Raw genomic sequence first — 70,954 nt, forward strand, 5'->3', positions numbered from 1 at the left:
CAGGTGGATGGTGTATCCCTGTCGTCTCACCCTCACATCCGACGGTTCCTTAGAGGGGCTTCCTTAAGCTTCCCACCGCAGACCCATCGGTTCCCGACCTGGAGGCCGAACCCAGTGCTGACCGCCCTAACAGGTCCACCCTTCGAACCGCTCATGCAAGTGCCCTTAAAGATGCTTCGCATGAAGACGATTTTCCTGGTGGCAATAACATCGGCCAGAAGGGTCCCCGAGTTAGGAGCTCTATCTGCTAGGAAGGAGCTATGCGTGTTCCACAAGGACAAAGTCGTACTCTACCCGGATCCTACCTTCCAACCAAAGGTGTCATCCAGATTCCACCAAAATCAAGAGATCAACCTACCATCCTTTTGTCCGGATCCCAGACACCCCAAGGAACGAACCTGGCACACCCTGGACGTGCGCAGGGCGATCAAAGTCTACCTGATTAGAACAGAGTCACTACGTAAGTCAGACTCTATGTTCATCAATATCTCTGCACCCAGAATGGGGCAAAAGATGTCCAGGTCGGCCATTAGTTATGCCATTAAGCAGTGCATAGCGGAGGCCTACAAGGCCTTGCACCTCGAGGTTCCGCCTGGGATCACAGCACACTCGACCAGAAGCGCAGCCGCTAACGCAGCCTTCAGCAGGTACGCCTCAGTCGAGGAAGTGTGTAAGGCAGCTACGTGGTCGTCAATCTCCACCTTCGTTCGACACTACAAGCTGAACTCTTACGCGTCGGCGGATGCGGCCTTCGGTAGACGAATCTTACAGCATGTACTGCCTGAGTAGGGCGATCCCTCCCTAAGTAACCTACTGCTCTAGGAGCACCCAAGATGTCCTCCGCCTCCTAGGGAGAACGACCCTTGGCACTTACCGTGAGGGGTCCTTCTCCTAGGAGGAAAGGAGGACATCTTGCCCTCCCATCTATCGCCCTACCTTGGGCAGCTGAATTCTCCACTGTATCTAACTACATCTCTACCAACATTTGATGGCCTTCGGGCCTGTTCCCTACTTTTCCTATCTATAAAGTTTATACTTTCGTCGATCGCCCATCTCATTTATCGGCACCGACAGACTAATAGTTGTTGTTGTTTCACTTGTTAGAAGTTTTTTATTTTTATAGATACAGTTAACGTTATACTGCTGCTCGGAGTCACCCGAACTGAAGATGGGTGGTTCCCCACAGCCACAGGAAGAGGAAGTTTTGATTCCTGCCTCCCTGATTGGACGGTGGGAAAGCACCCAAGATGTCCTCCTTTCCTCCTAGGAGAAGGACCCCTCACGGTAAGTGCCAAGGGTCGTTCATAATTTGGAGGATAGATCTGGCCGAATAAAAGCTCAGGTATAATGCTCGGCACAAAGTACCTTCTACTAGCACAGCTGTACCCCCTGTGATCCCTCCTCATCAGACATGGCAAACCTGCAAAGCTATCTTGTATGTACCACAACCTATTCAAAATTCAGCAACAAATTTGTGACCTAGAATATGCAGGCTTATACTTTTAAACATTGCAGCCCTAAACAGCCTGAGAAAACAGCACCTGAAGCATCATGTCACATATTGAGGTCTATAAAGAAGAGCCATCTCCAGGAGACTCTACCTTCAGGGACTATACAGGCAAGCAATAAGAGGCACCAAGTGACAGGTGCATGCTTTACAATGGAAGATTAGGAACAAAGGTGAAGTGGAGTATGAAAATGCACCCATGTGGACACACTTTGCACTGCTGAGGGAATTTGCAGCTTAACCCTGACAGCCAACCACAGAAAGATTATGTTCTTTGTGGAAACTCAACTTTAATCATTTTCTACATTAATTGAAGAGATTTTATGCCACAAAGTTTAACTTTTTGTACAAAAGAGAACCTTTTTTCTGCAGACTGGACTCCCAGTAACTGTCACACAGTGGCCAGGACAGCTCATTTCTCAGAAGAGTTCTTAAGACAAAAGACAGGCTAGCCTTTCCCAGCTGCAATCAAGATATTCATAGGTCTCTTCTTGGGTGTGGATTCCTAACGCAGGTTCTGTGGAGAGAATTCCCTTCCCCCAGTTTTCTTTGAGACACGGGTTTTCAGATAAATCTTGACTGGATATCTTCCCTTATACTCATGGAAGGGACTACATCCAGTTCTATGTCCCCCATCATGCTCCACAAGCTGGAGCCAATAAAATGTACTTATTAGATTTTTTTTACACTTCTTTTCTCCAGGATGCTAAGGAAACTCACATGATTCTCCCCTCTCCTGTTCTATGATCACAACAACCCAGTGAAGGTTAGGCTGAAGAGTTTGTGGCTAGCCAATGAACTTCATGGCAGAGGGGGAACTTGAACCCAGGTCTCCTAACTGCTTCAAGCACACTTGTTTTCACACGAGTGATATTTGTTACTTTTGTAATTGCCAAGCTGAAGGGCTTTGTATCCGATAGCTGACATGCAGTAATATTTAGTATTTGACTGTTTGCGTTAGCCAACATGCAACACTATTCAGAATTGACAGATGGCATGCGAGAATATTTAGGCCTGTTTGAAAGCTGGCATGCAAAGATATTCGTAGTTAATCACTGACATGCAATAATGCTACTATTTGACGCAGTGGGTAGCTGAAACAGAATGGTTTACAGTATTTGATAACCATCATACACTTCTATTTTGTATCTACAGTAGCTGACACGCAATGATATGCAGTATTTCATTATTTTTTTAAGTCAACATCGAGTGGAAATTTTGAAGCCCACAGCTGACCAGTCCGAAAGTGCTCAAAATGTCTTCTGTTTTGCGGTGAGGTTTTCTATTAAGAATCCCTATGCTGGGGACCCCAACCAGTTTTTAAATCTGCTGAAAGTTCCTTTTGGCCTCAGCGCCGCTTATTCCAATGGCCTGCAATCCAGTCCGCTGCAACAATGCCACCCCTTGGAACATTAATGCAAGTCAAGGCTTTTGATGAAAGGCCACTTGGAAGTGATCAAGACATCGTTAAGGTTTTCCCTTCCTTGTGGATACCTTCATTGCAAACAAGGCTTCCTTGGAGGTTGAGCCATTTCCCTGACTCAAGCCAGTCATATAACTTCTTTGCCTGCCCAGCCTCTCCAGCTTCACGCAGGGCCTGGTTTCTAAGTAACATGTTCTGCATACACTGGGCTAGAGGATAGGCTGGGTAGAGAGCAGGAGAGAGAGAGACAATTATTTACTCAGTTCCTTGTAAACGGGAAGCCAGAAACAAAACTACAGCTTAATTCTACCCACCTAGCTATCTATCACGTTTTTATTCCACCTGGCCTCTAGCATATATGGTTTTTCCATCCTCCCTTCTTACCTTCACAACAACCGTCGCACATGATGTTAGCCTGTCTGTCGCAGGAGGAAATAGCAAGAGTCCAGTAGCATCTGAAAGTAACAAAATCCATGGCAGGGTATGAGCTTTTGCAAGTCACTGCTCACTGCTTCAGAGACAGCTAGAATGAGAGTCCTTCTGTCCTATACATTGGACAATGGACTCGCATTCTAGCTTTACCCTAAAAAGCGAGCAGCGACTACGAAAACTCATATCCTGCCACAAATTTTGTTTTTCTTTAAGGTGCTACTGGACTCTGCTCTTTTCAGCAACCATATGAATTGGGCAAGTTAGAGAGTACAGCTAGCCTAGGATCAGCCAATCAGCTTCAAGGCTGAAAGGGGATATGAATCCGGGCTTCCCTGGTCCTGTTCATAACGTGCTCCCCGTTCTACACTTCCCCACTAGGATTGGAAGACAAGGAAAAAAGACAACCAGAACTGCTCCTATCCACGTACCAGCAGTCTGATCGGCATCAATCAGCAAGTGAAGCTCTTTCATGGAGATAAACATCACCAGGGCTTTCTTTGAAGCAGGAACTCCTTTGGATATTAGGCCACACACCCCTGATGTAGCCAATCCTCCTGGAGCTTACAGTAGGCCCTGTACTAAGAGCCCTGTAAACTCTTGGAGGATTGGCTGAATCAGCGGTATGTGACCTAATAGGCAAAAAAGTCCCTGCTTTTTAAAAAATCCATTAGCATCTGCTTCTGCCTTTACTGGAAAATCCAAGGACAAAAGATATAAGATTCTACATTTCTACTGTAAGCCACCTAGAGTTCCACAAGGCAGAAAAGGAGCTAATGCATGTTTTAAACAAATAATTTCCTTAAGATGCAAAAGCAAAGGATGGTAGAAAAGCTAGCAATCCTAGATAGACCTAACAGCGTTTTCTATGTCTACCTGTCTCCAGGAGCTGGCAGTGAGACAATGGACCACCAGGGAGAAAACAGAGACTCAATCCCCACTTCCTTTGAGCAGGTACACGATGCAAGGGAGAGTCATAAACCAGAGCAAGGTAAATGACAGCTCCTCACCAGGCGCCTCCGTTTGGTGCTAAAGAGAGGGCATAAATCATCATTGGGCTAACTACTTATGTATGTCAGGCAGGCACCAAATGCGTTATGGAGACCACAGGGGCTCAACATACCCTTTTCAGGGCCAGCAGTCAAGACTGCGCCCACTTTCAAGACAGGCAGAAGGCTGGTTATCATCAGGTCAGCAGGCACTGAGCAGGAAACCCAAGAGAGCACGTGGGTCTCCACTCGAGAGACAAGTCATTCAGCCCATAGAAGCTTTATAGGGCCAAATGAAACCTCACTTGACCCTGACCACTGCTGAATTAGTAAACTTGTTCTGGCCAGCTGCAGTGGCAGTGCTCGGGAGCAATTACTTCATCAGGTTAAGCAGAGTGGCAACCAAAGTGAAGCACCTTACAGAGCCCCTGGAATGAGTCCCCTGGTGTCTGTTTTCATCTTTCTCTGCACTCCAGTTCCTCCTGCTGCCCCAAATCACACCAACTGTGGCCCTGCTGTACATTCCTCCTGAAGTTCTGAAGTATTTTACTTATCACAAAACACCCAAAGCTTGCTCAGTTTGTACAATCAAGATCCAAGCAACAGAATGTTCAGCCATACGTATGGAGTATCCTACCCAGAACAAAAACAGATAATTCATCCTGCCCTTATAATACTTAAAGGTAAAGGTAGTCCCCTGTGCAAGCACCAGTCATTTCTGACTCTGGGGTGATGTCACATCATGATGTTTTCACGGTGGACTTTTCATGGCCTTCCCCAGTCATCCACACTTCACCCCCAGCAAGCTGGGTACTCATTTTACCAACCTGGGAAGGATGGAAGGCTGAGTCAACCTGAACCCAGCTTCTCCTGGGATCGAACTCAAGTTGTGAGCAGAGCTTGAACGGCAATACTGCAGCTTACCACTCTGAGCCACAGGGCACCTTTTATAATACCTACATTATTATTCGACTTATAGCCTGCCCTCCCTTATGCAATAAGGCTCAGGGTGGGTCACAACATTTAAATTAATTATACCCCATCCTTTGGTTTTTGCAGAACCCCCATTTTATCTTTCCCTAGAGCATCATACTACAGCAGGTATCCATTGATGCTGCTCCTGTTTTTACCCCTGGGAATACGGTACTATCTATGAAATAAAAAGAAGGCATCTCACTTATATGTTGTCTTTGATGCTGAATTAAGCTTCTATTTGCACTGAACTTTTTCCCACACTCCAAGCAGGCATAAGGTTTCTCTCCTGTGTGGACTCGCTGGTGGGTTACCAAGTGTGTTCGGTTAGCAAAGCATCTCCCACACTCTGTGCATTTATAGGGCTTCTCTCCTGTGTGAACTCTTTGGTGCTTCACAAAGGCTGAGCGATCAGCAAACCCTTTCCCACAATCTGGGCAACGGTGAGGTTTCTCTCCTGTGTGTCGTCTGTGGTGCCTTGCAAGGTGTGAAGGAGAAGCAAAACATTTCTCACAATCCAAACACCGATATGGTTTCTCGCCTGTGTGGATCCTTTGGTGCCTCACAAAGGTTGACCGCTCAGAAAAACATTTCCCACACTCTAAGCACTTGCAAGGTTTCTCTCCTGTGTGGACCCTCTGGTGGCTTACGACATGCGACTGGCGGGCAAAACATTTCCCACACACTGAGCATTTATATGGTTTCTCTCCTGTGTGAACTCTCCGGTGGCTTCCAAGGTGCTCTTGACGGGCAAAAGATTTCCCACACTCCAGGCATTTGTAAGGCCTCTCGCCGGTGTGGACTCTCTGGTGTTTCGCAAAGACTGAACGGTCTGCAAAACATTTCCCACAGTCAGTGCATTTATATGGTTTCTCTCCTGTATGGACTCGCTGGTGTTTCACGAGATGAGACTGCTGAACAAAGCTCTTCCCACATTCACTGCATTTATGGGATCTGTCTGCTGCATGGATTCTCTTATGGCTCACAAGTGCTGAAGGGTCAGCAAAACATTTCCCACAGTCCACACATTTATAAGGCTTCTCTCCTGTGTGGTATCTCTGGTGAATCACCAGCTGAGACTGGCATGCAAAACATTTCCCACATACCGAGCATTTATACGGAGTCTCTCCCGCATAGATTCCCTGGTGTCTGGCAAGATGTGCTTTGCGAGCAAAGTGTTTATCACACACCAGGCATTTATAGGGCTTTTCACCGGTATGGACAATCTGGTGGCTCACAAGGTGAGACTGACAACCAAAACATTTGCCACATTCTGAGCATTTATAAGGCTTTTCTCCTGTGTGGATTCTCAGATGTCTATTAAGGTTCGGTTTCTGAGTAAAGCGTTTCCCACACACGGTGCACAAGTGCTTTTTCCTAAGGTTATCTGTAAGGATAAAGACAAAGCAGAGAAAGAATTTCAGCAAGTACATTGATGAGCAGCTGTAGAAAATGAAACTATAGCAATCCAAAGAAATGAGAAGAATTCTTTCTAGCATGTTCATTTGCCACATATCAGAAGCTTTTTACCTGAAGGAGCAATCTCCATCTCACCACACCCCTGGGTTCTGAAGTGGTACAATCCAGAGTGGTTTGTACCACAAGATTTTTCTATGTAGGCAACTTTAAAGTACCTGAAAGAAGGGCTGCTGCATGTCTACTCTGTGCAACAGTGCAAAAGCAGGACTGCAGATGCAGTTACTCTATATTGTAAGAGAACTAGCTGAATCCACGCATTGATGGACACTTCACAGTGTAGTTAGATTACACTTTTGAATGTTTCCTGTAGGAAGCAACCACACAAGACACATGTCCAGGAACAATTGCTTAGCTTGCAAGCCAGCTCTCTTTATTTTATAGTGTTTAGTTCTTATGTTTCATCACAGAAGTCACAAGACCTTCCCACAAGACATGTAAAGCATTTACCGGAATTCACCCTAGTATATTTCTCCAGAAATAACTTGTCTCTACGTGACGGACGTAAGAACATCTCTGTTTCCCCACATTTCGAAAGTCCCAGCTGGGCTTTGTCTGGGTAGCTAAACTCGTGATCTTCCCACTCGTCTAGTAGTTACTGGGTCAAAAAGTCATGTAACTGTTCTATGTAACTGGGGCAAGATATCAAGTCCCTGCTGCATGGTGGGTAACTGCTATGTGTCACTGGGTCAAGGGACCATGTTCCTGTTGTATGATACTACAGTTTCCCATGAGGGAAAAGAATGAAGTTCTTGACTATAAACTAAAAATTGCACAGGCAATGGGGAGGAAAAGAAGAGGAGGATAATGGGAAAGACCTAAAACAGGGAAGTGCTAAGAAATTGACTTTTTGGATTATGGGAACACTGTACAATTCCAAAGAATAGAAGAGACCATGCTAACCCCCTTTTAGTGCCAGACCAGAAAGTCTGATAATTTTGGACACAAGAAGTCCTTGCCCAGGTTCTCTAGGCCAGAAGGCATAAAGCTTATTTTAAGAAATATGGGTAGCTGATTTCTTCACATCAGATTATTTACTCATCCAAAAGTTATAAGAATACCATTCTCATATTTATTTATCTAACTGAAACCAGAAACATCAGAATAATCAGAGTTTCAATGTGCATCTTGGACGTAATGATTGAAAAATTTATGGAAATAATTTTACTGTATATCTTGTTTTAAAATTTTATGTTTGTTTTTAACTGTTGTGAGCCGCCCTGAGCCCATTAGGGGAGGGCGGGATATAAATTTGATAAAATTAAAAATAAAATAAAATATTTATAACCAGCTTTTCTTCAAATTGCAGACCCAGCCCTGACCTGGATAGCCCAGGCAAGCCCAATCTCATCAGATCTTGGAAGCAAAGCAGGCAAAAAAGAGCAAGCCACCAGGTCTCTGAACATCCAGGCCCCACTAGGGATTGCCAGACATCAACCGTGACTTCCAGGAGAAATGCACCTGCACACATACACAAATGCAGATCCAAAACTGCTTACAGAATTATTCTTCCCTCCTCCATTTCAATTACCATAAGGTGGCTTAGGACTTCTGATGTACTTCACTCTGAGCCCCCAATGGGGGAATCAGCAGAATATAAAACTTTAAAAAAAAAGAAAAAGCAAAAAGTCCAAGGTGGGCTTCTACGGTGGAGTGGGTATTCGATCCTGTGTCTCCAAGATCTTCATCAGACACTCTTAACTATTTCACCATGCTGGCTCTTACACCAGTTGCCCTTACCCCGCTTTGAGTGTATATAAGTGCTCTTAAGTCACTTCTGACTTACGAAGATCCTATGAATCGATGTCCTCCAAAACATCCTATTGTTAACAGCCTTGCTCAGGTCTTGCAAACTGAGGGCCATGCTTCCTTTAGAGAGCCAATCCATCTCATGTTGAGTTTTCCTTTTTTCCCTGCTGCCTTCAACTTTTCTTAGCACTATTGTCTTTTCCAGTGACTCTGGATTCTGGAGTAAGAAATCTGCCTGCTCTGTTCCATTTTCATTCTGCACTTCCTCCCCCAGCCTGATCTACCAGAGATGTGGCTAATCTCTTAACTGCCCATTTTATTCCAAGATGAGCCTTGGAAATAACAAATAATTTGGTAACGCTGCCAGATGTTAGGATGCCAAGTCACAGCAACAGACAGAAATTATCTGTTATTAGAAGTCCATCTCACTGTTCCTGTTCTTCTGATAAAAGTGCAAAAAAAATATTTCTGAGTGTTAAATTCCAGACAGACATTGCTAGGATTCCCCCTCCTCACGGCTTTTTTGTAGCAGGAACTCCTTTACATATTAGGCCAAACACCCCTGATGTAGCCAATCCTCCAAGACCTTACAATAGGCCCTGTAAGAAGAGCCCTGTAAGCTCATGGAGGATTGGCTACATCAGGGAGGTGTAGCCTAATAGGCAAAGGAGTTCTTGCTACAGAAAAAGCCCTGTCCCTCTTCATTTGCTTGAAGCCTCACCCGAGGTGGTATCAGAGATCTTTCGTCCATTCAAGGCCTGGGAATCTGGCACCCACAGCTCCTGTCCTTGTTCCAGACGGGAGATGAGATCAGGTTTGACAACATGAACTCCTGCTCAGAAAAAGGAAGACGGGATTCATTAGGACAAGTTTGGTTTCTGTGCTTTTGTTTAAAGAGTTCCTTATTTAAATGTCTACTACTCAGCATTCCAAAGGTTTGCCAAGTAATGAAAAGCTGAAACAAATAAGTGTCCAATAAATACAAGCTTAAAACAAATCATATATAACAAAAATTAAAACCCTGACACAATACCTTAACAAAAGCCAGGCAAAAATCAATTTGTACATTTTGCAGTTTAGATTCTCCCATACTCCATTTTACCCTCACAACTACAACCCTGTGAAATAGGTTAGGACAGTGTTTCCCCATTTGCAGGGATGTGACCCAATACCGGGCCACGGAAGCCTCACTACCGGGTCACAAGAAAAGCCAAAGCTAGCCCCCCCCCCAGCAAAGCTAGCCCCGCCCCCAGCAAAGCTAGCCCCACACCATCTCTGTGTTGTGCAGAGAGGAGCTGGACTGCCTCTCCTTCCTTCTCCCCTGCTCCCAGTGTTTGAGATAAAAGCTAGCATCCACTGGCACTTTAGACCCATGAAGTGTTCTTCAAGTTATGAGCTTTCATGTGCCTTGCAGTTTGTTCTTTTGGGGAGATATCCCCGGGAGGCCTGGGCGGCAAAGAAGGGTGTGTGTGTTTTTTTCAGCCGGGGGGGCCGGGAGCGGGCATTCCAATGGCTATTTTTTTTTACCAAACCCCTGGGCAGAATTTTTGCTGGCTGGGGTCATCTGATGGTGAGAAATGCTTTTTTTCCCCTTTGCCCTCCCCCCCCCCGCCTCTTTCTTTCCCTGCAAGTGATGCTATGTCTGTATTCTTGGTGCTGGGAGGGGGGGAAGCAACAGTGGGAGGGCTTCTAGTGCCCTGGCCCCACTGGCGGACATTCTGGTGCTTTTTGGGCATTGTATGAGAGAATTTTGGACTGGATAGTCCACTGGCCTGATCCAACATGGCTCCTCTTATGTTTATGTTTTTTCTTTCCATGTCTTTCTTTTCCTTTCCTTTCCTTCCATTTCATTCTTTCCTTCCATTTTTACTGGATGAAACTTTTCTGTTCATCATACTGTTGTTGCAGACATAGGAGCTCTGCCAATGAAAAGTTGGCACCCTCAGTTGTAGCCAGGTGGCTTCTATGAGATTTCTGTGTGAGTGAATGAGAGTAAGAGGTGTGGGGCAGAAAGAGATTATTGGAGATTACTGTGGTATATCTCAACAGCACTGGAAGAGATGGTACTATGAACTTGGCACCATTTTACTGGTCCTGCTTTTAACAGCTGTCTGACACCAAAATTAAACTCCTGTAGATATTAAAAAGGATGAAAGTAGTTCACTGGCTAAGTATTTGCACAACAGGTTGCTTTTAAAGGCATAGGAAACACAGCCAGTAAAAAGATGCAAGCCCCTCATAAATATCCTTTTTGGGATAACTGCAGAAAAGCTTGTATGAATTTCATATAACTTGAAATCAATTCATTAATTGCAGTACACTTCTCTGCTACCTTTCACAGCAATTTCCCCATGTTTCAACCAAAGAAAAGTATGAAAAATAGCTGTCGATAGACTTTCTTGAAACCAAGCAAGCTTGGCTGTAGCTTGAGGCAGGGTTCCAGTAGTAGCAGCTGAAGGAAGGGCCTACTAAATGTTTCAGCATATTTTGAGGTAGAGTAGCTGCCAGGGCCCAGTGTGGGTGGTACACAGTACTGGCATTCCTGATGGCAATGGCAACAGCACTCCCAATTGAATACACTGGCCAGTGCTGTTGAGGAAGGGATGTGTAGGTGGGGCAGGCAATTGAACATGGGCATTAGGAGTGCTTGCAAGCTGGAGAAGAATACCCAGAATAATAGGTGCATGCAGGTGTGAGGGTGAAAAGAGGACCAACCACTTTCCACCCCCATTTTGGCTCAGCATGAGTTTCAGAAAGATTTTTCTGAAAATGAATTTACTTTCCAAGAAGCAGGTTTGGGGGAATGCCCTAGAAGTGACATCACAGGAAAAGGTGGAGTTTTGGTTTAGTGGGCCCTGGAAGTGACATCATGTGGTCCTTGACACCACAGGAAATGACATAATTCCTGTCTCCTGGCTCCACCCCCAAAGTCTCCTGGCTCCACCCCCAAATTTTAGTAGGCCACAAAGGAGAAGTGTAAAAAGTAACCGGGCCATGGGAAAGAAAAGTTTGGGAAACCGTGGGTTAGGATGACAGGAGTTTCCACGGCAGAGGGAGAATGTAAACCCGAGTCTCCCAGATCCTGATCTGATACCATAAGTGCTACTTCATGCTGTCTCACTTCCCCGAATGTGACTCATATTCAAACAACAATTCATAGCACTGGGCACAAAAGAGTTGGTTTGGAGTGGGGATTAAAATAAAAAAGAAGAGGTGGCTCCCATACAGGTGTTCTGGGAGACTTCTATTTTACTGCATTTATACCCTGTATTTATTCCATCATGGAATCTGAGATGTACATATGTGGCACGACAGGAGATCTTCCATTTAGGCAGTGATAGATACACTCCATTGCAGTAAGATCTCCACATTTTTCAAATATTTGGGGATGCCAGCCATTTAGGACAGGAACGGAAAATATAAGCGGTCTTTAAGAGAAAAGGATTCTGGGCAGCCAAGGTGGCAGGGTTACAGGAACAAGCTGGTAGATGGTCTTAGAATGCCTTGGAAAGATTTTCAGCCTCAACCTGCGATCACTTCTATTGACACCAAAAATGGAAAGACTGCCCTGTGGCACCTTAAAAGTTAAGCAGGTTCCTCAGAGCACACATTTTTGCAAGTTTCCTATACAGACAGAAAAGGTACAAAAAAGCACCTCAGAGCCACCTGAGTGTTTCCACTGATGAAAGGCTCCACAATGAACAACTTTCTCTTTCCTGCTCTTTTTGCTGCAGCCCAGAAAAACAGAAGGTCTTTATGGCCAATGGATCAGCCTCAGTCGGAAAGCATCCAATATAGCAAACTAAGCAGGTCTGCAATTGGTCAATGTTCATATGGGAGTCCACATGTGGACTCTAGGGCCCTGAGCTCCCCAGACAAAAGGAGTGATATGAAGATCATGAATAAAATCCTGACAAACTCACTTGAAGTCCCATACAAAAAGATTTTTGCAGTTAGTTTTACCACCACACTGCCCAACCAAGTCCAGATTTCTAAAGATAATCAGGTTTTATCACCACTAATTCATTTCCACCTGCCCTCCCCCACAGATTGTGAAAAGACATGGGATGGGAGTGCAGAGACCCTAGTGCTGGTAGTGTAGCCAGCGATTTCTCCTGAGCCCATGGTTCCATTAAAAGGAAAAGCTAAAAGCTCTCATTCGCTTTCAGTATAAACCCCTGCAAATCCTGCTTCCTCAAATAACAAATCCACCCAGTCCACAAACCCATTTCTAGAAGGCTTCAAATGGCTTTTGAAAAGCCCAAAGGCAAGGCACGAAAGAAATAGCTCTCCCTTGTTTTTGCTGCTCACCTTTCCCACCCTCTGGCAACTGGCATTCAGAGTTTTTTCTGAACTATTTAACTGCCATGGCTGTTGACAGACCTACCCATCATCATCAATTTGTCTAATTCCCCTCTAAACTTATCTAAGTTAGTGGCTATCGCTGGGTTCTGTGACAGCAAATTCTGTAAGTTATTTTCTGTGGAGAAAATAATGTCTTCTGTGTATAAGAACAGTTGAGATCAGGACCTCAAACTTCTCCAAAAGAACCCTGAGGTTTCAACTCCACAACTGAATGTGAAGGGATGGTTTTTGGACATATCTGAAGTGGAAGTATCCATATTACCAGACCTGGCTCAGTTTGGCTGTGGAGGTGTCTCAAAGTGAGGAATCTAAACCAACCCACTAACCCTTCAGGCTGTTCATTCCTACTTGAAGGCACTGAAAGAACTACTCAAGGCCGTTCAATAGTACTGGGGAAAAGGGGCAGTGAGCTGCTGGATCATTAAATTTCTTGCAACTGCATAAAAAGCGTAGGGCTCTCACAATCACCAGCCCTTGTTTGGGCTCAAAAGTGTTCACTCAGGGTTTGGACATTGTTGGGAGTGATTCCTGTTGTCCAAGAATCAATGACTGTAGAAATAAATTATGTAATCTCTCACAAATGCTAGTCATGCTGAACAGATCAGCAGGGCTGTAAATACCAAAGTCCCACTCTACTCCCAAAATTCACAGGGTTCAAATCCCTGCTTAGCTATGAAGCCCACTAGACAAACATGGATGTCACATTCTGTCAGCTCAGCCTACCTTGCTGGGTTGTTGGAATATGGAAGAGGACCACACAAGACATCCTGAGCTTTTCAAGAGGAAGGGAGAGGGGATAAATTGAAGACAGACTGGACTGCTTTGTGACAAGTCCAAATGCTCAGCCCAACTCAATGAAGATATTTTTGTGAGGATCAAACCAGAAAAGGATCTCTTGTAACTCATGTTAGAAATGTTAGAAAAAGAAGATGCAACGGTCTCCACTGAACCTAGAAAGGGCCAGAGAGAGGAAGATGGATGTTTTCAAGCCTTCCAGCTTTTATAAAAATGAATTCCTTACCCAGTGTAGCCAGATTCGCATAATTTTCCAGCATAACTTCCCTATACAAAGTTCTCTGGTCAGGGTCCAACAGCGCCCACTGCTCCTTGGTAAAATACACAGCCACATCTTCAAAGGTCACCAACCCCTGCAAGAACAAAGAGCCTCACTCAATTTCCAGTGACCGAAATCTCTGAATGACTTTCACACATTCAGGATCATCCACACGTGGGGCTACCAACTCCAGCTAGGGAAGTTCTTGGAGGTCTGGGGGTGGTGCCTGGAGAAGGATATGATTTCATTCTGACCTGCACTCTATGGTATACCATAAAGTCCATGATCCTGGGAAGGGCAGAATTCCAGGAGGAGAGGGAGCTCAGTAAGGGATCCATAGACATAGAGTCTGCCCTTGGAAGCTGCCATTTCTTCCAGACAAACCAACCTCTTTACAGACTAGAGATCAGTTCTAATTCCAAGCACTCACTAGGCCAGTGCTGAGGCTGGTAACCATAACTATACTTCCTCACAGAGGTTTCTCGGATTCCCCCAGAAAGATTTTACTGCAGTGGTCCAGGCAGAAATTTCAGCAAAGTGGATCAGATGCAGCACCAGAAATATAAAAGGGGTACAATGCTGTGAGAAGATTTCTTGCCCAAGCCTCATTAAAATCAATGGTTAAGTTCTGCAAGACAGCTTCTTGCTGGGCTGCAACTGAGGCAATCTAATGGTTTGACGCTCCCTGGGACTTTCACTCGTTTGTGGAGTGAGATATTCTGCAAGAACTCTTCAGTTTACATTTTATTTTCAAAAACTGGCTCTTTGGGGGGAAAGGAGGCTGGCAGTTACAATGGAATGAAAGACAAAATATTTTGCAGCTGTAACGAAAAATCATTTCAGTGTACTAAATAAGAAAGTTAAAGATAATCCAGAATTTAATTCAAAAACACTTTTTTTTTGTAAGTAGGGGGAGAAACACAATTAAAATTAAATATGGTAACAGAACTAAATTGTATTTCAAAACTTTCCAATTACCATTCTAAATAAGATGCTAAGAAACTGGGAAAATGTATTGTTAAAATTTATCACAAATAATAAAGTCATCTGTCAAGCAGAAAGTAATACACTACATGTAGGAAGAGAGAAACAAGAGTCAAATTTGCATTACATTATTGTGCTCCTAAACTTAATTAATAGGCTGGTTTGGACTGCCTGAACAACCATACAGTAGAATTCCTCATTTACACAAAGACACAAAAAGACAGAAATATCATTTTTTTTTTCACACTTAAATTTTTATTATTTTTTCTAAACAAAATATTCATAGACATTAAACATAATAAACAATAACACAGATAAATACTAAAACAACATAAAGAGTACTCTTACAGTCTTCTGTTAATACATATCTAAGCATTTACCATCCATGTTTCAAGTATATTATTTCACAATGTATCCTATCTTTTTTTCCAAATTAAGAAGAAATTTAGTAGTATGAGAAGGCTATGTATTTTTTTGGAATGCATTTTTCAAATTCATCATCCAAGCTAATATAATTTAAAAACGGGAACCATTTTTCAATAAAATTGTTGTCTTTCTGTGGTAAATCATTCACCCTTATCTGTATAGCTAGTTTATCTAATGCTGCTATTTCCCATACTTTGGACATCCATTGTTGTTTATTAGGAGACACATCACTCTTCCAATGTTGCGCTATCAAAAGCTTGGCCGCCATGAGTAATAAAGCTGCCAACTCCTTCTTTACTGAAGAAAGTTTTAAATTTGGCCAGTAGTTCAGAAGGATTGACTCTGGGGTAAAAGGAATATTACCCTCAACAATATTGTCTACTGTTTTTTTAATCTCCTTCCAAAAATTATTAATTTCCGGGCACAGCCACCAGCAATGTAAAAAGGACCCTTCCTGCCTACAGTGTTTCCAGCATTCAGGGTTGGGTTTTATATGTGACAGAAATAGCTTCTTAGGCGTCAGATACCACCTTGAGAAGAGTTTATAATTCTGAAGTTTTAATTTTAAAGAGTAAGTATTATAGAGAGGGGATTCCCATATAGTCTGCCATTGTTCTAAAGTAAATGGTATACCACAATCCTTTTCCCAAGCCTTTTGTTGACTAGTAATTTCGGACCAACTTTTAAAATTAAGAAGATTATAAATAGTTGAAGTTAAAGTTCTAGCCTGTTTGGGACTTCTTTTTAACAGGTTTTCATATGGTGTTAACGGTCTATCTATTATATCTATGATCCTAGGATTGTGTAGGACATAATGAAGTTGCTGGTATTGAAACCATGGTATATTTATGTTATATTGGGTTTCTAGTTGCGTTTTAGTCAACATTCGTTTGTTTTTAATAATGTCTTGAAACCGATGTATACCAGCCTCCCTCCAGATTTTAAAATCATATGTACCCCGACCTGGTTTAAACCAGGATTGTCCTAGGAAGCTTGCCATCGGTGAAATAGATGGTATTAGAGTTTTTTTGTATTTGTCCCATATCTTTAATGTTAGGGTTAAGTAAGGATTGTCCTTGGAAATGAAGTGCCTATCATTTGGAGTATTCCAGATGGCTTCCCACAGTTGGTCCCCTAATAAATAGGATGCTTCAATATTCACCCAAGCTTTATCACAGTCCTTCATTGCATACCATAATATATTTTTTAAGTTAGCGGCCAAATAGTAAGCCTCTAAATTAGGCAAGCCTAACCCACCCTGTTTTGTTGGTCTAGTCATTAACTTAAATTGAAATCTAGGTTTTTTATGTGACCATAAAAATTTAGAAATAAGGTTTTGTTTATCCTTGAATTCTTTAGAAGGGATATAACATGGTAAGTTATAGAATAGGAATAAATATCTAGGAAGTACAAAGGTTTTAATCATATCTATTTTTTCCAGCAAGGTTAGATTAATTTTACCCCATTGTTCCATGTTTGATTTTATAGAGCTATCAAGAGGCTTATAATTAACAGAATAAAGGTCTTGTAAATTCAATGGTATCTGAATTCCCAAGTGTCTAAAAGACTTTTGTACCCATTTAAAAGGAAAAGCGTTTGTTAATTTCCGTCTGGAGGTTGGCAACAGAACTATAGGGTACAATTCAGATTTTGTATAATTTATAGTAAATCCGGATACCACACTGAACTTTTTGATTTGATGGAGTAATGAGCTAATTGACTGAAAGGGTTTAGTTAAATAGAAAATTGCATCGTCCGCAAAAAGACTTAATTTATGTTCCTCTTCTCCTACTTGAATACCACTGATTAATTTATCGTTTCTTATAGCAAACGCTAATGGTTCTATTGAGAGGGCAAATAAGATGGGGGATAAGGGGCAACCCTGTCTTGTGCCTCTATGTAGATTAAAATCCTCCGATCTATAGTTATTAATATAGATTTGTGCTTTTGGTTTAGCATACAGGGATTCAATAGAGGTCATGAATTTTGGTCCAAAGCCCATATGTTGTAATAGAGTAAGTAGATATGGGACCTCCACTTTGTCAAAGGCCTTTTCCGCATCGATGGCCAACAGAACTGATTCCACTTTTTTTTGCTTTCCTACAACGATTAAATCTAAAGTTTTACGGAAATTGTCTGTAAGAGTTCTAGTGGGAATAAAACCTGATTGGTCACTATGGATGTAGTATGCAATTATTTTATTTAATCTGTTAGCCATTACAGCTGAGAATATTTTAAAGTCATTATTTAAGACAGAAATGGGTCTATAGGAAGCAGGGTATTGTTTATCCTTCCCTGGTTTGGGTATCACTGTGATTCTAGCTTCTGTCCATGTAGTAGGTATAGTTCCATTAACCATTACTGAATTACAAGTTTGTACTAAGGGAGCTAATAACACAGATTTGAATTTCTTATAGAATTCAATGGGTATACCATCTCTACCTGGTGCCTTATTGTTTTTGATGTGCTTTAAAGTTTCATCCAGCTCAAATTGTGTTATTTCTTGCTCTAGAAATGAAAGATGTTCAGGTGTTATTTTGACATTGTAGTTTATAGCATTAAGGTATTCTTTAATGTTGGCTCGATCCGGTTCCTCTGATTTATACAGCTGTTGGTAATAATTATAAAAAATCTGAATTATCTCTTTAGATTTATTAACAAGTTGTCCTTGAGGATTACGCATATTATAAATAAGATGAGATACCTTTTTTTGGATGGTCCTCTGCCTAAGTAACCTAATGAACCTTGGTGTTTTAGTAAAATATTTCTGATTGAGTATCATTAAATTTTTTTGTATTTGAGAAGTCTCTAATAGTTCTAGTTTTCTACGCTCCTGCTCTAGCTTTCTTAACAATTTTTTACCTCCTTTTTTAGCATATTGTAGTTCCAACTGCCTGATATTACTGGTTATTTCAGATAGTAGTGCTTGTCTCTCTTTTTTATAGGTGGATGCGATTGCTATTAACTGCCCTCTTATAACAGCTTTGAATGCGTCCCATAATGTCTCCTGCGATACATCGTTGGTTGAATTAAATTTAAAGTATTCCTGTATTGAAGCTGTTATTTTTTCACATATCCCTTCATCTTGCAATAACAATTTATTCAATTTCCAATGATATCCTTGCGTGTCATCATTTTGAGTGGAAAGTGTACATGTTACCCACGAATGGTCTGAGATTATGCGGGGGCCAATGTCTGCCTCTTGTATCTGATTGGCTAGCCTTTTAGTTATAAGAAGATAGTCAATTCTGGTATGAATTTTATGTAAACTAGAATAGTAAGTGTATTGTTTAACTTCCGGGTTCAATAAACGCCATATGTCTACCAAATTAAATGACTCAATCATATTTGATAATTCAGTGCTTTTTGTTGCTTTTTTTCCTGTTTTGTGTGTTTTGTCCATTGTAGGGTCCATTATATAATTTAGATCTGCCCCAATAATGGTTTCACCAATTTGAAATTCTGCTAGGAGATTAAGAGTGGCCTTTATGAATTTTTTCTGGTTTACGTTTGGGGCATATAGGGATGCTACTGTAAGTGGCTGACCCTCTATTTCCCCTCTGACAAAAATATAATGACCCTTAGGATCCGACTTTATTTTTTGGCAATGAAAAGGTACTGATTTTGAGAACAGAATTGCTACACCTCTGGATTTTGAAGTCCCTGCAGCCAAATAACTTTGAGTAAACCAATTGGAGGATAACAGTTTTTCATTAGCATTTTTTAGATGTGTCTCCTGAAGACATACAATGTTTGCCTTTTCCTTTTGCATAGAGTTAAGAAGCCTTTTGCGTTTTACAATGTTATTAAGACCTCTACAGTTCCAACCAAGAAGTTTGTACATATGTGCCATCTTTAATGTGGCTTAAGAGTACTCAACTGTATTATAACCTAACACAACTTAACACGAAAACTTCAAACGTGGTTCCCCTAAATAGGGATACTTCTCAGAATTCCTTCCCTATATAAAGGGGAGAGAAAGGAAGCTAGTAAAAAACTTCCTTGTCTGAAAAGAATATCTCACCTAACCTAACCTACCCTACCCGACAGGGGGGCTTATTTCAAGCAATTTAATTTTGTTATGTATATAAAAAACAAATAAACCAGTTGCTTTGTTAAGTCCTCTACCTTCCCTTGCTCTTACAGAAGTATTATTACTGCCTATGTCAACCTTCTAAGAATTTTAAGAATTTTGTAAAACTTTCATAAATTTTCCAATAACCTCTTAAATATACCAATACTATATAAGACCCTATAAAACATTAATAAAACCTACACATTTACATTACATTTAATGTCCTTTAAACCTTATATGCATATTTAAACTTTCGTTCCCACCTACATCTATAATTATATTTAGCAACTGTAATACTTGAATAACAATAATCTATCATACCTGTATTTTCCTTTCTATACATTCTGCCTTTACTTATATTTCCATGTATGTTTTTATTCTTAATGATATAAACACCAACCTTCCCATTGAAATTAAATTAACTAATCAATTACGTATCTTTCCATAGAAAGGGACTGATGGAAAGCAATAAGAGATAAAATAAATAAATAAATAGGTATCAAAAATATCAACGATCAAGTCCATAGGCCAAATAAAGTAAAAATGAAAATATGAAACAGAAAGAGTTAGGGGAGAGAATAAACATAATTCATCATTAATTTGTGATAATTCATTCCAATTTAGCACAAAGTATTTAATTACCTACTTAATTCATTTCTCATTTGAATATATCTAAAACACTTTAGTCAGATAATTATAATGTCCAATAACTCCATATAATATCTGTACCAGTTATCCTTATGAGTTTTATGCGTCTTTATATGGATCTATTTCTATAAATATTCACACCACCCAGCCCTCTCATTGCACTAGGCAGCTTCATATGTTCATATGTTCACTCTTATTTATTATTATCCATTCACATATGCCTTTAGAGAGGGTTGGCTGAGAGAGAAGGAAGAAAAAAGAAAGGGGAGGGGGAAGGGGTTAAAAAAGGAGGGAGGGAAAGGGAGAAACCTATGTAAAAGAAATGAGGCGTGAAAAGGAAATAAAAAAGGGGGGGGAGAAATGGGGAGGGGGATAAAACCTTTTATCATTAATTTATATCAATTCATTTATTTTTTAGTTTAATTTTGTAGTTATCCAATTAATTCATTACTGGTTTATACACCCACACACCATATATGTATATACACCCACACACGATATATGTATATACACACACACACCCATATATATATATATACACACACACACATTCATACTCCTACACATACATATATACATCCACACACATCAGGCACTTAAACTAGTCAGATATTTATACTATAAGATATCTTCATTTTTAACATCATCATATCTTTAACAGTTGCTTCTATGAGTTGTAGTATGTCACCCTATAAGTAAAATAATAACAATAATAAAATAAAAACAAAAACATGAGAAGGAAAGCTTCTTCTTATGTATCTTCCCATCCTATACACTCTGTTCATTTCATTAGTGTTCCAGCTGCAGAAGTATCATCATCAGTAGAAGTTTTTTTTTTTTCCAAAGTCTAATATTATTGAAAGTCATATCTAAAGTCTGTAGGTGGTAACATAAAATACTTTAAACAAAATATATAGCCATGTTGCAGACATCACATTAAGTACAGTCTCATTGTTATTAAAAGAAAGTTGTCAGTGTTTCACTTCTCACTTATCTTCTGGGACGTTTTTGGATATCTTCCCTTCTTCTTCTGGCGTGAGTACAATCCCCAGGTCTTTCAATAGCTTTCTTCCTGAAGCGACATCCGAAGCCTCCATGAGAGAGTCATTGCGAAAGACGTATATATCTGAAGACGCACTCCATCTGAATCTCACATTGGATGTAAAAAGCTTATTAGCAAAGAAGTTAAGAGTTTTACGTTTCTGAATTGCTTCTGGGGGGAGATCCAGTAAGACCTGTATCTTCCTTCCCTCATGTAAAAGACCTCCGGTTCTCCTGGCCTCTTTTAAGATCTTATCTCTTGCTCTTGGGTATAAGAATTGCACCAAAATATCCCGAGGCCTATTCCTTTTCGCTCTAGCTAAGGCCCCCAGTCTATAGGCTCTGACAATGGCTGGAGCTACCCTGTCTTCCGCACCAATCGCCTTTCCAAGCCACACAGACACATAGCTTGCTAAATCTCCTTTATGATCCACGTCCTCCTCCACCCCTCTTAGTTTAAGGTTACACGATCTCCATCTGTTCTCCACAATTAAAAGTCTGTCTGCAAGATTTTTTTCTGACCTTTGAAGTGCTTGTACTTGGGATGCTGCTGCTTGGCTGATTTCCGTTGCATGCTCTGCCATTTGCTTTGTTTCATGCATTTCAGATTTCAACTGATCTATATCCAGTTTAACTGGTTGCAGGACGTCATCGACTGCTTCTTTTATGTACAAACGCAGGTCCTCCTTAAGCTCCTTAAGATCTTGTTTTGTAAGGGTATTGGAGGCTTGCATTGTTTGCTCTTTATCTCCGTCGTTTCCTTCGTTAATGGTTGGAGCCATTTTTAACTGCTCTTGTGTAGAGGGGGGTTGAGATTTTCCCTGCTCCTCAGGCCAAAAGAATTCTTCAACTGTTGTTGGTCGTAAGTTTCTGGCATTCTTTTTAACTGCTGATTTCCTGTGTTTGTTTTTATTCATCTCTCTCGGTCCGATCTATGGCAGTTTGATTTAATGCTGGGAAAGTGGGAGCCTGCTCAAAAGTATGCGTCCGCCATTGTCAAGCGACGCCCCGCCCCCCCCCCCAGAAATATCATTTTTGAACAACAACTTTATTGTGGAAACCCTGCAACAAGCCCAGAATAACTACTGCATTAAAAGTATCTCAATTAGACACAGCAACACAGAATGGAATGTTTAATCTTAACTGGCTACTTAAAATATCAGTGAGGGAGGGGAAGCATTAAAATGGAAGATCTGGTCAAGCCTCCAAGATCACCAAGCCAGCACAGCAAAAGAGAATCTCTTTTCCAGTACTTTCAGATCAGAAATGCCCCAAATATAAGGAAAAGGATGGACCCTTTTTTGAAAACTTGCAGAACATAAGACATTAGTAAGATCACAGAGGGGAAAAAATGGTCCAAACTTTATTATCTGCTGTGTGTAATGAACAGGAACAAGTGAGAAGCCATGTTGGATCAGGCCAATGGTCCCTCCAGTCCAACACTGTCACACAGTGGCCAAAACCCAGGTGCCATCAGGAGGTCCACCAGTAGGGTACAACACCTCCACACAGAGCTGCTGTATGTTCACCATGTCAGTCAACAGGACACAATGTGTTGAGATGAGGCAACAGTTGCACATGTTCAAAGTGACTTCCAATATGGACCACTGCTGCTCACACCAGTGCTCCAGCATGTGGAACATCTCAACCCAGAATACGCCCATGTCCTTTACTGGGCATTCTAAGGAGAAGTTATGATGACACAGACTATTTTTCAGTTCCTCTGTGGCTCTGGACTTGACAAGGGTCATCACAAACAGCCCATGCAGCACTCAAGAGTCCTTCCACCTCACTGCTGTCAACAAGACCTCAATGAGCCCACTGGCTGAGGACAGGACAATGTTGTCCACTGCTGTGAAGGCCTTTCACGATGCTCCAAGTGCTTTCCATGTTATCATAGCCTGGCCTTAGATTCAGAATTGATACTAATCCCAAATCGCCTTTGTTAAGTTTGCTGGCAACCTTCTCAGCCGTCTGAGCCTTTCCAAAGCTATACCTGTCCAGCACAGGCTTATGTCTTGACCAGGGCTTTTTTTGTAGCAGGAACTCCTTTGCATATTAGGCCACACACCCCTGATGTAGCCAATCCTCCTGGAGTTTACAGAGCTCTTAGCACAGGGTCTAATTTAAGCTCCAGGAGGACAGGCTACATCAGGGGTGCGTGGCCTAATATGCAAAGGAGTTCTTCTACAAAAAAAAGGCCCTGGTCTTGACAGAGTCCTCTTTGAGCTGCCATGTGTTGCCCAAAGGATAATCAGACATGTAACCACAGAGTTGGAAGGGACCATACAGGCCATTTAGTACAACCCCTCTTCAGCCTGCGTAGATCAAATTTCTGTGGTCAGATGCACTGCTCCCCTGAAACATGGTTTCAAGCGTGTTCCCTCTAAGCTGAGTTAGCGTGAGCTAGCTCACAGACGTTTAGCCTCCAGCTCATGCAATTTTGTCTTAGCTCAGGAAAAATGGTCCCAGAGCACAACAATTTATGCAGTAACTCACAACTTTAATGCCAGTAGCTCACAAAGTAGAATTTTTGCTCACAAGACTCTGCAGCTTAAAGAGAACATTGGTTTAAAACATTCTTTGACAGCTGTCATAATATCCATGAGAACTTGGGCGGCAAAAGCAAAGCAGGTCCTGTCCAACACCTTCGAGTTAAGAACAAGAGGCTTTGCTAGCCACAGGAATCCAGGATCCTCCACTACGGAGACAGGCACGTCGTTACGGCCAAGATATCTCGCAAGGAAGGAGATGTGACGCATCGCCACTTCACTGGTGGGTCCCCAGGCCTTGGAAATCTACCGCAGTCATCACTGATTCCTAGTGTTTGGACTCTGGAGGCTGAAGCCCTTCAGAGCCAGATTTCCAGTGCTCTGACTCTGGACAATGCTATAACCCTTTAGCATCAGAAGACTTGGACAGCTCCTGTTCCTGTCCGCTCTCCTGCTGAAGTGCTACAGCAGCCAGTGTAACACTTGTTGCTGTCATGCAGCTCAAGTTTTTGGACAAGGTGCAATGCCTGGATGGTGCAGCAAAGAAGGAATCTGCAAATTTGTGGGGCCGTAGCTGGTGTCTCCCACTCACCATGCTGCTGCTGCAAGAAACAGAGAAACATTTAGTCCTGACTATCACTTAAGCACTTCAAAAATACTCTTTGATGTTTAACATTTCCCCCCTTCCTCTCTGATACCTCACTATGATTACCTGAATGACATCATATTCCACCTTTAAGGCACTCGAGAATTTTTGCATAGCTTAGTTGAAAGAGAGTGCTGCATATTCAGTTCCTTGCAGCAAATGCAGAAAACTTGGATTTGAGAAAGAAAAGCATACACTCTTTTCACTGGTGGAATAGCCCAGGAGAAAAGGTCAGGAACAGCTCTGCTATTCCAAAAGTTCATTGTCCAGCATCCTGTTTCCTCACTAGGACTAAGCTGAACCTCATAATCAGACATCAGGCCTCTCCACCAACTGGAGTTCAGAGGCCAACTCTTCCAGCACATGGAAGCACTCTGTCCAAGGAAGAGCAATTAATAACACCACTAGAACTTCCTTCAAAGATGCCTCCTACTTCTGGGAATCAGTATCTACCTAAATCTGACAGGAGGCACACCTTCTCAAGAGGCTCACTGTGCCTCACAGGTTTGCCCCACCATCAAATTGTTACAGAACAGCACCTAAGTATCTGAACAAGTGAGCAGTGACTCCCAAAAGATCATCCCCTGCCACAAATTTTGTTAGTCTTGAAGGTGCCACGGGACTCTGGCTCTTTTCTACTGCTACAGGCAGACTAACACAGCTACCCATCTTGATCTCCTAAGAAAGGGCAAGGGACAGGAAGAGGTGGGCAAGTATGAAGGTTATTCTCATCAAGACAGCTTTGCTGTAGTCTAAGGCGAACAATAAATTGTATCCCTACCCTGTATAGTGGCAAGTCTCTAATCCTCTTCCAGATGGGGGCTTAGAGAGACTGGCTTCCTTAAGGAAAACAAGGGAATTTGTGGCAGTGACAAAGATCAGAACCAGGGACTGCCAGCATGGCTGATCAGCTGCTTAACTGCTAGGCCCCAGAATCTCCAAAGCTTTGTGCGACCAGGTGAGTCACACCTTGAAAAATGTCTTAAATTATCAATTTGGCTTTAATTTAATGACTTTAGTGCCCTTGCAACAAAAGTGGCTGAAGACTGGTACATGTACGTTCCCTGCCCCCAATCATGTATACCTACACATGAATCAAAACTTTAATCCTGCAGAAGTAAAATGTGCATTTCACATTCTGATACCCCAGATATGATCTTAGAAAAGCAAGTAAAATTTGAGATTTGAAACACATACATGGAATGTATTTTTGGTAGAGCTGTTCTAACACACGCACACTTTCACACCCCCTTCCCTGCCCTTCTTGGTAGTACAGTCTGGCTGCTCCTTCACCCAGTTTACCACCTGGAAAAACAATATGTCTTCCCAGCACTGATCATTAATTGAAGGCAGACCTCCAATTAAAAAGGTTATTGACCTGTATCCTACCATTCTGATTGACACAGTCTGAAACCTTCCTCCCAGGCACAATCGCAATAAACAGTTGCCTAAGGACCATAAGGCAGGGGTGTCGAACTCATTTGTTATAAGGGCCGGATTTGACATAAATGAGACCTTGTCAGGCCGAGCCATGTGTATCATAAAATGTAATGCCAGGTAGCGGACATATAAACTTTATAAAGGGCACAGACACACAATTGCAGATTTTTTTCTGCTTAAAATATTAGCCAACTTACAATATTTTGTTTTACAGTCTCTGATAAATGTTACCTCTTGCTATGAATTACTGCATCAGAAACCGCAGACAATGTCTGTGCTGTACCAGTCTTGAATATGTGCTGTTCACGTGTGCACATCTGTAAGTTGAAATCTACTTTTGATTTATTGACATTCATTACAGACATCTCATGGTCAAAGCAGCTGGGCATTGTGAACTTTTATACAGAAGTTGCTTCAAGTACTAGTCAAGAACATGTGAAGGCACCATGGCATAGACTGAGGGCTACGTACTTGTCTACAAAACTATAATTTTCCCCTATAATTACTATAATTACTACAACTCAACCCCCCCCACCAAAAAGCAACTACAAGGACAGAGAGACAGCCATGTACCGTGGTCAGTGTCAGCCTACTATCTGGGAAGTCTAAATTCAAGACCGCCAATCAAAGGAAAATGTGAAAGAAAAAATAAGGAAAATTGGCTGGGTAAGCCTGGGGTGCAACACACTCTCAGCCTAATGCTGATATTTCTCTTCTAAACAGTTCACATGCTTTCCTATTGAGAAAGACTGGAGGGCATGAGTACAGCGAAAAAGAGGAGGGGAACCCAGTTACAAGCCCAACAAAACTCTCTCTCTCTGTAGCAAGGCGAAAAGCTCATACCTTCACTAAAACGTTGCTAGTCTTAAAAGCATTCATTGCAGCTCCCCTGATGGTGGGGACTGGGCAAAGGAAGCTCTGGCTTTTTCCTTCCCCAGGGAAGGAGGAGGGGAAGGAGCCTTAGCCATTTATTAGAAGGAAGAGAGGCTTGTCTCAATAGCTCTGCAGAGTGATTAACTGAACCTGGCAAACTTAATCACCCAGCAGAGCTATAGAGCCAAGTTCCCTCATTGGCTGAGGCTGCTCCTCCCTGCCTCCTCCCTTTGGGAAAAGGGAGGGGGGAGAGGGAAAGGCTGCTTTGCTGCTCTGGCCTGTTGGGGGAGAAACACAAAATGGCGACCGAAAAAAGCAGGCAAGGGAAAATGAAGCTGATGACAGCCAGTTGCTAGAGGGCCTGATTGGAGCCCTCTGTGGGCCTCATCCAGCCCGCGGGCTGCATGTTTGACACCTCTGATTAAGATAGGTACTTGGTAAGTCTTAAGGGGAAGGGCATTCCAAAAGTTGCGAGGCCACCACTGAGAAAGGCCTGTCTCTGGTTGCCGCCCACTTCACTTCCACAGGCTAGGGCACAGAAAACAGGATTTGAAAAGGAGATGGACAGTAGCATGGGCAGTGGTCGGCTGGACAGCATTTCATGGCAATGCTATTTCTGATTGCAGGGAAGGAATTCCTCCTCCCCCAAATATGCAACTACTGTAAGAGGAATAAGTACACAAAGCACAGAACCTTGCTATATACTTACAGGAGGAAAGGGGTTAGTTACAGACAGCAGTAATAACTATGAGTGATCACTGTCTGTTCAAAAGAGTAATTTAAACAATCTAAAAAGTCATAACCAAATCTCTTACCAGCAATGCTGCAGCAGCCAAGATTTCAAGATAGGCTTTACTGCAAGTGACACTATTGCACATGGGCTTAGCATCTGGGGAGAAATAAAACACTTTTCCAAACTCACAGAAAGCAACATGCACAGAGCAGAAACTCACCAGAAATGGCTGCTTGGTCAGGTGGCTGATCAACAGCAAATGGGGTACTTTACAAAGGTCCAGCGAGGTCTCCTTGGAGGATGGCACAACATTCTTGGATCCAACTTCCAAACAGTGTCGTGCAAGCGAAATAGGGTCTTAGTTAAAAAAATTTTAGAAACCCTACCAGTGCTTGAAAATTATATAATTGCATTTGATCACAGATACAGTATCTTGAGGTGCTCAAGTTCCACATGTTGCTGGAACAACATTTTCCACCATGATTTTTAAGAGCCTGTGAATACAAGCTGTTCATGTTTCATGCACACAAATGGCAGAAGGAAGTCACAGAACACAATGACACGATCTGAATGGACCACTGACCACTTCAGATTGCGGGCTGGGGCTGTCTTATTTTTAATGAACCTTTTAACAAGCTCTCTCTGCAAACAGAAAGCCAGCCCAGGAAGTTTTTTTTAAAAAGGTAGAAAGCTATACCCATGATATGGTTTTTTAAAATGTGCTTGGATCAGCACAGTTCACCCTACTACCAAATTTTGCTGCGTGTACAAACCGAACCAAAAATGGTAAATTTTTAGTGGACGAAATAAATCATTAATAACTATGTGGTTGATATTGCAGCTTTGAGCACTGCAGGTTCAAAGCCCTGAATTTCTTTTTGGTTTACAAATAGAATGCCATTGTTTTGGAACTTTATGGAGGAATGTGTTTACAGAGTGACAGTTTCACAGGGAAGCCGCCTTGGTCTGCAGCAAAAGAGCCCAATTAAAGTCCAGTACCCCCTTGCAGACTGACAAGATTTTCAGATACCTACTGAATTTGAACACAGCTTGTATAGAAAATAAAAAGGTTCCTGCTCCAAGGATTAAAACATCCCAAACAAAGAGGAAATCAAAGCAGCAGGGAGGGAGGGGAAAGAGAGGCCTAAACGACAAATACCAGTAAATGTATGATTTTTACGATACAGAAAGAAATGGGTGTGATTTGCTTATACAAATTCTAACCAAAGAGCCACGTCCTTTGTTGTTTGCGTTGCACCGCTGCGGCAGAAATTTTTATGATGCTGCAGGGATTTTTATGACAATGTCCGCTTGCAAAGAGACAATTTGTCCCAAAAAGAAACAACAACGCACGCTCCAATCTACAAAACGCTTATGTCACAATCAGTCATTAAGGTGCAACAACCTTTCTTTTAAAAAAAGGTCGTGGTATGCAAAGAAAATTCTGCAGTCCTGTAAACATCATAAGGATGTCCAAGCTGACATTTTATAACACCGCAGCCATCAGCAAGGCACTGTGCTTTTTATCACACAGTGAATGAGCAAACATAGAAACCAGCCCTGTTCAAAACAGCGGTTTTGGGGTGACAGCGTATAAAAATCAAGGGTTTGAAATGCTGGGTCCATTAGCTTAAACACACACACACAGGAGCTGCATGCATCGCTAATGAACAGGCTGCTCTTGCTTGTCTGTTTACCGCCACAAAAACAATCATCAGGACCTACGCGGCTTTTTAAAAACTTCTTTTTCTACATCCGCCATTTTAAAAGCCATAAAAAGCAGCTCTAAGCAAGCCTATCCAGAAGTAAGTCCCGGGGGTTACTCCGAGGAATGCACTTTTATGATCTGGCACCAGAATTCCTTTCCCCTCCTGCGACGGTGTTCATTTCTCTCAAGTGCAATCTCTTGCCTTTTCTCCTACTCAAGATCCACAAGAAGCAAAGGAAGGGGAAAACCGGCGCGACGTTTCAGCGGAGTTCCCCAAACTCCTCCCAATTCCACACTTTTCCGACTTACCAACATTTGAAACAATAGAATACAGACGCTCCTCCAAGCGCCTTCTTTGCAGGACCAAGTAACTCCTTAGTTCCGCCCTCCGTGTGCAACGCGCAGGCGTCTCTAGCAACAGCCAATCACTAGCTTCCATGAGCCTGTTTCATCCAATAAAACGGCGCGATATTCCAAGCCTAGACAGATAGGGGATGTTGATAGTTGGTGGGGGTTGTAGTCCTTCTCACCTTTTCAGCTGCATTGGCTTCTATATGTTGTATGAAGAATGAATGAGCTTAGGCTGGCCAAAGATGCTAAAAACAACAAAAAAGGGTTCTTTTCTTATGTTCAAAGAGCAAGGACATGGTAGGCCCATTGCGAGGTCAGGAAAGTGAAATTGTTACAAGTAATTTCCTCAGTCTTCTCTTCTGAGGGAAATGGTGCTCAACATGGCAAAAACAGAATATATAAGGAGGGTATGAAGTTCCAACCTAGGATCAGCATAGGGGTAGTACATAAACACCTAGTTTCTTTAAATTAAACTAAGTCCTCAGGGCCAGATGAATTGCATCCAAGGGTTCTAAAAGAGCTTGTGGATGTAATTTCTGAGCCTTGAGCTATTATTTTTGAGAATTCTTGGAGAACAGGAGAGGTGCCGGAAGATTGGAGGCGGGCGAATTGTGTCCCCATCTTCAAGAAGGGGAAAAAAGGTAATCCAGGTAACTACCAACCCGTCAGCTTGATGTCTATCCCTGGAAAAGTTTTAGAACAGATCATCAAACAGTAGGTCCTGGAACATTTAGAAAGGATGGATGCCTCAAGGATCTGTCCTGGGACCTGTTTTGTTCAACATCTTTATCAATAGGGTTTGTAGAGTCTTTTGGGATCAAGTGCCGTGTTCTACTGGAGAAAGTTTTCCTTCCAGACGTTTCGTTCTCAGCTGCGGAGAACATCCTCAGTGGCGTTGCAGCCGGAGCAGGCGCTCCGCAGCTGAGAACGAAACGTCTGGAAGGAAAACTTTCTCCAGTAGGACACGGCACTTGATCCCGAAAGACTCTACAAACCCTAATGATGTTACCAGCCGTGAAAACCTGAAAACTTTGATCTTTATCAATGATTTGGATGAGGGAATAGAGGGAATGCTTATTAAGTTTGCAGATGAGACTAAACTGAGAGGGGTTGCAAATACAGTAGAAGACAGAAACAGGATACAGGATGACCTTGACAGGCTAGAAAACTGGGCTAAAACCAATAAAATTAATTTTAAAAGAGATAAATGTAAAGTTCTGCATTTAGGTAGGAAAAATCCAATGCATGGTTATAGGATGGGGGAGTAGTATCTGCGAAAAGGATCTTTGGGTCTTAGTGGATCATACGCTGAACATGAGTCTACAGTGTGATGCGGTGGCTAAAAAGGCAAATGCAATTTTGGACTATATCAACAGAAGTATAGTGTCCAGATCACGTGATATGATGGTATTGCTTTACTCTGATCTGGTAAGACCTCATCTGGAGTATTGTGTTCAGTTTTAGCCTGTCATATAGAAGATGGTATGGAATTGTTTTCTGTGGCCCCAGCTGGAACGGGTCCAGAGAAGGGCAACAAAGATGGTGAAGAGTCTGGAGACCGTCCTATGAGGAAAGGTTGAAGGAGCTGGGGATGTTTAGCCTGGAGAGGAGGCAGCTAAGAGGTGATATGATCACCACCTTCAAGTACTTGAAGGGCTGTCATATAGAGGATGGTATGGAATTGTTTTCTGTGGCCCCAGAAGATAGGACAGGAACCAATGGGTGAAATTAAATCAAAAGAGTTTCTGGCTCAACATTAGGAAGAATTTCCTGACAGAGCGATTCCTCAGTGGAACAGGCTTCCTCGGGAGGTAGTGGGCTCTCCTTCCTTGGAGGTTTTAAAACAGAGGCTAGATGGCCATCTGACAGCAATGAAGATCCTATGAATTTGGGGGGAGGCATTTGTCAGTTTTCAGCATTGTGCAGGGGGTTGGACTAGATGACCCTGGAGGTCTCTTCCAACTCAATGATTCTATGAATAAGGGAGTGCTTATAGACATAGCAATGTGGGCCAGTGGAAATTCACAGCCAGCAGGAAGTTTGGGATATTTCTCTTGCTTGACTGGACACTTTACATTAATTGATACCTTTATTGCTTGTATTATAATTACAATCTTTTGTATCATGGCATATAGTTATGCCTGAAGCAATGATTGTTTGGTGCTACACAGTTTATTTCCCTGTCCAATCAGGACATGAGGCATTTCTTCCAGGAAATGTCAACGCAGGATCCTGGAGAGACCAATAGGCGGGATTGCTGCTGACTAAAGAGTGTGCTTAACTCAGCCACAGTGTATATAATGAGTGAAGTGCCTGTGTTGTTTGTGACTGCTTCTTCTTGGAATAAAGTGTTCTTGGTTGATTCAGAGCTGGCTGAATTCACTTTATTTCCAGGGCCAGCACGTGGGAGTAGGCCAAGAAGGCGGCCACCTCAGGCATCACTTGGCCTGCGCCCGCCGCCTCCCACCACCTCCCCGTGCCGAAGACTCTTCCTGTGACTTGCTCAGGCTGGGCCACCCCTGCTTCAAAGGGAGCAGGCTGGCTCCCTTTGAAGCAGGGGAGGGCTGGGCTGAGAGCTCATGTGTAGTACACACAGCCCAATGACATCACTTCCGGTGATGTTATCGAGCCGCACGCGCAGGGAAAGAGACTGGGGGGTGGGGGAACAGGCCTCAGCCTAAGGGTGCCAGAACCCCTAGCGCCGGGCCTGTTTATTTCAGGTGGGTTTATATATAGGCCCACAGTCGATCCCTTCCAAATTTGGTTCTGATATCCCACTGGGAACCGTGGTTAGCAGGGTAGGCAAGACGGTGCATTATGACAGAGTGAAAAATCCCGTGAGGTGGTGCCTAGACCACAGGAAATCTGTGAGAATTAGTGTTGTCAGTTATCATATGAACATACAAAACTGCTTTATACTGAATCAGACCCTCAGTCCATCAAAGTCAGCATTGTCTACTCCAGGGTTTCCCAAACTCCACCCCACCCCACCCCCCCCCGGCCTGGTTATTTTTACACTTCTCCTTCGTGGCCCACTAAAATTTGAAGGTGGAGCCAGGAGACTTTTGGGGATGGAGCCAGGAGACAGGAAATGACGTATAAACAAGCCTAAAACTCTTGCAATATTTTGTTTAGGAAAGGTAGGAGAATAGTGGGATTTTGCAATGCAATTTTAAATATAAAACATTAAGAAAAAGCACAAGGACCACACAGCAGAAAACTAAAAATTTAAAATGCTCTTAGCCTGGGAAAACATGAAATGGCAGGGCATTTCAAGCTTCTCCCCTCCCCTTCCAGGTCTACTCAGATTAGCAATGACAAGGAAGGAAAAGACAGGGGAAAAGAAAGAAAGAGAAAAAAGAAAGAGAAAGGAAATAGGAAGGAAGGAAAAGGGAGGGAAGGAAGAAAAGAAAGAAAGGAGGGACAAAAGGAAGAAAGAGAAAAGAAAGGAAAGGAAAAGAAAAAAAGAAACGGGATGGGAGCAACTCACCTTTAAAACTGCTCACTCTCACCATGTAGCTTACTCTTCCACCGCCACCTCCCCCACCGCAGGTCAATTTCAGGCTGTAAAGCCTCCCCCCGCGCCTGATTGGTGGGAAATCGGGCTACTGAGGCCTCAACTCCAGGCTGTGGGGCCTCCCATCCCCTGGCCGCCCCCACCTCCCCCCCACATCGCGCCCCTCTGCGCCTCCTTCTCCCTCCCTTCCCCACCGCAGGCAGGTCAATTTCATGCTGCGTAAAGCCCCCGTCCCCGTCCCCCCGACTGATAGCCCAATTGGTGGGAAATCAGTGCTCAGCTCACTCTGCGCTGGGCCAAGCCAGCGGCAGTTCGATCAGACCGCAGCTGAAAAGGGCGCATGGCTCCTCCCTCACTGGCACTTCTTTCCCATCCACCTGCCTGAGGTGGGGAAGGGAGGGAGAAGGAGGCATGGAGGGGCGTGATGCCGTGGGGGGGGGGAGGCGCGATGTGGGGGAAGGCTGGGGGCGGCCAGGGGACGGTGACCCTGCTGTTGGGAAACACCAGTCTACTCAGACTTGCAACGGCTCTCCAGGGTCTCCATCATGCTGGACATGGATGGGTATGAATCAGCTCACAAAATAAACTTCATAATGAATTGTGGCCTGTTCATGGTTTGCGAAGCAATGTTTGGGGAAGAGCACCCGGCTGGAACATTCCACAAACTTTGGTGCACTTTGTGGTGCTTTGTGAAAGCATACATTTCCAGACAGATTGCTTCTGCCGGATACCCTGAGTGGGGTAAACAGGAAGCTGAATTGTGACAGAGTGAAAAATCCTGTGAGGTGTAGTGCCTAGACCCTAGGAAATAGGTCACAATGATGTTGTAAGTTATTAAGGTGCTGGGCAGCGATGGTCATTAACCAGCACACAAACTAAACTTTGTCATGAATTGTGGCCTGTTCATGGATCGCAAAGTGATGATTGTGGAAGGGCACCTGACTGGAACATTCCACAAACGTTGGTGCTCATTGTGGTGTTTTGTGAAAGCATACTTGTTCAGATAGACTGCTCCTGCACAATTAAACTGTTGACAATACTCCAAGGCAACTGTAAAGTACTGGATCTGGAGACATTCAACAGCAAACATTATTAACGATCACCCAACAAGACAACATGGCGGGGCCAGATCCCGCTTATATCCAACCCCCTTCCAAGTCCAGTCCAATCCTGAATGGTCAAAGTTCCCGCCACAGTTCTTAATAGGTGGTCAGTTAAGTCCTTCCCTAGTCAGGTGACCCTCGGTCTCCCACAGTTCCCCTGCGCGTGCGAGGCAACACTGTGTTGGAATTTCAGGGACCGAAATGCAGTACACGACAGCACCGGTGGTAGGGGCAGAATTCTCCAGCTCTGGCAACACCAATAGGAACCCTCCAAAGCTTTACAGACACTGCTGCCTGCCAATAACAGAGTTCCCATTCTGCTCCATGAGATCAGAGAGCGCTCTCTCTCTCTCCTCTGCTCAGTTTCACACTCTTTTGTCTGTTGGCTGTCTGCCAGGGAACTTGCTGATCCCTGAAGAGTTACTCCCATTGTTGCCTGAAACCATTCTCCTAGGTTGGTGGCCAAAAAAGCCACAAAATAAAATCTCAATGGAAAGGTATGCACTATTATTATCAGTGGCAAGGTCCTTGCAAAACATTGGAAGAACCGCACAACTCCCTCAGTCAATGATTGGAGAATCCGGCTCTGGGACTATTTTATACTTGGAAAAATATCCAGCACACACACCCAAATCCCAGGAAACCTTCATGAAGCTATGGTTTATGACCTAGACATTTTGCCAAAAAAACAAATTTTATCAGAATCTGATATTTTTCTAAAAGCAGTGACACTCCTTTACTATTGCATTTTGGCTTTATTGTGTATATGTTTTCCCCCCCTTCCCCTTCCTTTTCTGGGAAGTTAGTTCACCCTGTGCATTCCGTGTATTCTATAAGCTGGTTGGGTGAGCTTGGCCACATCTGTAGCCTGAGTGGGAGGTGTTGCTATTGCCTCACAGTTAGCGTCATTTGTGATTTGAATAGGCAGAGGAACTGAAGTTCCCCTTCCAAAGCCAGACAGCCTGCTCTCTTTGGAATAGTCTGTCACTCATCTGGCTCCTCGCTGATTTCTCTGCAAAACAACATCTCAGAAGGAAAATGGAGGATGAAGACGGATATATGGCCATTGACCGAGCCCAAAGGGATATTTACATGCAGCCCACCTCAGAAAAGACACAAGGTATTGTTGTATGAGAGCCCCTACAGCTTCAGCTGGCTAGTAAGAGCAGTGTCAGAGGACTATGGTTATTATTTTGGTGCTATAAAGTACCAAGTCACAGCTGACTAACATAAGAGTTTCATGGCAAGAGAAATCAAGGTGGTTTGCCGTTCCCTGCCTCTGCCCTGATCTTCTTTGGTGGTGTCCCACCCAAGCACTAAGAAGGGCCAACCCTGCTTAGTTTGTGAGCTCTGACAAGATCCAGTTGGCCTGAGTCATCCAGGATAGAGCAATTTTTTCCCCTTATCTAATGTTTTATCACTTCTTTGGTACCAAAGCTGAAGTACTGCTGGTGTTGCCCATATTTATACGGTGTTTGTCTTCTACTGTTGGGCTCTGCTGCAACTGGGACACAGCACGTTAATCTGGATCTCTTAATTACCATAAAATGAGGAAGCAATCTGATCAAGTGATAATGAGGGCAGGGAGCTGTTTCTGTTGGCAGCAGAGGATAGGACTCACAGTCATGGGTTTAAATGAAGGGTGGGAAGGTACTGGCTGGATATTATGAAAAACCTTTTACAGTAGAAGTTGTTCAACAGTGGAATCAGCTCCCTAGGGAAGTGGTGAGCTCCCCTTCACTGGCAGTCTTTAAGCAGTGGCTGATCTAGGCTGATCCTACATAGAACAGGGGGTTGCAGTAGATGGCCTGCATGGCCCCTTCCAATTCTATGATTATAGGATCCAGGGCTTTTTTTTGAGCAGGAACACAAAGAAACACAGTTCCAGCTGGTTTGGCATCAGGGGGTATGGCCTAATATGTAAATGAGTTCCTGCTGGGCTTTTTCTACCCAAAAAGCCCTGTGTAAAACAATGGTGACATCAGGGGTGTGTGGCCTAATAGTTCTTGCTAATCATAGAGTTCTAGAATCATAGAATTGTAAGGGACCTCCAGGGTCATATAGTCTTAACACAACTGTTGTGTACTGCCTAGCGTGAACAGGGGTGCCACAGGAAACCGTGGGTCACCTGACTAGGGACAGACTTACTGACCGCCTATTAAGATCTGTGGTGCGAACTTTAACTGTCCAGGATTAGACTGGCCTTGGGAGGGGGTTGTTCCAGGTACATGCGTACAAGTGGGGACCCAGCCCCGGCATGTTGTCTTATTGTTGTGTGTTCATTAATAAAGGATGTTAGTGGTTGGACGTCTCCAAACCCAGCATATTACAGCCATAATGCAGGAAATTCGCGAGTATTCCCCCCCCACACACGCCCCAAGTGACCCCTGCCGGATGACAGAGGCTGTGCATTATGTCCCATATATTGTCCTAGTGTTAAAGCGTAATTTACAACATGAGGCAAAGAAAGCAAAATAACAGCTTTCGCTCACCCTTGTTGTTTCTGTCTTCTCAAAATGGAGTTAATGCTTTTTCCCGATTAAACTCAATTCCACAGATTCTGCCTCCAAATGCCAGTGCTGGAAAATCACAGTAGGGGCTTCTCTGACGTTGAGTATTGTTCTGAATGCGGCCCTGATCGCTCTTCTTATAGGTAGGTGTCTGTTAGGCTCTTAATTATGAAAACAGAGCTTGGCCTATCACTTTAACTCTTATGCTATATTTCTGGAAGAGCCAATGGGCTATACTGGCTATCAGGGGTGTCGAACTCATTTGTTATGGGGGCCAGATCTGACATAAATGAGACTTTGTTGGACCAGGCTATGTGTATCATAAAATGCAATGCTAGTTGGGGGAGATATAAACCAGGGGTGTCAAACTCATTTGTTATGAGGGCCAGATCTAACATAAATGAAACCTTGTTGGGCTGAGCTATGTTGGGCCAGGCCATTTGTGTACCTATTAGGTACCTATTAGGTGTACCTATAAGGTACATTTGTGTACCGATTAGGTAGCAGAGATAGAAACTTTATAAAGGACATAAACACAATTAAAAGGATTTTTTTAAAGTGAGCTGTGTGGCATTATACTGTAATGAGGTCTCTACCCACCCCAAACCCCACTCTCCCAGGTTCTAACCTCACATGTCCAGGTACTTCCAAATCCAGAGTTGGCAACCTTAAACAGGTGCTGGAAGCAGACTTTCTCTGCCTGAGGCCCTGGAGAGTTTTGCACTGTATACTGCTCCCTTTGAGGAAAGGCAGGTTGAACACTCAGCATATAAGTGGAAGGCACAGAAGTCTGGCCAGGGCCAGGTAGCCTCATGTGCCAGGAAATGCAAGAGATGTAAGGCAGTTTGCTCAGTTTTTCTGTAACTCCCCGAAAGCATACAGGAAAGCACTGTGACTAGTCATGACAGTAGTAATATATATATACACACACACACACACATTGGTCACTGTGTGATGCAGAGTGTTGGAATGGATGGGCCATTGGCCTGATCCAACATGACTTCTCTTATGTTTTTATGCCATTATGGTCATCTAATGTAAGAACTATAGCAATTAAAGGTGTTACTTCTGTTTAGCTCCCAAGTTAACACAGTCATCATTACTGTTTTCTAATCCAGCTGAGTTTTGTTTCTGTGTTGAACAATAGCGAGCGTCGGGTTGCCAATAGGCCTGGAGGAAAATGTCTTGCCCATTTAATGGAGGCAGCTGGAGGTTTTCATAGCATGGAGGTAAATCACATCACCTAGTAAATAATAGCCTATTATAGCTGTGTTAAAGGTACAGGGCACTGTTTTGCTCCAGGTAGCTGGCAACTTTATCAGCAGAGTACCTTGGTAGACTGAAATGTTTTTTCATTGCTGTGTTATTATCACTATTTTTGAAGATATGCATAAGAACATAAAAACATAAGAGAAGCCATGCTGGATCAGGCCAATGGCCCATCCAGTCCAACACTCTGTATATAAACACTGTGGCTAATATCCACTGATGGACCTCTGCTCCATATTTTTATCTAACCCCCTCTTGAAGTTGTCTATGCTTGTAGCCGCCGCCACCTCCTGTGGCAGTGAATTCCACATGTTAATCACCCTTTGGGTGAAGAAGTACTTCCTTTTATGTGTTTTAACCCGACTGCTCAGCAATTTCATCGAATGCCCACGAGTTCTTGTATTGTGAGAAAGGGAGAAAAGTACTTCTTTCTCTACTTTCTCCATCCCATGCATAATCTTGTAAACCTCTATCATGTCACCCCGCAGTCGACGTTTCTCCAAGCTAAAGAGCCCCAAGCGTTTCAACCTTTCTTCATAGGGAAAGTGTTCCAACCCTTTAATCATTCTAGTTGCCCTTTTCTGGACTTTTTCCAATGCTATAATATCCTTTTTGAGGTGCGGTGACAAGAATTGTACACAGTATTCCAAATGAGATTGCACCATTGATTTATACAGGGGCATTATGATACTGGCTGTTTTGTTTTCATTTCCCTTCCTAATAATTCCCAGCATGGTGTTGGCCTTTTTAATTGCAATCGCACACAGTCTTGACATTTTCAGTGAGTTATCTACCACGACCCCAAGATCTCTCTCTTGGTCAGTCTCTGCCAGTTCACACCCCATCAACTTGTATTTGTAGCTGGGATTCTTGGCCCCAATGTGCATTACTTTGCACTTGGCCACATTGAACCTCATCTGAGGTTTGGTAGGGACTGTTTTGTCAGTTGCAATCCACAGACCACCTTGGTCAACTGCGAAAGAGGAAATGTCTGTGCTTGCTTCCTCCTTTCCTGTTGGCCAATCTCTTCTTCCATTCAGTGAAGCAATTAAGGTTCTCACTAGGCCCAGAGCAGGGAGAAGAGGGGAGAGTAGGAAATGCCCTGAATTCTCTGGATCAGGGGTATCAAACAGGCAGTCTGGGGGCCAAATCAGGCTCCCAGATGGCTCCTATCAGGCCCCTGAGTAACTGGCTGTCATCTGCTTCCTTCTCCCTATATCTTGCTTCCTTCCACATAACACTTTGCTTTGCAAGGCTTGCTCAATTGCACAGGAGCTACAGAGCAAAACCTCTATTTCCTCTATTGGCTGAGGCTCCTCCCTTTGGGAGGAAGAGGAGGGAGGCAAAGCTAGTTTTTCCAGGCTCTCTCAATGACACAGCAGAGCTACTGAGCCAAGCCTCTCTTCCTTCTATTGGCTGAGGCTCTCCCCCTCCCCCAGTCTCCTGGGGAAGGAAGGAAAGTGCCAGAGCTTACTTTGCCCAGTTCCCTGGATCCCATGGGAGAAATACAAAGAAGCTCCTCTAAGACCAAAGAGTGCTAATGTTTTAAGCATGTTTTGTTTTTATATATATATAATTGTTTTTGTCTGTAGGGTGACCATAATGTCTGAAGGCCAGCCAGGGACACCTTTGGGGGGGGTGAAGGTAGGGGTGCGCGCGCGCAAAGCGCGTGCACCGCCGGAAACAGGAAGTGACGTCACTTCCGGTGACATCATGCCACCGCCGGAAACAGGAAGTGACGTCACTTCCTGTGACATCATTTCCCCGCGTCACCTGCTGGAAACAGGAAGTGACATCACTTCCTGTGACATCACTTCCCCAAATGACATCATTTCTCCCAAATGCCACTGCCGGAAACAGGAAGTGACTTCACAGCACTTCCTGTGACGTCCCCAAAAAACCCCCAAATATCACCGCCGGAAACAATTTTGTTCTCAAATCCTGTATATACTTCATCAGTATATGGGATAAGGCACTTTCTCAACTGTGCTGCATAATGCAGCCTATTTATTTTGTCCTGTTTGCTCTGTTGGCTCTATCTGCGCCACCTTCATCACTTTCGGGGTGTGGATCCCCCAGTGGGGTGGTCTCCCGACTCCCTCCGCCGGCTGTTTCTGATAGCCCTGCGCCCCCTCTTTCATTTGATATGTGTCTCGTGCGGGTGCCACCCTCCCGCCGGGAGATGCCGCAAAATGAGCCCCCTTGAGGCTTATGGCGGCAGGGCTCGGGGGAAGCGAGCTAGACTGCTGTTCTTTTGAGGGGTTATAGAGTGTTTCGAGCCCGTCCCTGTGGCATCGGTCCCATCGTTGTGGGACCCAGGGGGCCGGCGCAGCGGCACGCCGAAGCAGCCTGTCACTAATAACACAGGTCGAGATGCAGGACAGGAACCCGGAAGTGACCGACAGGCTGCTTCAGCGGGCCGCTGCGCCGGCCCCCTGGGCCCCACAATGATGGGACCGATGCCACAGGGACGGAGGGAAGGAGGGAGGGAAGGAAGGAAAGAAGGAAGGCCAGCCGCCCCCCCCCGCCAGCCGCCCCCCCGCCAGCCCCCCCCGCCAGCCCCCCCCCCGCTTTTGGCTTACCTTGATCCAGGGCGGTGGCGGCCTCTCCTCCGGGCTGCTGGCGGGGCTGGCGGCGGAGAGGCCGGCGCTGGTCTCTGGAGGGCCTCCAGGGACCAGCGCTGGCCTCTCCGCAGCTTCCGCTGGCCTCTGGAGGCCCTCCAGGGACCAGCGGCGGCCTCTCCGCTTCCGGCGCTGGCCTCTGGAGGCCTCCAGGGACCAGCGCCAGCCTCTCCGCGGGCCTCTGGAGGCCCTCCAGGGACCCGCGGGGGCCTCTCCACTGCCGGCGCTGGCCTCTGGAGGCCTCCAGGGACCAGCGCCGGCCTCTCCGCGGCCTCCGCGGGCCTCTGGAGCGCCTCCAGGGACCCGCGGGGGCCTCTCCACTGCCGGCGCTGGCCTCTGGAGGCCTCCAGGGACCAGCGCTGGCCTCTCCGCGGCCTCCGCGGGCCTCTGGAGGGCCTCCAGGGACCCTCGGGGGCCTCTCTGCGGCCTCCGCGGGCCTCTGGAGGCTCTCCAGAGACCTGCGGGGGCCTCTCCACTACCGGTGCTGGCCTCTGGAGGCCTCCAGGGACCAGTGCCGGCCTCTCCGCGGCCTCTGCAGGCCTCTGGAGGGCCTCCAGGAACCCGCGGGGGCCTCTCCGCGGCCTCCGCGGGCCTCTGGAGGCCCTCCAGGTACCCGCGGGGGCCTCTCCACTGCCGGCGCTGGCCTCTGGAGGCCTCCAGGGACCAGCGCCGGCTGCTCCGCGGCCTCTCCGCGGCCTCCGCTGGTCGCTGGAGGCCCTCCAGAGTCTCTGGAGGGCTTCCAGCGACCAGCGGAGGCCGCGGAGAGGCCTCCGCCACGGCCGCCGGGCCCCGCGCGCGGGCGGGGAAGGCGGCGAGGGAGGGAGGGAGCGTCCCTGAGCACGCGCAGGGACGCTCCCTCTCTCACCGCCTTCCCCGCCGGCGCCCGCGGCCCACCGCCTCCGGGGCTGGCTAAACCGGGACCTCTAAATGGTCCCGGTATAGCCAGCCCGGGAGGTGGGAATAGGGGGCCAGAACCGGGACATTCCCGGGCGCCCGGGACGGTCTGGCCACCCTATTTGTCTGTGTGCTCTATAAAGTTTATATCTCTGCTACCTAATCTTAAATAAGTACACACATGGCCTAGCCCAACATGGTCTGGCCAAACCTGACATGGCCCATCCCAACAAGGTCTCATTTATGTTGGATCCGGCCCTCATAACAAATGAGTTCAACACCCCTGCTCTGGATGGTAATATAATCTTTGTTGTGTACTGCATTTCAGTCCCTGAATTTAGAACACAGAGTAACTAGTGCTATCAGGTGAGCCGCGGGAAACCGTGGGTCACCTGACTAGGGAATAGGGTTGCCAAGTCCAATTCAAGAAATATCTGGGGACTTCGGGGGTGGAGCCAGGAGACTTTGGGGGTGAAGCCAGGAGACATTAGGGGTGGAGCCAAGATCAAGGCTGTGGCAAGCATAATTGAACTCCAATAACAAACTAAGAGGAACGGATCCTCCATGACAATGCACAGACCAGCTTATGCAGGACCCTAAAACAATCAATTACCAATAGTATTTAACCATGCTTGACATTGGGAGGTATGCCAAGTATGCCAAAGCGGTCGCCATCACCTTCCCCCGCCTGAATACGGCCAACTGTTTCTTGGGAGGGAGGGAGCCCCCTTCACTGCGCGAGGAGTCGCCAGGCCCACAGGCTTGAAGGTGCGGCAAAGCAGCCCCGTGCAAGGCGCCTCTTCCAAGCCCCTGCCGCCTCCCGGCCCAGCCGCCACCTGCTGCTCCTCCCCACCCCCCTCCCAGGGCCCGGCGGAGCATCCCAGCAGTAGGCCCGGGCGGGCGCCTCAGCGGCAGCAGGCCGCACAAGGCCCTCCTCCTCCAGGCCGCCGGGCACCTTTGCGCGCCCAGTCGGGAAAGCAGCAGCGGCGGCGGCTGCATCGTCCCGTCACCCCCACGGCCCTGCTCGGCCTCTCCCTGCCTGTCTGCAAGCGGTGAGTAGCGGGGTGGCGCAGACAGAGCGTGTGACAAGGTGGAGGGTGTGACAAGGAGGGTGTGACACACAGAGTGTGTGACAAGGAGGGTGGGGGCAGGCCAGGAGCGTGGCGAACCGTGAGTCCGGGTCCTAGAAGGACCCGGATTCACGGGTCGCCACGCTCCTGGCCTGCCTCCAGCCTCCCCTTCTCTGATTTTACCTCAGAGGCGGAGCGGGCGACGCCGCTTCGCTGCCACCTCTTCTCCGTAGCTGCTCCTCCGAGATGGGCTCAGGCTGAGCCCGCTCCGAGAAGGGGGGGCTTGCCACGCTCCTTGGCGCTGTTTCCCCCCCTCACCCCGCTTACGTTTTTTTGGGGAGCGGGGGAAGAGGCTGGAAATTCTGGGGTCCCCCGCCAGGGCGGGAGGGTTGGGAAGCCTACTAGGGAAGGACTTAACTGAATGCCTATTAAGATCTGTGGCACAAACTTTAACTGGTCAGGATTGGACTGGATTGGCCAGTGGGTTGTTCTGGGTGAATGTATATAAGCAGGGATCTGGCCCCGCCATGTTGTCTTTGTAATGTGCTCACTAATAAAGGATGTTTGCTGTTGAACGTCTCCGAACCCAGTACATTACAATCTTCCTTCATTAACCCTGAGTTGTTTCTTTCTCCCACCAAAGTTTTTCAGGTGAGAGATGCCCAAGACTGTTCTTGTCAAGGAAACCCTCCCAATTCATGTGACTGGGCCTCAGGCAGTTCAAAAGGTGACTTCAACTCTACTTACTACATTTATGCTCTGGTTCCTCTTGGCGTTTGAAGTGACTAATCACAGCGATTAAATACTGCATTAAATAATCCATGATGCTACTAGAACAAAGGTTGTGTCCACTGGCACCTCTAAGACCAGCAAAGTTTTATTCTAGATATAAGATATCATGCGCAAGCATACTTCTTCAGATACAGATACCCAAAGAAGTGCACATGAAAGCTCATACCTTGAATAAAACTTTGTTGGCCTTGAAAGTGCAACTGGACTCAGACTTTGGTTCTGCTGCTTCAGACCAACACAGCTACCCCCATGAATCCAAGATGCTACCAGAAATCAGGACTATTACCCCAACAATATGTAAATTATTCCTTTCAGCAATAGGGCTGCCAGCCTCAGAGGGCGTCACAAAGTTATTGAGACCAGGGAGGTAAAATTGACAGAAAAACAACACCAACTCTCCGTGTATGGAGTGATAAATAATGTAACTATTATAAGTGTCTACTACCAAATCCAAACCATTGCTTCATACAAAACAGTGTTCATAAATATTGCATAGAAATTTATACAGTGAGAAAACCATCTATTGCACACGACGCAACTACTGTCCGTATATGTCAATATGTCGTGATTTCAATGTAATCTTCTTATGAAGGTCCAACGGGAGAACTGGTCCAATATTATAGCCATTTCAGATTAAACAATCCTTCTTTCTGGGGTCACTTTATATAATGAAAAGTCCAGTAGTCTAGTAGTGCCATTAATTATTTCAACAATTCACTGCATTCCATACTTCTCAAGATGAGGGTGTTTCTTCTCTCATATCTAGTGCCAAGCATGGTAGAAGTGCAATGGACATACTTGAGTGGAGCCCTTATGGTCAGTTGTGCCTGGCTTGGGCTACCAGCCTTTTATCATGATGCCGTCTATTTATGTTGTTTCAGAAATCTGAAAACAACATAAGCAGAGCCAGGGGTGGAATTCTAGCAAGAGCTCCTTTGCATATTAGGTCACAAACCCCTGATGTAGCCAATCCTCCAAGAGCCTTGAAAGCAATTATCACTCCGTACACAGAGAGTTGGTGTTGTTTTTCTAACCTCCAGAGGGCAGCTAGAGATCTCCAGTGATTACAATTGATCTGCAGACAACCAAGATCAGTTCCCCTGGGGGAAAATCCTGCTGAGGTTGTTCCCCTCATCAAACCCCACTGTCCACAGGTTCCACCTTGAAATCTGCAGGTATTTCTGAACCTGGAGCTGGCAACCCTACAAAGGACCAGGTCAACTTATGAACATTCCTTTTTATTTAAGGAGGTGTTCATTAGAAGTTGGCAAGTGCATACGAATGACTATTTCAAATTCAGTCGACACATTTCTGATGCTGTATGAACAAGAGCAAGAGTCACGCGGCACCTTAAAGACTAAAAAAATTTGTGGCAGGGTATGAGCTTCCATGAGTCACTGCTTCAGATATCTGAAGCAGTGACTCACAAAAGTTCATACCTTGCTACAAATTTTGTTAGGCTTTAAGGTGCTATAGGACTCTTGCTCTTTCCACTGCTATGACAGGCTAACATGGCTACCCATATGGTTGCCAGGTCAGACTCAGGAGATATTTGGGGACTTTAGGGGTAGAGCTAGGAGCAAGGTTGTAACAAGCACAGCTGAACTCTGAAGGGAGTTCTGGCCATCATTTTTAAAGGGCCTATGCTCCTTTTACATGCCTTCTCCTCATTGGAAATAATGGAGGATGGGGGCACTTTCTTTGGGGCTCATAGAATTCGACCCCCTAGCTCAATCTTTTTGAAACTTGGGGGGAGGGAGGGTTGAGGAGAGGCGCCAGATGCTATGCTAAAAATCTGGTGTCTCTGCCTCAAAAAATACCCCCACAGAACCCCAGATACCCACATGTGGAACCCAGATCAATTCTCCATTATACCCTAAGGCAGGGTTCCCTGACCCATGGACCAGAACTGGTCTGTGGCCTGTTAGCAGCTGGGCCATGAGTTGTATAATTATTTCATTATATATTACAATATAATAATAGAAATAAAGTGCACAATTGTATCATCCCGAAACCATCCCCCCCGCCCCAGTCCGTGGATTTACTGCTATTCTGGAGGGCCTGTAAAACGGAGCTGTTCCGCCAGGCTTTTGGCTGAGGCAGGCGGACATCCTCACACCAACTAATTGGCCTCCCTTCACTGACCGCATCCTGTGTTTCAATCCGTGAAGGATGTACATATCTGTACACCAACGCTGTCTTATTTTATTTAATTTTAATGGTTTTAACTGTTTAAATTTAATTGCCTTATGATGCGATTTTAACTGATTTATTATGTTGTAATCCACCCTGAGCCCAACCTGGGAAAAGGCGGACTAGAAAGCAGCATAAATAAATAAATAGTCTTCCACAAAACTGGTCCCTGGTGCCAAAAAGGTTGGGGACCACTGCCCTAAGGGGACTGGTCTCATTAGGGTATAATGGAGTGCCCAGTGGACATTCAACCCCCTCCTCACACTTCCTGATAACCCTGAAGTGGGGGGGAGAGCCTCCAAACCAGGGGATCCCCTGGTGGAGAATATTTCCTTGTGTATATTGTAGGTTTCAGCCCATGGGTGAATGCTTGCGGTGATTCCCAAATAAATACAAGTTCTTGTAAATAAGGTTGCAAGTTCCTTGGAGCCTGCTTTGGCCCCACTCCAAAAGTGATAACAATCACCTGGAGTCTAAATTAAAGGTCCCATTTCAAAGTGATACCAAGACTATATAGTCATCTCCAGATGACCATTTATCCTTGGACCTGATGAAGATTTGAAACATTGCACTTTGGATCAACCCACCATTGTCCACATATTTGGAATTTATATCTGGGGGAATTGTCCATATATTTGGAATTCATATCGGGAATTTGTATATCCATATATCTGGAATTTGTATGTTTTGTTCTATATGACCGGCTACCACTAAATTATTGTTGTATTGTTGTGCCTGGAGCAGGTATGCTTTATTTGTATTCTCCACAATGCAGTCCATTGTTTTGACTACCCAACTGGGGACTGGCAACCCTAACTTGATCCATAAATAAATAAAAGTTCCAGGCAAAAAATCTCCCAGACTGCAGGTGTCAATCTGACCTAGGAAAGCATATTAGGCCCTCACACATACCTGTTCTCAGTCTCGACATGTTAATCCTAGAGCCAATTCACCCTGAACTACATTTAATGTCATATGCTCTGATTTTCTCCTTCTCTTTAGACTATGTCACTTTTAATCCAACCACTGCTCACCGCCGAATCGTCCTATCCCCGGATCTAAAAAACGCGAGCTGGGGAAAAGAAGAGCAGAGCCTTCCCAACAATACAGAGAGATTTGATCAGCGTGTCTGGGTGCTAGGCCGTGATGGATTCCTCTCTGGGAAACACTGCTGGGAAGTTGAAGTGAAGGGGAATGGGGAATGGGCTGTGGGGGTTGCTAAGGAGTCTCTGAAGAGAAAGGGGTTACCAGATTTTAGCACCACTGCGGGGATCTGGGGCATAGGGGAATACTGGGGGCTTGGCAACTACATGGCTTTCACTTCCCCCCAGCATACACGACTCTCCTTTGACAAGAAGCCCCGCAGAATACGCGTCTCTCTGGACTACACCAACCAGCAAGTAGAATTTTTCAATGCTGAAACTAAGAATACAATCTATACCTTCTCTTCCCCCCCTTTTTCTGGGGAAAAGATATACCCCTGGTTCCGTGTGTGGGATGGAACAGAACTTACCTTGCATCCATGAGACACCAAAATCAATACCAAAGGAGCCCTTCTAGAACTTTCTAAGCGTTACAATCTCAGAGGACTTATGCATTATCTCTTATTGAAGAGATGGTGTAATGACCACTACGCCACCTAGGCTTCCCAATCCCTGAGTCCCAGCAGGGGATCCCCCAGGTTTACAGGCTCCACCTTGCCCCCAGCCAGCTGACCGGTGGGGGGGAAAGCTCCACCCTCACAGCCACTAGCACCTCTATCTGTCCAGCAGGTTTATAAACCTGCAAACAGGTCCCGTTTTAAAATGTGTGTGTGCCTCTAAATAAGAACAGGAAGCAGGAAGTACTTCATGGGAAGGGTCAGCAGCAGAGCCCCTCCATTTGTTTTGCTTTCATTTCAGAACAAGTAAGAATGTGTGTGTGTGTGTGTGTGTGTGAGAGAGAGAGCGCAGTGTAGCCCCTGTACTTTTCAGAAGTCTTTGTAGGGGAGCCAGTAAGAGTGTGTGTCTGCTCTGTGCTTGTTTTGCATTGTTTTCGGAGTCTGTGTATAGGAGCCTGTTTATGGGTTGGAGGAAAACGCCACCTCTTTCTCTTTTTATTTGCCAGTGTTAGCCTGAAGAACAGCAGTTCCTGTGAGTAAAGCCCCAGTGAGATCACAAAAATGTGAGCTTGCAAACTCTGTGCATTCTGGCTGCTTTTTGTGTGTTTATACTTTCATTTACTAGAACTGCAGCTATTGGGGGATGAGGAAATGATGACTATTCAAGTGAACTGCTCTGCCGTATTTTTATGTATTTATTTTGGGAATGGGAAAGTCTGGTGCCACCCCCATAGTCCCCAGATATTTTCTGAATTAGACTTAGCAACCTTAACTCCACCCCAGCCACCGAGGCTTGAACCGAAAGCAAGTAAACGGATTCTTCTATGACCGCCAAGGACCTCTTCTTGCGATGAAGCTACAGAAGGAAGTACGAGTGTTATGCAACAAACTGAGTTTTTGGAACAATGAGGGGGAGAGCTGAGACTGTGGCCCTGCTCCAAACGTTTGGGATAGTACAAAATAAAATGTTAACTGTTAAAAAAGTTTAACCACCATCACTCGATTTCTTTCAAACATCAATGTCCCATCCTTCTTCTAAAGATCTTGGGGCAGTATAAGTAGCTCTTCCTTCCCACACTGCCTCTGCCCAACCATCCTGTGAGGTGGAGAGATGTGAACACAGGAGTCTCAGGTCCATGATTGCACACTGGTTTATATCCATCCCATCAAACTGGAAAAGTTATGAATTTGTAACACAGATGGGTCTTTTCCTTCTTTACAGGGTCTTGCCCTGCCTGTCCACTGCTTCCCTTGAACACATGATTTAACACATGAATACACAAAGCCGCCTTATACTGAATCAGACCATTGGTCCATCGATCTCAGTATTGTCTACTCAGATTGGCAGCAGTTCTCTAGCTCTCAGACAGAGGTCTTTCACATCATCTATTGTCCGGTCCTTTAAATTGGCAATGCTAGGGATTGAACCTGGGACCTTCTGCTTGCCAAGCAGATGCTCCACCACTGAACCATGACCCATCAGTGAGAAAGTAATCCTGTACAGAGGAAGAGAATGTGCATGAGGACAATGCAAGGGGGTGGGAGAGAAGAATTGTGTCTCCATTCAGTGCAACCATAGGGCTGAAGGTGTGCGAGTGGAGGGTGGGACTCCCAGGACCACTCCTTGCTGCTTGTACATACATGCCGTATACATGGGGCTGAAGGTAGGCAATATTAATGGTGGCTCTTGCCTTAGGTTTTCTTTGAACTGCAAGTTCAAAAGTGGGGCAAGAACAAACATAAGTAATGTTCCCAAAGCAACAGGCGAGCAATATGGAAACATCACCAGAAAGTTAGCAAGCTTTAGAATTTCTCAGAACTCTTCTTCGGCCTGAGTGGGGGAAGGGATTCTATATATATTAAATACAGGACTTTTTTTTTTTTTTTAGCAGGAATGCACAGGAACGCAGCTCTGGCTGCCTTGGCATCAGAGGGTGTGGCCTAAGGCAGATGAGTTCTTGCGGGGCTTCTTCTTTAAAAAAGCCCTGTGTGAAATGATGGTGATGTCAGGGCTAATATGCAAGTGTGGCTAATATGCAGTGAGTTGCTGCTGGGCTTTTTCTACAAAAAAAAGCCCTGATTAAGTACAATTAATGGCCACCTATTTTTAGCAAGCTGTCTCTAATAATGAGGCCAGTACTTCTCATGGCTTTCTTAAATTGTTTTCACAGTTGTTTTGATCCAGAGATGTCTATATAAACCAACCAACAAATCTGCTGCTTCCAGTTTTAAACAGCATTTCATCAGGTTTTTAATCCAGTCAGAAATCCAAAGCAGGCAGGCTGCTTAACAATACAACTTGACAGAGCTTTTTTTGTAGAAAAGCCCAGCAGGAACTCATTTGCATATTAGGCCACACCTCCTGACATCACCATTGTTTCGCACATTGTTCTACAAAAAGCCCAGCAGGAACTCATTTGCATATTAGGCCACACCCACTGAAGCCAAGCCAGTCAGAACTGCGTTCCTGTGTGTTCCTGCTCAAAAAAAGCCCTGCAACTTGTTATCAGGGACCACTAAACCTCCTTTTCCTGTATAAAATGTTCTATCACTGGTATATTACCCCAAAAGACATTGAGAAGATAGATAAAAACTATGCAGAATTATGTTGGAAGAGTAAAGCGATACCTTTTATGATATATGGTGGTCTTGTAAAAAAAACCTAACAAATATTGGACAGAAATTGAGGGTTGCTCAACTGTGGAAAACTGGATAGACAAGATGCAAGAACATGCAGTTATGGTAAAACTGACAAACTACATTAATCAAAGACCAAAAGGTGAATTTGAAAATAACTGGTGAGTCTTCTATGATAAAGCAGTCTTTGTAATTATATATTTGAATGTTTTAATATTATATGATAATACTATATAGAAGTTTTAATATGGGTATTAATTGTAAGTGCTTTTATTATAACAAAGTATTGTGTGAAAGTTCTATACAATTTCTATGAAGTTTTTAATGTTATATTATATAAAAAGACATGATAGAATAAAAATGATAATATAGTATGAGAAAATTGTAGAATATATCAAGTAGGTAATTATACTGATTTTTTCAGTTTTTATGTTACATTAATCTTCAATATCTGTTCCTACACCAGGGCTTTTTTTTTTTTTTGGTAGAAAAAGCCCAGCAGGAACTCAGTTGCATATTAGGCCACACTCTAATATTGACATCACCATTGTTTCACACATTGTTCTACAAAAAAAGCCCAGCAGGAACTCATTTGCATATTAGTCCAAACCCCCTGATACCACCATTGTTTCACACTGCTTTTTTGTAGAAAAAGCCCAGCAGGAACTCGTTTGCATATTAGGCCACACCCTCTGATGCCAAGCCAGCCAGAACTGCATTCCTGCTCAAAAAAAGCCCTGTTCTGGAGAGCTGGAATGCTGAGAAAGGGAGAAGCCGTGGCTCAGTGGCAGAGCATCTCCTTTGCATGCAGAAGCAGCTCCCTGGTTCAATTCCCATCATAGGGTTTATCTCCAGTCTGAATCCAGTGGTGTTTATAGAGGACTGTTCTAGTATCAAACTTCCCCTCCACACTCAAAGAATTTGTGGGGATTCTCCTCCACATGTGTATTTTGATAAGACTCAAGGTCCCCTTTGGTTTTAAACATCTTTCCACAGTCCTGACATCTGAAAGCCTCTCTGCTATATGGCTTCTGGTGGCTCCTCATGTTGGATTTCTTTGTGAAGTCCTTCCACATTCTGGGCATGAAAACTTCTCCTTTAAGCAATCTCTTGGAATGAGAATAAGGACAGCAGGAAGGATATTTTTCTTTTTTTTAAAATATATGTATATAGTTCCCCACCAGCAGCAATTTTAGATGGTACACAATGAGCTTCAGATCATATGAAAACACCAGGCCAGGCAGCTGGACCTGGCTTTGCCATATGCTACAGTACCCTGTCTCTCCTGTAGGGGGTAGCAAATACACTCAAGATAAGAACAGCACCGGCTCAGGTTCTATCTGTGCCATTTCCAATTAGAAGGTGTTAAGAAAGAGCTCTCACGCCTAGTCAGAGAGTAATCCCTAAATGCACCAGTGGCCTGTTTTGATTTAAGGCCTCTTCATGGATCCATACACTGTGAGAGAAATGAGGTGTACCATGGGCCATTCACAGCTCTTGCTTGCTCTTTTGATCAGGAAGGAATTCTAGAAACAGAATTTAGGAGCTTTTAAGAGGGACAGCATGAGGAAGGGAGAGAGCTAGTGTTGGAAAGTCATGCCAACCTCCAAATTGTCCTAGGATGAAAGAGATAATTCTGCATCCCAAATACCAGAGCAGATGTGATCAATCATGGCCCCTTATCAGTCTCCTGCCACTTTCACTGGTCAAACCAGACTCTGCTTCAGACACCACCTGTGCCAGCCATGTGAACATGTGTCATGAGAAAGCAGGGCCTTCAGAGATATGGCCCCAAAACTGTAGAACAACTTTGCTTAGGAATAGAGGAATTATTCTGCTTGGTTTTCAGGACTTAAAAATGACCAGCCTTTGGCTTTTCCCTCTGAATGCATATTTTAACTAGATGATATATTTTAGTTTATGTCTTGATGCATCAATCATATTTGATGGTAATTACTATCAGAAATAATTTTATTGTCATTTCATTTGTATGGATGTTATTTATGGTCCACTGTCTCACTGGGACTCCAGGTGGATTTCATGTAGTAAGTTAAAGCAATCAGGACAGGCCATTCAGTAAACAATGGAATAGGGTAAGAGTTGCAGAACGAATCAGAAATCCAAAAAAGAGAACCGAAGCAAGGCATAAGTATTAACACGACGCATTCAAAGATGCAAAATTACACACTTACAGCTGGCTATGCACATTAGTGTAAACTACAGTCCCTAATCATTTCACCAAGTCACTTAGTGAATCTTTTTATACAGTGCAATCCTATTGCCTGCATAGAATTTTAATTGTTTATTTTATTATACAGTAATTTCTTGATTGCTTATATTTTATATTCTATGTTGTGTTTTATTCAGGGCTTTTTTTGTAGCAGGAACTCCTTTGCATATTGAGCCACACACCCCTGATGTAGCCAATCCTCCCAGAGCTTACAGTAGGCCCTGTACTAAGAGCCCTGTAAGCTCGGAGAGGGTTGGCTACATCAGGAGTGTGTGGCCCAATATGCAAAGGAGTTCCTGATACAAAAAAAAGCCCTGGTTTTATTGTTTGTTAGGTGTCCTGAGTGGCCTTTGTCTACATTCAGACAGAGAGGGCTTTTTTTGAGTAGGTGCACACAGGAACACAATTCTGGCTGGCCTGACATCAGGGGGCTTGACCTAATATGCAAATAAGTTCCTCCTGGGCTTTTTCTTTTTAAAAAGCCCTGTAGACAGAGGTCATCAATTAAGCTGGCAGAGCCCCTCAGTCTCATAGCCTGGCCTGAAGCCATCTTGAAAAGGGTGTGGAGCAGATGAGTATCCAAAAATATCTGGAGTTGGTCTGCTACTGCTCTCTCAATCACTTTGCCCAGAAAGGGCAGATAAAAGACACATTTTTTTTCTGTAGGGATAAAGTAGTGGACAGATAACCATCTGAGTGGCCGTGGGAAGATTCCCTGAGTTAGTGACTGCTTCATAATAGACGGTTTGTAGTGAGAACCAGTTTGGTGTAGTGGTTAAACGCGCAGACTCTTATCTGGGAGAACCAGGTTTGATTCCCCACTCCTCCACTTGCAGCTGCTGGAATGGCCTTGGGTCAGACATAGCTCTCACAAAGTTGTCCTCTGCTCCACACCTGTTTCAATGTGGCCTTTGCCAACCTTCAACATTTCTAATACAGCAACATTCAAAATCCAGGGACTTCAGGCATTTACTGGAATGGCAAGACTTAAACCTCTGCCACTGTCACACCTTAATTTGAAGGATGAGACATGAGTTATGTATCTAATATTTCACTGTTGTTTATGTCCTTCTGCTGCCATGCCCAGAGTTATCCAGGCAAACAGAACAGATTGCTGTATCCAAAAACCACTTTACAGGATTTCCAGCCACTCACCTGGCAACCTGTTCATTCCCATGACAAGAGTGCAAGCTGTTCTTCCTTCTTATCATGAGCACACACACCAAAAGGAGTGAATTAATCTTCAGTTAGGCTTGCCATTTCAGGGATGCCGATAGGCCTAGTGAAAAACATCCTGCCCCTTTAATAGAGGCTTAATGTGTAGAAATGGGCAGGTGCATCTCTTCATGGCAGTGCTATTAAGTCTCTATTAAAGGAACAAGATTTTTTTTCTCTCTTCAGGCCCTTTGGCAACCTTAGCAATGAGACAAAAGGGTCTCTGCCTTTATTGCATCACAGGCAGGAATCAAGAGGCAGGGTTTCCAGTGTCCTTGTACCTTTGGACTTCTGGAGGAGGAATTCACCTGACTTTGCCAGCTTGTTCTGTAGTTGTTAATGGCACAACACCCCTGCCCATAAACATGACAAATAGGCCTACTTTCAGCCCTTCTGGACATCTGGAAAAAGTTGCCAACTTTCCTCTGTAGCTATTGGCCTTTCACAACAGCGTAATGCTGTAAAAAGTAACCAGTGAAGTGTCAGGAGGAATCTGGAACTGTGGAGGGCTGGTGGATGGTCATTAGTGTTACCAACTGCCTGGAGGGAAACAAATGCCCTGTGCCTAGGGGTCATTTTGTAGGAAAAGAGGTGCCAGAGCTAGTTAGCACAATTCATTTGTATATACCACACACCCCTGACATCACCAGAAGGTGTACTAAATTATATCAGCTCAGCATCAACCTGAAAATGCTTCTTGAATTATAATTGTCATAATAAAACTGTACTCCATCATACTTTTTTAATTACTTTCTCCTATGTGGCCACAGTGGCATGATGAAGATTTCCATCTGTCTACTTGATATGTCTTGGTTATTTTCCCAGTTTTTGTAGGGGGAAAGTATTAGAAAGTTTGTCAAATCTTATAATTCAAGAAGCATTTTAGGGTGGATGCTGAGCTGATATAATTTAGTATACCTTCCGATGATGTCAGGTGCGCGGCATATGCAAATGAGTTCTGCTAATGAGCTCTGGCACCTGTTTTTTTTACAAAATGACTCCTGAAGCCTATCTGTGAGGTAGGTTAGACTGAGCAGGAATAATTGGCCAGGAAGTTTCATGGCAAGTAGAGATGCCTGAGAACCTGAAGAGGCTACTGCCGGTAAGAACATAAGAGATGGGCCAGTGGTCCATCCAGTGCAACACTCTGTCACACAATGGCCAAAACCCAGGTGCCATCAGGAGGTCCACCAGCCAGCACTGGCCTCGCCCTCGACAGAACAATGGGCTAACTCAATAATGGAATACATTTGTGTGGTCTGGATAGGTCTCTGAATTACTATACACTTATGCTTGATTCTGCTAACTGTACAAAGCATCAGATAGAAAACAAATTTGAGGTCACGTGTTAGTGAACAATTGCTACTGGCCTTTACTCTCTGTTGCCAACAACTGGGAGAAGAAATGCCTTGTCTCTTTAATGTGTGCAAATAGGCACGTGAAGCTTTCCATGCATGAAGACGCATAACATCAGGTGATAATTAAATTAACATCCTATTAAGCCTCTTTTAAAGGGACAGGGCATTTTTCTTCTGTCTAGTTGGCAGTCATAGAGAACTCCTATTGGAGAGATGCTTTATCTCTCTGGTGAAAATCCTGTATGTCTAGCCTTGCATTTAGACTTGCAAACAGTCTAATGACAGAAACGCCAATAAAGGGTGTCTTGGTCTCCTCTTGATATTAACTAGGTCTCAAATGTGTAGTCCCAATCCATAATATAATATGTTTCCATTGAGAACAATAAGGTTTGCTCCCCAGTAAATATATATGATGTTGGAGAAGAGTTTTACAGATACCATGTTGTTGTTGTTGTTCAGTTGCACAATCGAGTCCAACTCTTTACAACCCCATGGACGAAGTCATGCCAGGCCCTCCTGTCTTCCACCATCCTCTGACGTCTGCTCAAATTCATGTTTGTTACATCAGTAATGCTGTCCAGCCATCTCATCTTTTGCCGTCCCCTTCTTCTTTTGCCTTCTGTCTTTCCCAGCATCAGGATCTTCTCCAGTGAGTGCTCCCTTCTCATTTGGTGGCTGAAGTATTTGAGCTTAAATATTAAGTACAGATACCATGGACTTCCAAAAAGTCAAATATGTGGATTCTAGATCAAATCAAGTCGCAACTCCCCCTAGAAGCTATAATGATATTAATGAGCTCTTATTTTTTCATGTGGGCATGCCAATAATAGGGGAGAAGGTCAAAGAGAGCCAGTTTGATGTAGTTGTTAAGTGTGCTGACTCTTCTCTTGAGAACTGGGTTTGATCCCCCACTTCTCCACTTGCAGCTGCTGGAATGGCCTTGGGTCAGCCATAGCTCTCACAGAGTTGTCCTTGAAAGGACAGCTTCTGGGAGAGCTCTCTCAGCCCCACCTACTTCACAGGATGTCCATTGTGGGGAAGGAAGGTAAAGGAGATTGTAAGCCACTCTGCGATTCAGAGTGAAGGGTGGGGTATAAATCCAAGATCATCTTCTTTTTCTACACTTGACACACACACAAACACATAGGTACACAGGATCACAGCATTCTCAAAAGTTTGGCCCCCACACCCATCTTCTCTCTCATTGGCTGGTACCTAAATGCTTTCATGCACCTTCACAATGCTGGAGTTGACAAGTGCTGAGTGAAGTGTAAGGGGTCCCATGAGAGACACGCCATTTAGCAATGTAGTTGAATGCATACCACCTAGTCATCTCTCAGTCTCCTCTGGCCACACCTCCTTCTTTGATCAGACGCGTTTACAGGCTTGCCTCTGATTGGCTAGAAGACTGGACACTATTTAAAGATCAGATAATGTGAGTAAAAGCTATTGTAGTGGGTCTGCTGGAAAGTGACTTCTCAAGCCTTAGTTATGGACATGGTAAGTTGCTTGGAATACTAAATATAGTTTATTGATGTTCTGTATGTGAGTTTTCAAGATGCATTTTAGTGAAGCTCACTGCACAAAGTAATGCCTTTTGATTTGGGAAAGTGTGTAGGATAGAATGAGCATAGAATGGAGGGCTGTCCTTACAGCAATTAGCCTATATTGTAAGGGTAAATATTTCTTATGGGCAGTCCTTGAGATGCATTATTGACCATTTTCTACTGTTGATACTAATATGTTAGTACAGAAGATGCAGAAGGAAGATAGGCTCTTTGGCTATTATACTACTGGGAGTTCACTTCATTGACCTGGTAGTTATGGATATCATATTTTTATCTTCCATATTTGCAGGGCTTTTTTGTAGCAGGAACTCCTTTGCATATTAGGCCACACCTGTCTTATGTAGCCAATCCTCCAAGAGCTTACGGGGCTCTTATTAGAGGGTCTTCTGCAAGCTCCAGGAGGATTGGCTACATCAGGGGTGTGTGGGCTAATATGCCAAGGAGCTCCTGCTACAAAAAAAAGCCCTACATATTTGTAATCATGATATTACTGCTGCTTCTACTTATCTAGGTGATGCAATAAGTGTTGCTACTGACAAATGTTGAAGTTTAAGACACAGAGAAACAAGAGGTGGTGACAGGAGTAATGAAAATACACACCCTGACTCTGCTTCTGTAAATCAAAATGTTTTTTAGCTTTCAAAGTATTCCTTAGTCACTTGGATCTTACTAGCTTTCCTTGGACTATAGCAGCTCTAAGCCTAAATTAGCATGTACCATGTACGGAGCTTTTGAAGAAGATATTGGATTTATATCCTGCCCTCCTCTCTGAATCTCAGAGCTGTTCACTATCTCCTTTACCTTCCTTCCCCACAACAGACACCCTGTGAGGTGTGTGGGGCTGAGAAAAGCTCTCACAGAAGATGCCCTTTCAAGGACAGCTCTGTGAGACCTATGGCTGACCCAAGGCTATTCCAGCAGCTGCAAGTGGAGGAGTAGGGAATCAAACCCAGTTCTCCTAGATAACAGTCAGCACACTTAACCACTATGCCATACTGACTCTCTTTGACCTTCTCCCCGGTTATTGGTACACCCACATAAAAAATAAGAGCGTATTACTATCTCAGGCCGAACCTATTGACAGCTGTGTGTGGATTTTGATATGCAATTGTGGTTCAACCTTCCTATGCTTCTGATTTCAGCTTAAAGCAAGACATTACATTTTAATCAGGAGTCAGGTACAAATTGTTCACATTTGGCTTCTTGCCCTCCATTTGGGCTATTTGAAGAGCCATATACACTGATGGTACCACATTCTGCTATTTCCTGTGAGGATCCAGATCTTCTGACCGATGTGCAGTATATTTCAGAGGGTAGCCCTGTTGGTCTGCAGTAGAACAGCTAGATTTTAATGCAGTAGCACCTTAGAGACCAACAAGATTCTCAGGGTGTAAGATTTCGGGAGTCAAAGTTCTCTTTATATCAAATGAAGGGAGCTTTGGCTATCAAAGGTTTGTTGGTCTTTAAGCAGGGTTCCTAGGTCCCTCCAGTGGGGGTGGGAGTATAGTTGCCAGAACCAGGTTGGGAAACTCCTGGAGATTTGGGGGTGGAGCCTGGGGAGGACAGGGACCTCAGTGGGGTACAACATCATAGAGTCCACCTTCCAAAGCATCCATGTTACACAGGAAAACTGATCGCTGTAGTCTAAAGATGAGGTGTAATTCCAAGGGATCTCCAGGTTCCACCTGGAGGTTGGCATTCCTCACTCTAAGGTGCTACTGGGCTTGTGTCTAACTACATCTTCCTTTGAATCAGTTGTCTGCAGAACTCATGAGAACTCCTATGCCGTAGACTCTTGTGCTTTTATCCGGGATCCTTGTGCCAAACCAGTCAGATATTTCCTCATCCTTCCATGCTGTTGGAAACGACGCTCTCCCTTGCTAACATTTCTGTCTGTCCTTCCTTAAGAAATTTGTGGTCTCCCAAGTGAAGGTCAAGGCTGGAGAATGCATCAAACTGAATGGGAGCGTGATGCCAGAAGCAAAGAGGTTTGTACTGATAGAACAGGAGGAAGGTAGGGTAGGGGGTGCTAGTGAGGAGGAGGGCTCATGCATGGTTACATATTGAGGAGAAAGGCCGAGGAAGGCTTTGTCCCTCTGATACAGAACCTGTCTCTCATAACTGTCTTGTGTGTGTAATTAGCTTTGAAGTAAACATTGGTCGGAACGCCGCCGATCTGATCCTTCACTTCAACCCACGCTTTGATTCCCGTGGAGATACCAAGACCATTGTATTGAACTCCATGTCATGTGGCGAATGGGATGAGGAGTTACGGGAGTCTCTCTTCCCTTTCCAGCAGGGAGAAGAAACCACTGTGAGTAGAAGAGTATAGTGCAAGGAACCAAGGACTGGAAATCCTGAGCATAGGCATTGGGAGTGGGCGGTTATTCATTAATTCGAAACCTTTACAAGCTGAATTTTTTGCTCAAGCTCAAGGCAGCTTACAATCTTAACAAAATACATAAATAAACAAATAACCCTCCTGCCTACCCACCAAATGAGCTTATTTGATTAATGGGACAAAAATAAATAGGGTTGCCAGCCTCCAGGTGGGGCCTGGATAGGGTTGCCAAGTCCAATTCAAGAAATATCTGGGGACTTTGGGGATATCTGGGGGTGGAGCCAGGGGACTTTGGCGGTGGAGCCAGGAGACATTGGGGGCGGAGCCAGGAGCAAGGGTATGACAGGCATAATTGAACTTCAAGGGAGTTCTGGCCATCGCATTTAAACGGACTGCACATCTTTTAAATCCCTTCCCTCCATAGGAAATAATGAAGGATAGGGGCACCTTCTTTTGGGACTCATAGAATTGGATCACCTGGTCCAATCTTTTTGAAACTTGGAGGGTATTTTGGGGAGAGGCACTGGATGCTATGCTGCAAATTTGGTACCTCTACCTCCAAAAACAGCCCCCCCCCCCAGATACCCACAGATCAATTCTCCATTATTTCCTATGGGAATTGGTCCTCATAGGGAATAATAGAGTTCCCTCCTCTCCCCCCCGCTTTCTCTCTTTCACTCACAAGCACACTTAACTGTCTCTGGTGCCTCCACAATGAGGTCTGGAAAGTACAAGGGCTACGCTGCTGTCTTTTACATACACACTCACTTGCTCTGAAACAAAAGCAAAACAAACAGAGGGGCTGAACTCTGACAGGTCTGCTGTTGCTAACCCTTCCCCATGAAGTACTTCTTACTCCAATTTAAAGGCACACATACACATTTTAAAACTGGACCTGTTTGCAGGTCCTTCCAGAGATCTAGAGGTACATGGTGACTGTGGGAGGGGCTTCCCCCGCCGGCCAGCTGGCGGGGGGCGGGGGGAAGCCTGTAAAATTGGGGGATCCCATGCTGGGACCTGGGGATTGGAAAGCCTACACCTGGAGATCTCCCACTTTTACAGCTGATCTCCGGCTGGCAGAGATCAGCTTCCCTGGAGATGGCTGCTTTGAAGGGCGGACTCTACGGCTTTGTACCGTGATGAGGCCCCTCCCCTCCCCAGACCCCACTCTCCCCTGGATCTACCTGCAAAGTGTCCAGATATTTCCCAACACAGACCTGGCAACCCTAGAGCTTCATGTTGCCCACATTTTTGGTAGTTTGATTGCTACTACATACAGGGTATTTGAGAGATATAAAACAAGACCCTATTTCTAGGCATCTGTTTCTGTACACAGGTTTGTCATTGTTAGGTGCTAGAAGAAGAACCTTTTTTTGGAGAATGTAAAAAACCCCCCATACCTCCTACATTTTGACAACTTTTGGGGTGGAGAGGTGTCGTCTTGAGTGCATGGGGTGAGACTCAGCAAGGTAAAAAGGCCTAACATGCTTTTGATTGTAAAATTAACATTTTGTGTTATTTGTTACTGATGTTAATAAAAAATACACTATTGGTACAAACAGGAAACAAAGTTGTTTGATATGCATCTTAGTATATGTGACCCAGTTTGGTGTAGTAGTTAGAAGAAGAGATTGGATTTATACCCTGTCCTTCATTACCTGAAGGAGTATCAGAGCAGCTTACAATCTCCTTTCCCTTCCCTTCCCCATATCAGACACCCTGTGAGGTAGGTGGAGCTGAGAGAGTTCTGGCAGAAGCTGTTCTTCAGAGGAACAGCTCTCCAATAACTTGTGACTGATTCAGGGTCACATCAGTAGGTGTATGTGGAAGACTGGAGAATCAGACTTGGTTCTTCCAGTTAAGAGTCCACACACTGAACCAAACTGGCTTTCTAGAGCATCAGACTAGGATCTGAGAGGCCCAGTTCAAATCCCACTCTGCTGTGAAAGTTTGCTGGGCGACCTTTGGCCAGTCATACATTCTCAGACAGACCTACCTCACATGGTTGTCTCAATAAAATGGAGGACAGAGTGATGTAAGCTGCTTTGGGTCCCCATTGGGGGAAAAGGTGAAGTATAAGTAAAACAAACAAATCAAATATTAAAGGCCCATTTTACAGCTGATAATAGAAATCTGAGGCCAAGTTGTGTAGTGAGAGCCAATTAGGGTTGCCAAATGCCTGAAGGAGGTGTAACCCTGTGGGCTTGGCCCTCTATTGGAGTTTTTGGGGAAAGTATTTTGTAGGGTTGCTAGGTCCAATTCAGGAAATATCTGGGGACTTTGTGGGTGGAGCCAGACTTTGGGGAGCCAGGGGCAAGGATGTGACAAGTACAATTGAACTCCAAAGGGAGTTCTGGCCATCTGCTCCTTTTAAATGCCTTCCCTTCATTGGAAATAATGGAGGATGGGGGCACCAAATCTTTTTGAAACTTGGGGGAGGGGGTTGAAGAGAGGCACCAGATGCTATGTGGAAAATCTGGTGCTTCTACCTCAACAAACAGCCCCTCCTAGAGCCCCAGATACCCACAGATCGATTCTCCATTGTATGGGAATCAGTCTCAACAGGGCATAATGGAGTGCCCTATGGACATTCAACCCTCCCTGCTTTCTGATAACCTTGAAGCAGGGGAAGGGCCTCCAAACCAGGGAATCCCCTGCCCCCCAACTGGGGACTGGCAACCCTAGTATTTTGTTCCTGAGGAGAAGCCCTAGGAGTGTCCTGAGGAGAAAAAATTCTGAGAAGACAAGACAGAAACCAGAGAAGAGAGTGACCTGAGTTCTTTCCCTTCTGCCCTTGAACCCAGATGGCTCCTGACTCCTTTTCTTCTCTTCAGAATTCTTTTTCCTCCTCAGTGTCCTTTACCTCAGGACTCTCCTGCAGCTCCCCCACAGGGATAACATCCATTTTTCCCCAAACTCAAAGGGTTACAGAGGCTTAATGGAATAGCTTCTTTTCAAGGGACAGGACATTTTCTCTGGGCCTGTTGGTAACCCTGGACCTAGTTGCTTGGTACAGCAGTGTGTGTTTGGGGATATCTTTGGCCAACTGAAAAGAAATCCAGTATTCTCCCAGAGAAACAACAGAACTTTAAAGTCCTTTATTATATCTCTCCTTAGATCTCCATCTCCTTTGATGAAAAAGAGGTGAAAATCAAACTTCCTGGAGACCAGGAGCTCAGCTTCCCCAACCGGCGAGGACTAGACTCAGTTGGATTTCTCTCAGTGAACGGAGACTTTAGGATGAAATCCATCGAATTTGACTGACTTCAGTTGTGTTCTGTTCTACTAGAACATCTGCAAATAATAATAAAAAAACTTGTTAGTCATGTCTTGTACCCTGCTTTCTCACACAGCTGCTGTGAGCATATAAATATTATTACTGGAGAACAGGTACATGGGGAAATGCCAGTTGTCTGAACCATAAATCTCTAATGACGGGTGTATTAACAGACTGGTTATGCCTTCAACTACAGTACTAAAAGTACAAATCAGTAACACAAGACACTATATTATATGGCCAGTTACTTAAGTACACCTGAATGCTTTTTTGCAACATAAATCAGCAAGAGGTGAAGCAATGTTCTTCAACATGCCTTGGCTATAAACTTGAGGCCTTGCCTGAGACTTTTAGCTGTTATGGCTACGCTTTTAAAGGTCTTTAATATAAGGACCATGTACCTGCTTTGAAGAATTAACAGCAATTACATTGCCCCCTCACATGCCTTCCACACAAAGATCTACTGTCTCTCTGCTGTCATATTGTCTCCTCCCCCTCCCCCCCCCCCCATTCCCAGAAGCAGTAAATACTTTGGTCTTAACTTTCCTTGCAAGTGGAAGGATACAGATCCTTTTGAGTATCTCCTCCTGATACTACCTCTGCTGGGGCATTAGGGAAAAAGCATAACTTGCTTTTCCTCATGTTGCTTACGTGTGGGAAATTTTAGATTCTCTTCTATAAGAGTTTTATGGATTGCTTTATAAAAGGGAATTAGACATTCATCGATGGTTACTAGGCATGGTGAGTTAAGGAAGCCCCCATATACAGAGGCACCAAACCTCTGCATTTCAGTGCTAGGAGGCAGCGTCACAGGATGGCCTTGGTCTCTATGCCCTGTTTTGTTGACCCTCCAGGGTAACTCAGACCAGTAGTTTGATCCCTACATTTATCTTAGGGGCTGTTTGTAAAGGTTAGAATTTGCTATGTAGGCATGAGAAATCTTCCTTCTCTCTCACCTTCAATCAGACTCAGGGTTAAGAGTCTGAAGTTTTGAGGATCACAAGTTATTTCTAGACTAGAGAGATCAGTTCCTGTGGAGGAAATGGCAGCTTTATAGAGTGGACTTGGAGAAAAGGAAGGCTAAGAGTAGCTGCAGATATTTGGTGCTCTAGGACTACTCCTTATCTTGTAGTATACTATGGCGATTACAAGAAGCTGCTGCCTGTAAAGGTCATAAGAACATAAGAGAAGCTATGTTGGATCAGGCCAATGGCCCATCCAGTCCAACACTCTGTCACACAGTGGCTAAAAAAACCAAGTGCCATCAGGAGGACCACCAGTGAGGCCAGGGCACGAGAAGCCCTCCCCACTGTGACCCCCTCAGCACAAAAAAACCCAGAGTATCACTGCTCTAGACAGAGAGTTTCAACAATAAACTGAGGAAGGATGAGGCTGCTGTTGGTCAGCTTTCTCTGTTGGGCTTTAAGGCTGCCAGCTGCAAACCAGAAGACTTCTGGAGATGGTAGGAGTGGAGCCTGGGGAGGGTATACCTTAGTGGGGTATAATGTCATAGATAGAGTCCACCCTTCAGACAGCAGCCATTTTGTTCAGGGGAAACTGATTTTTGTAGTCCGGAGATCATTTGTAATTCTGAAAGAAGCCCCATTTGGAGAATGGCAACCCCCACCTCAGAGTGAATTTTTCTCCTTAACAATTGAGGGGAAGCCGGATGAGGATTTGACAGGATTCTGTAGATTGAGTGGAAAGTAACTGGATAGCAGCCAGTTGTGGTGGAAAGTGCTTTCAAGTCACAACCAACTTATGGCAACCATGTCAGGTTTTCAAGCAAGAGGGGACTTGCCATTTCCTGCCTCTGCATCATGACTCTGGAACTCTTTGGTGGTGTTCAGTGTTCCCTCTAAGTTCCACGGTGTTGTGAGCAGAAATTCTACCCTGTGAGTGAAAAAATCTAGTAGCATTAAAGTTGTGAGTCTACATTTGACTATTGTGTGAATTAGTTTTTTAAAAAAATTAATTCATACCCTTGTAAAAATCTCAGAATATATTCTTTTAAATTAAATTTAAACTATATTTTAAGAATAATTTAAACATAAGAGAAAACAGAATCAAGTCCAATCTCACCCACCCCTTTCTGCTATATTGGTAACACCCAATTTTTTTTGTAGCAGGAACTCCTTTACATATTAGGCCACACACCCCTGATGTAGTCAATCCTCCTGGAGCTTACAGTAGGCCTTGTACTAAGAGCCCTGTTAGCTCTTGGAGGATTGGCTACATCAGGGGTGTGTGGCCTAATATGCAGAGGAGTTCCTGCTACAAAAAAAGCCCTGATAACACCTGTCCTCTGGAGAACAGGTCTACCTGCCCCAGTCTACTATATTGGTAGACCTGGCCTTGGACCATCACTGTGTTGAGCCTTATATTGCAGTTTAATTGGTTTTTGTTTTTTAATAAAATCTGGCAACCTGCATTATAGAGCAAGTATAACAAAGGAGGAACAATCACTGTCAGAACCCTGCCTAACCTAAAAAACAGGAAGTTGTTTAAATGTCAACCTGTCCAAACTCCTTTTTTATTCAAATATTTATATCCTACTTTCCCCTGTGACTCAAGGCAACTTGCAAATCATACTGAAAAGCATAATAGGGGTGTGCAAAAAAAAAAAATCTCCTCCCCCCAGCTCCATTGTAGCCTATGGGGACTATTATAGTCAACGCACCTATTGAGCCTGCCTGATCAAAGCATTGCTAAGGCCCTCTTTGAAGGAAGGGGCTGTGACTTAGTGGAAGTGTTAGAATGCAGAAGGCCTCGGATTAGGGTTGCCAATCCCCAGGTGGGGGCAGGGGATCCCCCAGTTTGGAGGCCCTCCCCCCGCTTCAGGGTAATCAGAAAGCAAGGGGGGGAGGGAAATGTCTGCTGGGAACTCATGATTCCCTATGGAGGCTTATTCCCATAGAAAATAATGGAGAATTGATCCATGGGTATCTGGGGCTCTGGGGGCCCTGTTTTTTGAGGTAGAGGCACCAGATTTTCAATATGGCATCCAGTGGCTCTCCTCAATGTACTCCCCAAGTTTCAAAAAGTTTGGACCAGGGGGTCCAATTCTATGAGCCCCCAAAGAAGGTGCCCCTATCCTTCATTATTTCCTATGGAAGGAAGGTATTTAAAAGGTGTGTGGTTCCTTTAAATGTGATGGCCAGAACTTCCTTGGAGTTCAGTTATGCTTGTCACACCCTTGTTCCTGGTTCCGCCCCCAATGTCTCCTGGCTCCACCCCCAAAGTCTCCTGGTTCCACCCCCAAAGTCCCCAGATATTTCATGAATTGGACTTGGCAACCCTATCTCGGATTCAGTCCTCAGTATCTCCACTTAAAGGGACCAGGCAAAAGAAGACATCAAAGACGTCAGCCTGAGACCCTGGAGAGGTGCTGCTAGTTTGGGACACACAATACTGACCTTGATGGACCAATAGAACAAAGTAGGAGTCAAGTGGCACTTTTAAGACCAACAAAGTTTTATTTGGAATGTAAGCTTTCATGTGTGCATGCACACTTCTTCAGACCACTTCTTCCAGGTGCCCAGGTGCATGCACACACGAAAGCTTACATTCGGAATAAAATTTTGTTGGTCTTAAAGGCGGAACTTGACACCTACTTCATTCTACAGCTTCAGACCAACACGGCTGCCCACCTGGATCTATCTTGATGGACTAATGCTGTGATTCAGTACAAGGCAGCTTCATGTGGTTCCTTCTTAGAAAACAGCTGTTCCTTACTGAGAGGTGGATGTTTGTCTTTATTCCACTGAGACAAGAGTACCGCAGGGACAATAACATGAAAAAGAGAACATCACACAACACCGTGTCATTTTGTACTTTATGTCATCCCTTTCCTCTTGTTTCACCTTGGCGTGTTCTTTATGCCTCCCGGGGCCAATTAAAGACTTTTCTATGCTTAAAGGCGGAAAGTGAAAAAGAAAATAATGCTGTCAATTACTATTATTATATGGGAAAGTTTTTCTATGTATAGTATAGGGGGGTGTTTTTGAAAGTACGTAATGGAACAAACAACGGTCCCCAGTTTAGGTCCAAACAACTTCATCTGAGTAATTCTCAAGGGCTTCCCTTTCAGCATGAGTGTCTTAGTTTGAAGTCTTGTTGCATTGATGTATATTTGCCATATCCTACTTATGTGCAAATTTTATGTTCTTTGTCCTCTTTGTGGAATCTGTTCTGGTTCCTTGTAGATGGCCACCTACTTGACATCATGGTTCCCTCTAAGCTGAGTTAGCATGAGCTAGCTCACAGATTTTTAGCCTCCAGCTTATACATTTTTGCCTTAGCTCAGGAAAAATTGCTCCAGAGCACAATAGTTTATGCAGTAGCTCACAGTTTTAATACCAGTAGCTTACAAAGTAGAATTTTTGCTCACAGGATTCTGCAGCTTAGAGGGAACATTGCTTGACACCCTCAGAAGACACGGACAGGGTACACAGCAAACCATAGCTGTTGTGCCAAAATACCTCCTCTCATGTTCCTTGGAACTATGATTAATGGAGATTTTTGTATCCGCCTGTGATACAGCATTACATTATGCAAACCCAGCCTCGCTAGGTAGCTTTCTTCCAAACTAATGTTCACAGACATGCAGCAGAATCTTTCCTTGTGACCCCTTTTCTTTAGTCCTTCAGTTATGCCACATATTTTCAATGATTCCTCCCTGATAATGGTTAATTCATCCTAGTCCACATGGTTCAATGACCCCCATCCCTCTGTCTAGAAAACATGTGTCCCTCCATCCATATGACACAGGGACTCTCTCTCTTCTTCTTTTGGTATTTTTGTTTATATGTGTATGTGTGTGCATTCATAAGAACATAAGAGGAGCCATGTTGGATCAGGCCAATGGCCCATCCAGTCCAACACTTTGTGTCCCAAATGGCCAAAAAACCCAGGTGCCATCAGAAAGTCCATCAGTGGGGTCAGGACACTAGAAGCCCTCCTGCCCCCTGCCCCCCCACCAAGCACCAAGAATACAGAGCATCACTGTCCCAGACAGAGAGTTCCAATAATAAGCTGTGGCTAATGGCCACTGATGGACCTCCGCTCCATATGCTTATTCAGTTCCCTCTTGAAGCTGGCTAGGCTTATAGCCACCACCATTTCTTGTGGCAATGAATTCCAAGTGTTAATCACCCTTTGGGTGAAGAAGTACTTCCTTTTATTCATTCTAACCCGACTGCTCAGCAATTTCATTGAGTGCTCAAGTGTTCTTGTATTCTGAGAAAGGAAGAACAGTACTTCTTTCTCTACATTCTCTGTCCCATGCATAATCTTGTAAACTTCTATCATGTCACTCCTCAGCTGATGTTTCTCCAAGCTAAAGAGCTCCAAGCGTTTTAACCTTTCTTCAAAGGGAAAGTGTTCCAACCCTTTAATAATTCTAGTTGCCCTTTTCTGCACTTTTTCCAATGCTATTTTTTTTTTGAGGTGTGGTGACCAGAATTGTACACAGTACTCCAAGTGAGGACACACTATTGATTTATGCAGGGGCATTATGATAGTGACTGATTTGTTTTCAGTTCCCTTCCTAACAATTCCCAGCATGGTGTTGGCATTTTTTATTGCAGTTGCACACTGACTCAACATTTTCAGTGAGTTATCTACCACGACCTCAAAATCTCTCTCTTGGTCAGTCTCCGCCAGTTCACACCCCCATCAACTTGTATTTATAGTTAGGATTTTTGGCCCTAATGTGCATTACTTTGCACTTGGCCACATTGAACCTCATTTGCCATGTTGACGCGCACTTGCCCAGCCTTGACAGATTCCTTTGGAGTGCCTCACAATCCTCTCTGGTTCTCACCACCCTGAACAATTTAGAGTCATCTGCACACTTAGCCACTTCACTGCTTACTCCCAACTCCAAATCATTAATTAACAAGTTAAAAAGCATTAGACCCAGTACTGAGCTCTGCGACACCCCACTGCTTTCCACTCGCCACTGAGAAAATTGCCCATTTATACTCACTCTCTGTTTCCTATTAATTAGGCACGTTTTGATCCACAAGAGGATTTGTCCTTTTATCCCATGATTCTTGAGCTTATTTAGGAGCCTTTGATGAGGAACTTTATTAAAAGCTTTCTGAAAGTCAAGGTAAACAGCATCTATTGGGTCCCTTTTCTCCACATATTTGTTCATCCCCTCAAAAAACTCTAACAGGTTAGTGAGACAAGATCTTTCTTTACAGAACCCATGGTGAGTCTTCCTCAATAACTTTGGTTCATCAGTGTGCCTACATGAGTCAACAGTGTGATGCGGTGGCTAAAAAGGCAAATTCAATTTTGGGCTGTATCAACAGAAGTATAGTGTCCAGATCACGTGATGTGATGGTATCTCTTTACTCTGCTCTGGTAAGACCTCACCTGGAGTATTGTGTTCAGTTTTGGACAAGCTAGAACGGGTCCAGAGGAGGACAACGATGATTGTGAGGGGTCTGGAGACCAAGCCCTATGAGGAAAGGGTGAAGGAGCTGGGGATGTTTAGCCCGGAGAGGAGGCAGCTGAGAGGTGATATGATCACCATCTTCAAGTACTTGAAGGGCTGTCATACAGAGGATGGTGTGGAATTGTTTTCTGTGGCCCCTGAAGGTAGGACCAGAACCAGTGGGTTGAAATTCAATCAAAAGAGTTTCCGGCTCAACATTAGGAAGAACGTCCTGATTGTTAGAGCTATTCCTCAGTGGAACAGGCTTCCTCGGGAGGTGGTGGGCTCTCCTTCCTTGGAGGTTTTTAAACAGAGACTAGATGACCATCTGACAGCAATGAAGATCCTGTGAATTTGGGGTAGGTATTTGTGAGTTTCCTGCATTGTGCAGAGGGTTAGACTAGATGACCCTGGAGATCCCTTCCAACTCTATGATTCTATGATTCTACTAATTCTCACCAACTTTCAATACCAATTTTTCCAGAATTGAAATCAGACTAACTGACCTATAATTTCCCGGATCTCCTCTGGAACCCTTTTTTAAAGATGGGGGTGACATTAGCTACCTTCCAGTCCTCAGGAATGGAGGCAGATGTTAATGAAAGATTATATATTTTTGTCAGGAGATCCACAAGTTCACCTTTGAGTTCTTTCAGAACTCTTGGATGTATGCCATCTGGGCCCGGTGACTTATCAGTTTTGAAATTGTCTATCAATCATGGGACCTCCTATCTCATCACCTCAATCTGACTCAGGTCTTTCAATACCCCTTGAGGATATTTAGAGAGGTGGTTGAATAAAGCCTGGCCACTTGCCTCCTGCCTCTGGTATTTCAAGGAGGTTTCCCATCCAAGAACTTGCCAGAGTCAACCCTGCTTTGCTTCTGAGATCTGACGAGATTTGACTTGCTTGGGCTATCCAGGTCAGGGTGACACAGGGACACTCTTGAAGAATTTCTTCCTGTTGGGCAAGATGTGTAAAAAGAATTAACAGGAGAGATAACATATTTACTACAAAGGAAAGCTACTCTGAATGTAAGACAACTCCCTTAAAAGGTTTGAACATGTGCTGTCAAGTTGCAAATAACTCATGGTAACCCCATAAAGTTCCACATCATGGAATTTTTAAGGCACAAGAAGAGCAGGTGTGGTTTGCCATTGTTCTCCTCTGCATAATAACACCAGTCTTATTTGGTGGTCTCCCAGCCAAGTACTAACCATGGGTCACCCTGCTTAGTTTATAAGCTCTGATGAGCTCAGGCTAGGCTGGGCTATTAGCAGCCCCACGCTAGAGTTCTGCCGCTCGAGACAGACCTCTGCGGCGTCCCCCCCCCCCAAAAAAAATTCCCTCTGGAAATCATCAGGTGCACACTTTACATGTGGGTGGCATGATGATGTCACTTTCAGTAGGCTAGGTGGGTGGGCTAGGTGAGTGGAGGATGAGGGAGCAACAGGTGGCACACAAGAGTGCCACTGCTTCCCCTTGCAGTACACTCTTTGGAGGCTTCCTTGGAAGTCTCCGAAGAGAGCACTGTTTTAGCGGTGCCCGACCACTTTCAGGTTGAAAATGACCGAGTGGCGCCTTCCCATTGCACTGATGAGTGTAATAGGAAGGCACCCCTTGGCCACTTTCAACCCCAAAGCGGCTGGGCACAGCTAATACAGTGCGCTTTTCGGAGACTTCCAAGGAAGCCTCCAAAGAACATATTGCACTGTGTAGCGCTCCTCTGATCCTGCCTTCAAGGCAGGCTCGGAGGAGTGCTTTGCATGGGCAAGGGGGCATAAGGGGGCACCTGGCAGCACCCCCAGACAGAGTAGCACCCTAGGCAGTCGCCTACCCCGTCTACTCCCACCCGCCGGCCCTGGCTATTAGAGCTGCTAAAAAATGTTACACACACCAAACAATTATTATTTGACATAACTGCAACTTGTGTGCAAATTTAGGATCTCCTCCTCCTCTTTTTCCTTTCGACAGCTTACCTAAAAAACCCTGCATTTGAGTTAATAGCGTATTTAATCAAATGTGATTGGACATGTGCCACCTGCCAGGTGAGGCCCAGTTCACATTGCTTAATCCTTTCCAATGAAATGGCTTGGGCTTTTACAGACTTGCCTCTGATTGGTTGGAAAGAAGAAGGGCTTGTTCCGGGCCATAGTTTAAAAGTCTGACAGCCCCAGAGATTCTCTATGCAGCTGATTTGCCCGGCCTTCGTGATGGAATCTGTAAGTTGTTTGCAAAGTGAGGGTCTGGGTAACTGTGTTTGACGGATAGGTTGAATGTATTTGAGCTGTGAAAGTACATTGTGATCTTTGTTCTGGTTAATAGCTAGGTGGGATGGGTTGTTAAAGCTAAAACCACTGTATCATAATATATAAAGCTGTATCATAATATAAAAAGGTTAAGTAGTAAAGCTGCAAGTACTGCAGTCAAACTCTCTGCTCACGACCTGAGTTCAATCCCAGCAGAAGCTGGGTTTAGGTAGCTGGCTCCAGGTTAACTCAGCCTTCCATCCTTCCGAGGTCAATTAAATGAGGACCCAGCTTGCTGGGGGGAAAGTGTGGATGACTGGGGAAGGCAATGGCAAACCACCGTGGCAAAAAGTCAGCCAAGAAAACGTGATGCAACTTCACCCCATGGGTCAGTAATGACTCAACTACCTTTACCTTTTTAGCAGAGTTATACCCTTTAATTCAATCATCATCATCAACATCTACATCATCATCATCACTTATCATACTCATGCCTGATGAAGGCAACTTTGACTCCTGAAAGCTTATACTTTAAAACTCTTTTTAATCTCGAAGGTGCTAATAGACTTGAATCTACTGTTCTACTGCAGACTAACATGGTTTCCCTATGAATTTATTATTATTACTACTACAGCTATTGTTACTGATATTTTAGTCACCTTTTGTTTAGTGTTTCTGGAGATG

General features: G+C 44.4%; 4 protein-coding genes across 5 annotated transcripts in view; 3 read left to right on the forward strand and 1 right to left on the reverse strand.

Moving 5' to 3' along the window:
* Positions 1-1,777: 1,777 nt before the first annotated feature.
* LOC132572263 (zinc finger protein OZF-like) lies at positions 1,778-53,094 on the reverse strand. 2 transcript variants are annotated; one of them, XM_060239143.1, is made up of 6 exons: positions 52,973-53,094; positions 29,340-29,626; positions 13,932-14,058; positions 9,267-9,377; positions 5,526-6,707; positions 1,778-3,151 (listed from the first exon to the last, which is right to left on the reverse strand). In XM_060239143.1, exons 2-6 carry the CDS (start codon positions 29,343-29,345, stop codon positions 2,964-2,966), a joined length of 1,614 nt encoding a protein of 537 aa, XP_060095126.1. In that variant the 5' UTR covers positions 29,346-29,626; positions 52,973-53,094; the 3' UTR covers positions 1,778-2,963. The 2 variants fall into 2 exon arrangements, with proteins under 2 accessions (XP_060095126.1, XP_060095125.1); XM_060239142.1 differs by lacking the exons at positions 29,340-29,626; positions 52,973-53,094 and adding an exon at positions 26,560-26,704.
* LOC132572270 (butyrophilin subfamily 1 member A1-like) lies at positions 34,981-46,957 on the forward strand. Its single transcript, XM_060239154.1, has 4 exons — positions 34,981-35,121; positions 36,559-36,654; positions 43,009-43,092; positions 46,353-46,957. The coding sequence occupies exons 1-4, from the start codon at positions 35,040-35,042 to the stop codon at positions 46,874-46,876; spliced, it is 786 nt and encodes a 261-aa protein (XP_060095137.1). The 5' UTR covers positions 34,981-35,039; the 3' UTR covers positions 46,877-46,957.
* A 2,554-nt stretch (positions 53,095-55,648) lies between the features above and the next one.
* On the forward strand, positions 55,649-61,625 carry LOC132572274 (16 kDa beta-galactoside-binding lectin-like). Its single transcript, XM_060239160.1, has 4 exons — positions 55,649-55,890; positions 57,867-57,946; positions 58,101-58,272; positions 61,417-61,625. The coding sequence occupies exons 1-4, from the start codon at positions 55,882-55,884 to the stop codon at positions 61,561-61,563; spliced, it is 408 nt and encodes a 135-aa protein (XP_060095143.1). The 5' UTR covers positions 55,649-55,881; the 3' UTR covers positions 61,564-61,625.
* An 8,582-nt stretch (positions 61,626-70,207) lies between these two features.
* The window catches only part of LOC132571935 (16 kDa beta-galactoside-binding lectin-like), a 7,493-nt gene continuing 6,746 nt past the window's right edge, over positions 70,208-70,954 (forward strand). Inside the window, exon 1 of the mRNA XM_060238727.1 lies at positions 70,208-70,243. Within this exon, the coding sequence (XP_060094710.1) occupies positions 70,208-70,243 (36 nt within the window). The remainder of the gene's footprint in view (positions 70,244-70,954) is intronic.

This window comes from Heteronotia binoei, chromosome 5, assembly GCF_032191835.1.
Source record: "Heteronotia binoei isolate CCM8104 ecotype False Entrance Well chromosome 5, APGP_CSIRO_Hbin_v1, whole genome shotgun sequence".
NCBI classification, from domain to species: domain Eukaryota; kingdom Metazoa; phylum Chordata; class Lepidosauria; order Squamata; family Gekkonidae; genus Heteronotia; species Heteronotia binoei.

Coding starts and splice junctions, on each gene's coding strand:
- LOC132572263 (XM_060239142.1), bottom strand. CDS start 26,595: ATGAATGCTTTTAAGACTAGCAACGTTTTAGTGAAG. Junction 14,059..26,559: donor CTAGCAACGTTTTAGTGAAG/GTATGAGCTTTT, acceptor TTGTTCTTGCAG/GGGTTGGTGACCTTTGAAGA. Junction 3,152..5,525: donor GCATCAAAGACAACATATAA/GTGAGATGCCTT, acceptor CTCTCTACCCAG/CCTATCCTCTAGCCCAGTGT.
- LOC132572270 (XM_060239154.1), top strand. CDS start 35,040: ATGGAGGATGAAGACGGATATATGGCCATTGACCGAGCCCAAAGGGAT. Junction 35,122..36,558: donor CACCTCAGAAAAGACACAAG/GTATTGTTGTAT, acceptor TCAATTCCACAG/ATTCTGCCTCCAAATGCCAG. Junction 36,655..43,008: donor CCTGATCGCTCTTCTTATAG/GTAGGTGTCTGT, acceptor CTCCCACCAAAG/TTTTTCAGGTGAGAGATGCC.
- LOC132572274 (XM_060239160.1), top strand. Junction 57,947..58,100: donor GTGATGCCAGAAGCAAAGAG/GTTTGTACTGAT, acceptor GTGTGTAATTAG/CTTTGAAGTAAACATTGGTC. Junction 58,273..61,416: donor AGCAGGGAGAAGAAACCACT/GTGAGTAGAAGA, acceptor ATCTCTCCTTAG/ATCTCCATCTCCTTTGATGA.